Source organism: Chaetodon auriga, chromosome 5 (genome assembly GCF_051107435.1).
Source record: "Chaetodon auriga isolate fChaAug3 chromosome 5, fChaAug3.hap1, whole genome shotgun sequence".
Lineage (NCBI taxonomy): Eukaryota > Metazoa > Chordata > Actinopteri > Chaetodontiformes > Chaetodontidae > Chaetodon > Chaetodon auriga.
In genome coordinates, this window is record NC_135078.1 from 29,874,387 (window position 1) to 29,935,850 (window position 61,464).

General features: G+C 42.5%; 1 protein-coding gene across 1 annotated transcript; it reads left to right on the forward strand.

Moving 5' to 3' along the window:
* Window positions 1-9,352: 9,352 nt before the first annotated feature.
* LOC143320557 (noelin-like) lies at window positions 9,353-29,127 on the forward strand. Its single transcript, XM_076730327.1, has 6 exons — window positions 9,353-9,741; window positions 18,422-18,571; window positions 20,417-20,572; window positions 21,346-21,565; window positions 23,853-23,959; window positions 26,930-29,127. The coding sequence occupies exons 1-6, from the start codon at window positions 9,661-9,663 to the stop codon at window positions 27,590-27,592; spliced, it is 1,377 nt and encodes a 458-aa protein (XP_076586442.1). The 5' UTR covers window positions 9,353-9,660; the 3' UTR covers window positions 27,593-29,127.
* The last annotated feature ends 32,337 nt before the right edge of the window (window positions 29,128-61,464 follow it).

Genomic DNA, 61,464 nt, shown 5'->3' on the forward strand with positions numbered 1-61,464 from the left:
ATTTATTTATCTTAAAGAACAGGAGTGTAGAAAGGAGTCAATAAGGTCACATTATGGATGTTACACTTGATTTCAAATATATTTCTTCAGATGTAACCTGACAGGGACAAACAGCAGGGGACAGAAACTGAAGACGAAAATATGGATCAAACAGATCAAGACAGTTTACTTATGGACCATGATTGTAAAGTCATAGTCCGACACAGAAATAATGATTGAGATGATTTCCAGTTGAAAAGGTCTACAGGTTCAAATTGACTGCAACTTTTGAGACAGCTTTTTCAAACAGTCAACAACAGTCAAAGCAGTGTGGAGAGACCTGCCTGGTTTTTTTCAGGTAAATGTTGTGGCTGTCACCGTCCTGTCTGGTTTTTTCGTTTTCATGGTTTTTGTAGGCTGTTTGCATTGTTTTCCTCCTGTGATCCTCCCCAACCTACTTTTCTCTCCACACCTGCCTTGCATCAACCTCATTAGCTCCACCTTGTTTCCAGTGTTTTCACCAGCCAATCAGCTCCTTCCCTCTTCTTATGTTTCATTCACTGCACCCCCCCCCCCCCCCCCACCTGACCCTCCAGCCATCTCTCCACCTGCACCTCATCCCCCAATTAGTTTGGCTTGTATTTTAATGGAGTTTTCAGCTCAATCATTGTGGAGTCTTCTGCTTTGTTTGGCCGTTATTTTCAGCAAAAAGTTCAGCATTTCATTCTGTCTGCCTGCTGTCACCTGCATTTTCATATGCTTTCAGGGTTTTTTTTTAATATTTATATTGAAACATGTGCAAAGGTAATTTTTAAACCCCTAATAAAACTAATATCTGCCAACAATACATGGTTTTGTGTGCAGTGTGTTTTACAAGTTTGGATCACCTCATATACAGTACAGCATTATAGGGATGTTGTATTTCTTAATTTCAAATTTGTGAGGTATGTGTTTCAGGAGACAACTCATTAGTGAGACTTGCTTTAAATGCAACTTTAATAACATTCTTATAATGATCTTCCTTCGTATTTGCAAAATATGTCAAAGAACAAAAAAGTTCACTAATTATTTCAACTTTGTTTCAATTTCGAATCAGTTCAAATTTAGATGTAGACTGACTTTTAGATGATGGTCAAATCAATATTGTTTCACTGCATTGTTTCAATATATAATCATCACAAATGTAGATGTAGACTGACTTTGTAGATGACGGTTGAGTCAATGTTGATTCAGTGTCAGTTATGACTAGAAATCCAACATTAATTCAACATGAATCATAACCAGAGAAATCATTTCTGGAAAAAACTGGTGTGAATTCTGGATGTTGAAAAACTGATGCTAAACTGCACTGATGGCTGTAAAAGATCAACAATACCAATCATGTGTGACAGATGTGGGATAATTTAAGTTTTGAGTGTTGTCTAATTGGATTAGCATTGTATCTGCAGCCACTTGATACACAGCAGGTCATTATAACCACACCTCAGTCAACAGGAACCTTTATCAATGATTCAGATGATGAACCAGGATCCAGAGCCAGCAGCCAGTAAGCTTAGGAAATGCTAACCTGGCTGTGTGACGACGTGCATGGACTCCATTAACTTCATTTCCTGTTTTATTTTGTAGTAACTCTGCTTTATGCTTCTTCATAGGTTTTACTTCCTGTCATTGTTGAGTTTCCCGCCAGTTTTATCGTCACCTGTCCTTGATTATCCAATCAGACCTCCCAGTACTTTACAGTCCTCGCTGTCTCCACTTGTTTGCCAGGTTGTCCTTGTCCTCCCTGCAGACAAACATTCAGCCTTGTTGTTGTTTAGTTGTGTTTTATCTCTGCTGCTGTGTGAATTCAGATTATTGCCCGCCTGACTTTCTACCCCAACATCAGTAAACTGTTGACATGTTTGGACTTGGATTTTTGTGTGATCTTTGAGTTCTGGTTGTCAAACTCATTGAGAAACACTGGTTTGTGTGGCAAACACAAAGTGAAGGAAGTGGTGGAGTGCTGTAGTGTGGATGAGCTCTTGTAGTGATTCAGATGCTGTCTTTTAATATTAACATGGTGGAGCTAAAGGCAGAGATAACCCAACTAGAAAAAAATTGTTCCTAAGATGTTCTGGGAACATTATTTTTTTGGCTGTGAGAATGATTAGTGAACTACACAACATTCCATAGATATTAAAAAGTTTTTCTTTTGGTGCAAAACCAACGTTATTGTTATGTTCCCTGAATGTTTTTGGAAGATTGGTTGAAGGTTACTTGAATGTTCCCCCTGTGGAAACTTTAGGCTCACCAGACAAACTAGTAAGATGTGGATGTTGATGAGGAGTTGCTGAAATGTAAACTTGTCAATTACTTCTTTAAACTTTGTCACTACTACCAGAAGCTCTGTTTAGAGAAATAAGACACAAGTTGTGGTGGTTTGGAAGAACTCTTGTTATTGTGTACTGTGGAGAGTTGTGGGGCTGTGTTTCCTTTATTGGCAGAGGCTGTGCATGGTTCTCCAGGTGGCAGGGAATGGCCTCTTACTCAGCTGGAACTCATCATATTCAGCAGAGTATAAAGACTGGACTGCTGAAGACTTGTCGCCAGATTGTTTCTGCTACTCAGTGGTATTGTTGGCCAGTTACCAGTGCTACTAGTGTTTGTTACTGTGTGTTAGTTTTTCCACTGTTTCATCCTGAGTTGTTTTTTTCCTTTTGTTTTGGATCATTGAGCTCACCAGTATTAATCTCCAGCCCCAGCGCTTCTACCACTATGCTGCAAGCCTCTTGCCTCCACCTGATTTAAGCCTCCAACCCTCTGCCACCACCACCACCACCTCCATCACCACATGCCTGCCATGCAAGTACTCACTTCACTTGAGTGCTATGTGCTCCGGTGTATCTTGGAACTGCGCACCACCTCACTGCCTCATGCCTCACCTGCTGTTCCCTGGACTTCCTAGCTAGTTACTTCTAGGAAGTTACTTCTTTGCACATTCAATAAATTAATGTTTTCCTTTACTCCCTATCTGTGTGTCTGCTATTGAGTCCAATTCCTTCCTGAAACATAACAATAAATAATTGGAATGGTGCAAAAGGTTTTAGTGATGATGAGATGAAACTTCTTGAAACCCTGAAGCCTTCCAGCCAAATGGTTCACAAAAAGGTTCTTTTCCTTTCTCTGCTGGTCAATGACTATTAAACAGACAGATATAAGTAATTTTATCAATTTGTAATACACTCAAGACTGTCCTGCAACAGTGCAGCCATGACTGCAAAGTAATAGAAATCAATTCATCTTAATAAATGCTGTTCATATATTCATTCATATAAATAAAATGTACATTTTTGCTTAGTGTATTATGGGTATGTAACATGACAATACAATGGAATCTAACATTAGGTGTCAAATGTTTATCAATAAATACAATTACAATTACTCATTTGGCAGACACTTTTATCCAAAGCAAACTGGTCCATATGAATTCAAATAATTTTGTCAACGTTTGAATAACTCATAATGACAGGGGAACAATTGCTTTCAAACTGCAGTGTTTTAACAACGTAAGGGGCAGCGAATGTAATTTCTCCTAAAAGACAAATAAGTAAATCATGTTATTGTGACATGCAGAAATATAAAACAAATAATACATTAACAGAGGTGAAAAGAACATCAGTGAACTAACTTTTGCAGTTGTGCTGCTTCAGAAATGTCCCACCAGTTGTCTTGCCTTGGAACGAATTGAGGACAGGACTGGGGTCAGATCGAGAGCCTTTTTTACATTGAAGTTTAGAATGTGGCCAATGCAGATGGCATGGCGGAGCCACAACGAAAGACGGAAGAGGACCCATATCATCGAGACTCCAACCTCTCCCATATTCCATCCTTTACAGACCCCAATATCCAAATTGACAGTTATTACAGAGCCACTATTCACCGCATCCAGAAATTCTTAAAAAACTCACCCCACAGACACAAACACAACTGGTCATTCTTTCAGTCAGACTGATCAACTGCCTTTCAGAACATCAGCTGACACCTACATACAAACTACTACAACAGTTATGGCGAACCAGCCAAATCACCTTCCCCAACTCCACCATTTGCATCCTGTAATCAACTTTTCTGACAACCTGGAACCCCGGAAGAAAGAACTACTCCCCAAACTTAACCATATACACCATTACACCATTACAGTCAAATATAATTTCTTACCAGAAATCAATATGCTTCTGTTTAAAGCTGACCCCAAGGATCACATCCACTAGATCCCCCAGATGTTGTTCAGATACTGGAGCTAGCAATTAAACTATTAAACAGGGATAAATGTTTACAAACAACTCCCCACCTGTCCAACATCACTAACCTCTGTTCTTCCCTCTCCATCACCCTTACGCCCACACAGCTGGAGATACTGGAAAAAGGACTCTCATTCATTCCCACATTCCCACCCAATCCTCCCACCCACTGGACCTCAGGAGGGACCTCCACACCTTTCACAGGAGGCTAAACTAAGAGATTACTTCTGGGGAGGATGAAGACATCTTTAATTTGTTACAAACAACACAACATGCAGAGTTAGGGGGGAAAACTGCAAACGCCATGCTTATGTGAAATTCTTCCCCGCTTTTGACCCATCCTTGGTCAGTCCTTCCTCTGCGGCAGACCAGGAGCGGTGGGCTGCCAGCCGACCGGTGCCCATTTCGTCACCAGTATCGTCACCGTTGGTCAGGTGGTGATCTTCTTGGTGGGTTTTTTTTAATGGAGGATACCGCAGTTGAACATGGGGAGAACATGCAAATTTTTCCTCGAGATACGGGGCAGCAGGCACTGAAGGCATGGTGAAAGACACGCCCACAGCGCCCACAGCACCCCCAGATGAGAATGGAACCGGGGACCTTCTAGCTGTGAGGCGACAGTGTTGCCACTGTACCACCGTGCCACCTGGGGGGCAGGGGCGAAAGCCTGGGCTCTTCACTGGACCATCACACGGGCAACCACACTTAGACACTATCTCCCCTGAAATAACAACATTAATCAATAACAACAACACATCACTCGCTAAATGGCATCCCTCCCACATACACATCCTAACATAACTCACAAACAGAAAAAAATAATAACATCACTAGGCAACAGACACATAGTAGTTAAACCTAAACCTACCCGGAATGCTTCCTGCTTTCTTCCAGTATGTGGACTGTAACACCAGGGGAAATAGGATTATTGACCTACTGTATGCAAACGTAAAGGACGCATAGAGCACTACCTCACTGCCTGCATTGGGGAAGCAGACCACAACCTGATTCTGCTTCAGCCTCACTATAAACAACAAAGCCCTGGATCATGTGTGACATCAAGGGTCTTCTAAACCAGAGGAAGAGGGCTTTCAAGGACGGTGCTCAGCAGGAGATTAAATGCGTGCAGAGGGAACTCAGAGTCCAGCTCAGGGAGGTGAAGGAGCAGTATGGAGGTTGCAGAATAACAGCATGATGGAGGTGTGGGACGGGATGAAGATCATCACTGGCTGCAGCTCGAAGCGGGGTGCCACCATCGAAGGAGATGTGGGGATGTGGGGAGAGGGAACCAGCTGTGCAACTTCAACAGGTTTGACCACCCCAACTCATTCGCACCTCAGAGTGCTGCACCCCCCTCCCCACCCTCTGCTCTCCCTCTCAACACCAGCACAGGGGAGACCATTCCCCCACCCAAAATCACAGCAGCCCAGGTGTGTGGAGAGCTGAGGAGGCTTCATCCCGGCAAGGCAGCGGGTCCAGATGGAGTATCCCCACGACTGCTGAAGGCCTGCGCATTGGAGCTGGGAGACCCCCTACAGCCCATCTTCAATCTGAGCCTGCACAGGAGCACTGCAGAGGACCGTGCTCTCTCCAGTCCTGTTCACCCTGTACATATTGTATTTCCAATACAACTCAGGGTCCTGCCACGTGCAAATGTTCACAGATGACACTGCCATCGTGGGCTGTATCAGGAGTGGACAGGAAGAGGAGTACAGGACACTGATCCAGGACTTTGCCGCATGGTGTGACTCCAACCACCTGCAACTCAACATCACCAAGACCAGGGAGATGGTGGTGGACCTCAGGAGGCCCAGGCCTCATCCAGAACCTGTGACTATCAAAGGGGACTGTGTGGAGTTTGTACGGACTTACAAATACCTGGGAGTGCAGCTGGATGATAAAATGGACTGGACTGCCAACACAGATGCTCTTTGCAGGAGAGGTCAGAGCCGACTGTACTTCCTCAGAAGGCTGGCGTCCTTCAACATCTGCAAGAAGATGCTGCAGATGTTCTACCAGACTGTGGTGGTAAGTGCCCTCTTCTATGCAGCAGTGTGCTGGGGAGGCAGCATCAAAAAGAGGGACGCTACAGATCTGGACAAACTGGTGAGGAAGGCAGGCTCTGTTGTGAGCACAGACCTGGACAGCCTGACGTCTGTGGCAGAGCGACGGGCGCTGAGCAGGCTCCTGTCAATCATGGACAATCCATAGCATCTGCTGCACAGCGTCATCTCCAGGTAGAGGAGCAGCTTCAGTGACAGGCTGCTGTCACTGTCCTGCTCCACTGACAGACTGAGGAGGTTGTTCCTCCCTCATGCGGGGGTTAAACATTAATGTTAACATTTAACATTTAAACTCTGGACATCTCATTGAAACTTAATTAAACACTGGACATTTAAACTTGCATTCTGTTGCACTGGACATTTGGGCAGTTTTACTTTTAACTTTCAATTCCTTGCTTGCTGTACTTTTGGATTATTTATTGCATGCCTTTTACTTTAAATTTGTGTAATACGCTTTTTTTACGTGTGCCTTTGCCTTAGGAAGCCGGATTACGGCAAAACGTCCCACGTAGGCACCCTCTTTGCTATTAGGGAGTTTTTTGTTTGGTTTTTTGTGATTTCAACTTTCATTGGTTTTGATTTCATTTTGATTTCACTTTGAATAATAAATAATTTAAAAAACAGTTAAGAATTTGAAAATTTAAAAACATTTCATTTCATTGTAATTTTTTTTATATGGGAAAAACACACTTTGACATGAGTGAGTGTATGGAGGTCCGCTATGGGAGGCAGCCGCCCCCCAGACTACATGTACAAACCACGGTCCTGGGGTCAGAGGAGGGTGGGACCCCAGGGGCTGGCCTGTGCCCTTCCAGTCCCCAGTTCTCAACCCCTCTCCTAACCCACTTTTTGGCTCTGGCACTTAGTCAAATTTGCACTCTCCCATTGAGTGTGTGTGTGTGTGGGGGGGGGGGGGGCATAGGTCCCATCTCTCTATCTTGCTTGGTAGAGGATTGAACAAAAGTCCCGATGTCTGATCCTGGTCAACACCCCTATACCTAACCCCATCCTTCATTTCTATATTTATTCAGAGGAATAAAATAGAGATTTTATCCCCTGCAGTCACCATGGCAACAGAAACACAAAGATATGTGTCAGTGGGCATATTTCAGCTTAAACTATGTGAACTGAATGTTGCCTGCTTGTGTTTCAAATGAACTTTAAAGTGAACTCCTGTCAGTTTTCGGCAGCGATGCTGCAAAGTGGGATGTACCGTCATCATGGTTGCATGGCTTGTCTTTGGACAGGAGCAGACTGATGGTTTCCACAGCAACCCAGGACAGCATATTCAACCTCCATTGGTACTGTCACTATGGAAACCAAAGCAAAGCCCATGATGGAAACAAGTAACAAAACAGCTGACTTCCAGCATCACAATCTGAAATCAATATGAAACAATTTTTTTACATTAACAATAAAACATGAATTGATGAATCTGGTTTCATGAAACATTAATATATTTCACATCAACTGACAGATTAAAGTTAAAAAAGTTTATTTTCTTCAGCTGATTAAATCTAAAACCTACCTAAAAAAATTCAGACCTCAGGTACTGACACACAAACAATCGACTGACTTCACTGCCATTCTGGATTTCTATCGATGAAGCTGAAAACATCCACTGTGTTCAGCATAAACACACAAGACAAAAGCTGTCATTTGTCATCATTTAAGCGCTTTGGATAAAATTCACTTAGCAATTTCTTTGTTGGAAAATGTGATTTACAAGCTTTTGTAATTATAAGGTATAATAACTAATAAAACTTTTATTATCATCATCAACCACATACATGTTTAAAAGTCTTATAAATATTTTTTTTTATCAGTGTTTGTGTTTTTATTAATTTCTGCTAAAGTGACAAAATGTTCCTGAATGCCTCGTGTCTTCTTCTTTCACTGAAATGTTGTTTTGAGTCCAACAGACTGTGTGAGTGTCAGATGGTCCACAGCAGGGTTCAGAACACACACACACACACACACACTCTCTCTCTCTCTCTCTTTCTCACACTCACACACACACACACACACACACACACACACACACGTACACATTCTTTGATGTGCCTCCAGATGGAGATGTTGTTTCCATGACAACCAAATGAGGAATATTATTAATTTAGAGACTCCATCTCATCCATCTGTTTCTTCTTCTTCTCTTTGTGTCTCACGCAGACTGAAGAACCTCTCTGACCTCTGATGAGGAAGGTGATTGGTTACCTGTTGGTTTTAACCTGATGAAGGTTTAAAGTATTTCCAGGCAAACCTAAACAAACTAAAACTGTCATCAGTCTGAACATAAAGAAAATAAAAATCATCATTTTCATCATCATCATCATGTTGTCATCCTCATCTTTTTAATAATGCTGTTTACACAGCTATTTAAAAACCAGTGAGAACTATACCAGAACTAAGTGATCTATTGATGACATCAGGAAGGTGTCCCATCACAGTGAACAGATCTTTTAGGATCTGGATCTGGATTTAGGATTTTGCTACTGGTATTACGAAATCTAAGTGGGTCATAGGAAGGTACTATTTATCTCTAGTAAGAGTGTACATAGATCACATGACAACCATCACTATGAACCAACAGGCTACTGGATCAACTGAAAATTTACTTAAAGTGGGTGAAAGTGCAGACTCACAAATCAAAGAGTATTTCCACTGTGAAGAACACATATAAAAAAACTCTTAATCAACAGAACAGTAACTTTTAATGAACACCAACAACACTGTTTGGTATGGGGATATAGCAACAATCTGTTTTTTTTGACAAGATTTATTGGATAGCTATATGCATACACACATTCATACAACTACATACACATATGTACAAACACACACACACACACACACACACACACACACACACACAGAAACACACTGAGCTGAAGGATCTTGTTTCCACTTGGTTGATTTTCAGCATTGCATCAGAGAAGAAGATGGAGAGAGAGGGGGGAGGGAGGAGGACGAGCAGAGTGGAGAGACCAGAGGGAGAGGAGGGAGGAAGGAGGAAGAGCAGAACGGAGAGACCAGAGAGAGAGGAGGGAGGAAGGAGGAAGAGCAGAACGGAGAGACCAGAGAGAGAGGAGGGAGGAAGGAGGAAGAGCAGAACGGAGAGACCAGAGAGAGAGGAGGGAGGAAGGAGGAAGAGCAGAACGGAGAGACCAGAGAGAGAGGAGGGAGGAAAGAGGAAGAGCAGAACGGAGAGACCAGAGGGAGGCAAAGAGACAGATAACAAATAACCAGACAGCTGACGGGTTAATAGAGATAAGCAGGTTATTACTCATAAGCAGGTTAGCAGAGAGATAAATAGAGATTTAAGCAGCAGGAGGTGGATGTGTTTGACACAGATGGAGTCTGAAGATAATCTGCTCAACGTTTTCCTGCTGCTGCTGATTGGATCACACTTGACTGTGGTAAATATGTAATGTTTCTATTTATATTCTGCTGTTCTATTAGAATCTATAATATTCTCATAACCCTTTCCTGTGGTAATATTATACTGTTTGGTTTATATTCTACTGTAATTTCTTTATATTCTACTGTATTCTATTAACACTATGTATTCTAATCACACTTGACCCTGCAAAAACACACCGTTTCCAGTGTATTCAACTGTGTTTCAGTCACAGACGGAGTAAAATCTTGTTCACTGATGTTCTTGTTTAACAAATTTGATTTGACAGAAAATAGTTTCATGTTTGTGAAAATAAACTTCTGACGAGATTTAACCTTTATATCGAAATAATTTTACACCACCAATTTGATTAAAATATGAATTTGTTTTGCAGTTAGGGTTATAATAATTACCTAATTATACATACGTTTTTATATTTGATGAGTAAAGTGTCAGTTTAAACTACACTGCGTCAATATCTCTCCACCACACACTCAGAAACATTTAGATTATTGATCCACCGTATCAGATGTCAGCCTATTGATTGACTAATGAAATCAATCATCAGATGAAACCTTGCTCAGTGACCCAGAGGAGATTGAAACTGTGACTTTATAGACCGTTACAGACCGTAACAGATTGACAGATTAAATGCTCATATTGAGGTTTTCTAATTGGATTTAATGTTTAATCAGACTTCACTCATTAGATGCCAATGAATGTGTTAATACTCTGGATTAACAGACAGATTAAAGATGATTAGAACCCATAAGAGAGAGGGTTGAAAATATTATAACTGCACAGTTACAACAGTTACAGTACACACTCCTACAGCACTACTACTACTACTAATAATAATAATAATAATAATAATAATAGTGTAGAATGAATAGTAAAATCAGTAGGGAGTTTATTTCGCTTGTGTCACTAAACATCCATAAACTGAAACTCTTCAGCACCACTTTACAGTGTTAAACGTCAGGGTATCAGATTTATCCCCCTGTATGTTCCTCTCCTAATACTAATTCTAATGGTGACAGTTTCTTTATTTTGCACAAACATATTCCATTTTAACCCATCAACTTCCTCAGAAAAAAAATTCTGCTCAATTTGTCATATACCTGCTGGCCACTATAGTCCTCAGAATTATTATTATTTAATTATCTTTATAAAACGGAAAGGTGAAATCCGGCAATCTGATTGGCTGTTAACTGTGATATAATGAGCGTATATTACAGCTACTATTCTCAAAAGCCTTATCACAGCATATCACTCCGCTTCAGGGAAGCAACAATGTTTCCATGACAACAACCAACTACTACAGTACGCAGCAAAAAGTAGCCGCTTTTGATGTCTGTTTTTTTAAGGTGTTAACATTGAAACATGTTCACGGTCAGTCAGGATCAGACTGTGACACTCAGGGCTCTATAGGGTGATCTGTCACTGTCTGAACAGCCTCATGGAAATGATATTTTACAATTCTTCACATGATGTACTAACGAAATTCGTTAAGGCAAGTCATTTGGTGCTTTTAAAGTCATGATATTCAGATGCCACTGCTGCGTGTCCAGGTGGCTGCCACGATGTCACATGTAGTCGCTTAATAAAGTCAGTAATCACTCAAAGCTAAAACTATAAAAAAAAAAACCTCTCATTCATTGAGGTTTTGGGTGGATTCTTCTGGACCACTCACTCATAGTTAACTGCGGGGGGGCCTTGCATGTTTACGATACAGGGCTGATTGTCAGAGAAGCAACAATGTACCCATGACAACAAACTGTTACAGTAGGTAGCAAAAAGTTGCTGCAGTGTTTTGACAACGTTAACAAATAGACTAAATTAGTTGAATTCACATGTTTAAGGTTAACTTTCACCTCCAGATAGGGTTAACAATGGTACAGTTGATTGAGCAGTGACCGAAAAAAAAAGGCGAGGAATAGACGACATGCAGAGCTAACGTACGGAGAGGTGGGACTACTTTTTTCACAGCAGGGCTATTTTATTAGATAATATGTATTTCTGTTTAATTAAAGACAACATGAAAATTCTTGTGTATTCCTCTTTCATATTGCCATTATTGTCTCATCTGCTGCCACATTAAAGTAACAACATTTTTGATAAATTCAGTGTGTATTTATAGGTTTTAACAGCTCTGTTGAAGGTTTTAGATGACATCCTGTTCACAGTAGGTGTGGATGACTTGCATGTTTATTCTTACAGACTGTTTGTAGCCCAGTTTTTCATAAACTCAATCCTTCTGATTAATCAGCTTCAGGATGAACATATGTATACAGTATATAAACATACTATGTATATTCAATTGAGTTTAATTTGATTTAATTAGCAGCAAATCACAACAACAATTATCTCACAACACTTTCCATATACAGCAGGTCTACACCATAGTCTTTAATGTATAGAGACCCACCAATATACCATACGATTCTTAGCAGTAGATTTCATAATGGAGTGAAACGGACCAATAAACTGATTAACTGCAGAGGAGAAGTTTTCAGGATCCATTAAAAGAATTTCTGTTGTGAAGTCCTTCGTATGGAGGTGATGAACTTCAAGTTTAGAATTTTTCTATCTATGTTCAGCCTTCCTATATTCTCTTCTTTGTTGTCTGATGCCGTTGTTAATAACTGGGACAGCCCTAGCAGTGTATGGAGCTGAACTGTCAAGTGCTGATGTACACAAATCGCTAAACCAACTAACATGGCCATTAATACAGTATTAGTGAAGTGAGTTGGGTAATTGGCCAAATATGACTGCAGAGAAACAAGAACTGGATTATATGTTCTGGGGTTTTGTAGCAGGTAGTAAAGATGCATCAAAGGTAATACATTTGTCCAGAGTTAAAACTCATTGTCATTGTCCGTGGTTATATGAGAGATGCAGCACAAGGTTAAAAGATTTAGAAATGTTTAAAAAAAAAAATCTGTCACATGAGTTAGAGGGGTTGTCGTTGTGAATGTAAAAGTTACCAACTATAATGGCCCTATGAAATTAAAGCACAAGAGAGGACAGCAGCTCAGAGAATTTATTTCGGAAAACCCATATTTGAGTTAGGGTTCAATAAATCATTACACCACAAATTGGGTTATCACACACAATTTTAAGAATTAAAATATCAAAACTGATAAAAGAACCAACAAAAAAAAGAAAAAGAAAAAAAAAGAACCAAAATTAAGAGGTGAGATGATTCATAAAAACAGCTGTAATACCCCTGGGTGGGCAGAACTCTATTAGAGGGGAGCACATCTCAGTTTTAAGACAGATGTCAGTAAGGAAGAGGAAGTCTATGCTATGCGATGAAATTAGATCACTGAGAATGAAAGATTTATTTGACACAGGCTGAGAGTTTTAATGAGCAAAGACAACTTGAATAGGAGCCTCAGTTGGACTGGAATTACTATAGTAGACTGTAATTAGATTACCTGATCTAGTAGTTTAAAACACAGATTGTACAGGGGAGTGGTTATTTTTATCTAGTCATAACACTAACAAGACTACTGTTTGAGGCCAGAGGGATACAGTCAGCTGGACTCAGTGCAGGAACTGTGTTACATTGTGATGTTGACACCCTGATGCCTAGGAACAATGACAATGGCATGCTGCCTGTTCAGGTTTCTTCCCCTTGCATCTTTTTCTGGCTACATTGAAGCTGAACTTATCAATATACCTACAAGCAGTCAGTATTAAGCATATTGAATGACAAAAAGGATACAGATGTCAGTCCATAATCAATTGGTTCATATTTGTGCTATTTTGAAAAGCAATGCGTTGAACTGGCAAATAAGTGACATCATGTAAGGTTCCTGTGTCTAATGCAGAGAAATGTTTTCACATTTTCTACAGTGTTTTTCTGGGAATGTGCTTATATCTGTGCAGATCTTGGCTAAGATTTTGCTAAATGAGTATCAGGTTTCACTAAATGACTTTTACCTTTTGACAGAATAAAGGAAAAACATTGATTCAAATCCATTTGCTGTTAAAAGCAAATTATCAGGGTGATTTGTCGACACTTGAGAAGATTCTTATTGATTAACCAAATTTACCAGTTTAACTGGGTTTACACCATCAGTATTGCTGCTGGTCTCGCTCAGCTCCTCAGAAATAATCAAGAAGCATAAAGAAATGTCTGAAAAAATATTTGCTAAACAATCACATTAAAAATGTTAGAAACAAAAATTTTCAATATGGCCAACTCAAAACATAGAAGCCAATATGTTTGAAATAATGATTTAATTTAATTTTACTGAATTATGATTCTGAATTATGAACAGAATGACAGAATAAGAACACTGTTGTATTCTATCTGCTGACCTGAACTTTACTGCAGTGAGTAGCTCACAGGCTGCCAGTGTTCCTGGAAGTCAGATTTCTGGGAAGTCAGCATTTTCCAGTTCAACATCTGGTGTCACCTAGTCTGGGCGTCATTTAAGTATATGCTATTGCAAAAACATACCCACTGATATCATGCCATACACGCCACTACACTCAATGCACAGACACTGACCATACATGTATACCCACATTTCAGTACACAAGGATAAAAGCAGCAGAACTTGTCCTAGTCTTGACACATTCTGTGTGAACTCAGTTTATGCTGGTTTATTCCCACGTGAACAGAATGCACAAAGAATCAACTAGCGCCTGAACCAATTTTGACTTGTTCACACCTGTGACTCAAGAATCCTCTTTTCAGTACTTTAACACATACTTAACACATTCTTTGATTTTCACGCGTCTTTAACACATTTGGTCACTTTAACACATTTTTTAACATGCCTGGTTATTTTATCTACCATCCAGACTTCATGCATCCTCTTCCTCTTCTGCTCTTCTTTTTTTTATTACACTTCTAATTTTAGGATTAAAGTATTAAAATCAAAGTGTTAATGTAACTGTTATTAAATAAACTATCCAATTCAATTGAATCCAATTTTATTTGTATAGCACCAAATCACAACAGAAGTTGTCTCAGGACACTTTCCATATAGAACTGGTAAAGGCCGAGCTTTTTTATCTACAGAGAACAAAACAGTTCCCTTGTGAGCAAACACTTGTGGCGACTGTGGTGAGGAAAAACTTCCTTTTAACAGGCAGAAACCTCAGACAGAACCAGGCTCTGGGTGGGCGGCCATCTGCCTCAACTGGTTGGGTGAGAGAGAGACAGAGCAAGAGAGAGAGAGCGGGAGACTGACAGAGAGGGACAGACAGAAATGCAGTCACAGTAACAGTGACAGTGGATGTAATAATAGTAGTAGCAGTTGCAGTGGATGTCAGGCAGGGCCATGGCAGGAGACGTAGCTGTAATCCACAATCCAGATTCAGCCACCATCAATGGGAACCTGCAAGACGACAAAGCACAGAGACTCCAAGGAAGAAGCTAAGTTAGTAACATGCTGTGGTAGGACATAAAAATGTGCAGATGGAGAGTGAGAGAAAAACAGAGGAGCTTGGTGTTTCTTTGGAGGTCCCCGACAGTCTAATCCTATGGCAGCATAACTAGGGGCTGGTCCAGGACAAGCCTGAGCCAGCCCTAACTATAAGCTTTATCAAAACGGAAAGTTTTAAGCCTACTCTCAAATGTAGAGACAATGTCTGCCTCCTGGAGAAAGACTGGAAGATGGTTCCACAGGAGAGGAGCTTGATAGCTGAAGGTTCTGGCTCCTGTTCTGCTTTTGGAGACCTTAGGAACCATAAGTAAGCCTGCATTCTGGGAAGACAGTGCTCTAGTTGGATAATAAGATACTATGAGCTCTTTAAGATAAGATGGTGCCTGACCATTTATGGCTTTGTAAGTAAGGAGGAGGATTTTAGATTCTATTCTAAACTTTACATGGAGCCAGTGCAGAGTCGCTAATATCAGACAAACATGATCTCTCTTCCTCATTTTTGTCAGAACACATGCTGCAGTGTTCTGGAGCAACTGGAGAATATTCAGCAATGAATTTGGGCAGCCTGATAGTAAGGAATTGCAACAATCCAACCTGGAAGTTACGAAAGCATGGACTAATTTTTCTGCATCGTTTTGAGACAGGATGAGTCTGATTTTTGCAATGTTATGTAGGTGAAAAAAGGCAGTCCGTGAAATTTGTTTTACATGGGAGTGAAAGGACATGTCCTGATCAAAGATAACTCCCAGATTCTTTACAGTGGTGCTGGAGGCCAGCACAATGCCATCTATAACTGCTATGTCATCAGAAAGTGAGTCTCTAATGTCGTTTCTAATGTAACCAGCAATAGCTGTGTATTAGCATGAACATAATTGAAAAGAAAGTAATCTTAAAACTAACAGTAAATTTAAATTTCCTAATCTACACTCAAACCAAGAATGGGATGCAGTCTTTGTCAAAGACGCCCAAAGCTCTGGAACAAACTATCTACAGATATCTGGGAAGCAGCTCGCTGAACATTTTTAGCAGAAAGCTGAGAACTGATCTCTGTGCTTTAGCCTTTCGCTATGACTTTCTGATACAGACCTGAAATTTTGTGCGTTGTCACGCACTTATGTACTACTGCACTTTTTTAAATTGTTGTATATTACTTGATTTTATGCATTCTATGTACTCATTTCAATATTTTATTCTGTGGTTTTATGCATTGTCTTTATTTTCATCCTCATTCTATCTTACTTTTACTATTAGAATCAAGTGTTTTTTATTCTCCATGTGATTTTACATTCATTTTTTTTAATCTCTTTTTATGTCCATTCTGTCTTTTCTATGTGAAGCACAAAGTTGCAGCTGAGCTACAAAGTTTATTGTGTGTGTTTTATTTGGTATGTTCTGAAAACAAATTTGTAAAATATTTTCAGGAAAGAAGTATTTCTAAAAACACACTATTTGTTCATACCAAACAAATTAAAACAGTCTGTGGCCCATTTCTTTTACTATCAATGAACGAAGCCACCGACAGTAGCCGGTGATGAAGAGAAAGAATATTACATAATGATATAATATATACTGTATATATATTAAATATGAAATACATACATAAAACTCCTAATAATTCCCTCATTCTCATTACACCAGAAAATGTGTTTATAATTGTAGAAATGTACAAATTAAACCTAAAAAACCTTTAAAAAAAAAAAGTGCTCTAGGCACTTTCATTGAAAACACACAAATAATTCCTCACTATCCACTGAACAAATGACATCATTCTAACTGTAACGCTGAACGAGGTATCCAGACTTGTCATTTCTTTATGAAATCTAAAGTGTATCCAAGCCTTTGCTCTTACCAGTTTGACAAGCACACTAAGTTCTCAGGCACCTCCCTTTTAATTTTGTTTCTTTTTGTAAGATAAATTGACTTTTAATTCACTTCACCTTCCGTTTTTGTCTTTTTTGAAATGTGTCATTCAGGCATTGAATAATAGATGTTTATACACACTGAAGTAACAGCCTCAATATTTGCTTGCAAATACATGCCTGCTGATGACAATATCTGGGCCTTATTAGATGGAAAAAAAACAACAACAACAAGAAGACCACAGCCTGAAGGCTTATCCTACTCCAAGTTCAATACAAATTTATAACAACACCACAGAAAAGAAAAATAAAAGAAAATCATTTTTCAAGTGTGTTTTTCCTAGACTATTTCTAGGCATGAATGTGTGATTTGGGGAAATGATCATTCTGTCTTTGTACCATTGTCAAAGGGGTTTCAAAAAGGTTCAATATTGGGTCTTGTTGACAATTTATGTCCAAAAAAAATTATATTTTCTCTATAGCAAATTGTCACACCCATCTTTATGTGTATGATGTATTTCTGGATGTCTTTGCTAATCCTGCATACTCAGCCACTGAAATACGACAAACTTTTGATAAATTGCAAGATGCACTTCTTAATTTGAAAACCAGACAAAATCTATGCTATTCTCTGGAGCCAGAGATATTGTGGACAATGGTTTCTATAATACCACTCTGAATGGACATAGTATGAAGAGGGTCTCAGAGTATATGTATCTTGAGATCTGGCTGGATCAAAAAGTGATGTCTGAATTTGACATTGGCGCTCTTGTCGGGAAGCTTTGACAAAAATTGGACATTTGCATAGAAACAGAATTAATTTGTCTAAACTCAGTATATTATAATTCAGTGTTCTTGTCTGTTTTGGATTATGTAGAAGTTATTTATAGACACAACTCTGCCTCCACTCTCAAACCCACAGATTCAGTTGTCACTCCACCCTAAGACTGATTACTACTGACAGTTATGCTACTCACCTTGATCTTGTATGAAAAGGTTGGGTGGGTATATCACCATTAAGACTTAACAGGTAAAATAGTGTGATGATACTAGTAATAATAACAATAACAATAATGATAGGTATAAGTACATCTGAATATGATACGGAGTCCAGACTGTAGAGAACAGAAAACGCAAACAACCAAGGGCATAACTAATTCCTTTTGAATTAAATTTTTTGCACAAGAAGGTTAATGTGGGTCTGTCTGCCCATTAGAAGGACTGGAAAGTTAACAGTCTGCAGTCTCTCAGCCTCTCACTCTCTCTGTGATTGATTGGTATGCATTTCATTATACAACCCTGCTTTGTATTGACAATAAAGCGGAACATTGAACCTTGTTTGATATATTTTATGGAATTATTGTAAACACAACTCGACAACTGTAATTGCAGTCAATTTATTTCCATCATTATCCTCTGATTTCCTGTTTACTAGGTGGGTCCTTCTGCCCCTGAGGAGGGCTGGCAGGTGTACAGTTCTGCTCAGGATTCTGAAGGTCGATGTGTTTGTACAGTGGTTGCTCCTCAACAGACGGCCTGCTCCAGAGATGCCCGAACCAAACAGCTGAGACAGCTGCTGGAAAAGGTATGAAATACACGACTATTACTGACTACGATTATTACTACTGATGGCACTGCTGAAAATAATACTGCTGATAAGTAATAATACTGCTAATAATAATAATAATAATAATAATAATAATAATAATAATAATAGGCTTAGGAGGGGGGTGAGAAGAGGATATTAGCCAAGCTGACATCAATCATGGGTTAGGGTAAGCACTGTGTGCGAAGGAACACTACCACAGGTTCTTCATTCCAAAAGCTGTCAGATTATTTAACGCTGGCATCAGTTAATGTAGCACTGTGTTGATGCTGTTTCCCATTACATCACAACTCTACTGGTTTTGCACTACTGTTATTTATGATAATATTTGCTAATATCTATACATCTTGTGCAATATGCCACATTTTTAGTGTTTTCTTTCCAACCATGCAACAGTACAAACACTGTATTTATTAGCCATATTTGACTCCTGTTCAACAGTATTCTTATAATCTTGTACATAATGTACATATACATCTTTTTGTTACTGTCCTTTTAGATCTTTCTATGCCTTTCTTTTTAGACTTTGCTGACTGTAACAATTTAATTTGCCTGGCGTAGGATTAATCTTATCTTAAATGGACTTCATTTATATAATACTTTTCTAGTCTTACCAACCACTCAAAGTGCGTTATACACAAGTGTCCCATTCACACACATTCCTACAAGCACACTTCATTATGTAAACTGGAGAAGCCATTGATTGAACCTCCTAATTAGTGGGTGATTTTTCTACCTCCTCAGCTACAGCCGTGGTGGTGCTAGTAGTACTATCATGGTTTATTATTAAGTATTATAGTGGTACTAGTAGCAGTATTGTGGTATTATGTGGTAAATGTGGGGTGACTGTGGCTCAGGAGGTAAAGCAGTAATCTAATCAGAAGGCTCTGATAAATGTACACTATTTTTCACATGCACACAAAAGGTAATATACAATTGCTGGCTGAGAAATTATTTGTGAACACCATTTCACAAGCTCAGAATGTTAATGACCCTTTTTTGCTTCCATAAAACTCCTCCAGTCTGTGTATGTGTGTGAATGTGCCATGTGTTGTAAAATGCTTTGAGTGTTTGGTAGACTAGAAAAGTGCTTTATGCATTCCATTTACAATTTACATAAATGTATATATCATATCGTTGTGTCGTCCAATATGAGCTGAAACTAAAAGTACCACGTGTTCTGTTGGTTAAGGGGCTAAGCCTGTGAACCTAGGTATAGACAGAGTCAGACAAGAGATCCAAGGCCATTTATTGTAGAGCAAAAGGAATGGAATATGAGCCAGGGCCAAAGCAGAGAGACCAAGAAGTGGGTAGAAGAGTGGAATCCAGGAAGTTGCTGGCCTGAACAGGACTCTGTGGCAAGGGAGCTGGGCAGATGAGATGAAAGTGCAGGGAGACAAGAAATAGGGTTAGTTGCAGCTAACAGGCAATGAGCAAATGTAAACTAGAAATGGGAGCTGGAAACACATTATCCGGCTGAGTGGATGCGTTACAGCAGAGTCTGAGGAGGCTTATTATAGGATGGGAGGTAGCTGGATAGGCTCTGCTCTGGCTTCAGCACACCTTTCTTCACTCAGACAATTTCACACCACACAGACAGAGGAAGAAGGAAAGACAGGCAGGAGCACAAGAGACACAGGGAAGGGGAAATGTAAAGAAACAAAAGGGAATAAACTGAACACAGCAAGATCAGTGACAATGGTATTGTCATGTAACCTAACCATGATGTTTACTATAAAGGTACATTAGCAGTGCACTGGTTGTAGTAGCAGTAGTAGTAATATACTGTGGTTTTTTTTTATGTATTATATGTTTGTCATCCAGGTTCAGAATATGAGTCAGTCCATTGAGGTACTGGATCAGCGGACCCAGAGAGATTTGCAGTTTGTGGAGAAAATGGAAGTTCAGCTAAAAGGTCTAGAAAACAAATTCAAACAAGTGGAAGATGGACATGAGAACAACATCGCCAGACAGTACAAGGTAGTGCCCACATCATGATATCATGCTGTAAACTACCAATCAACAACTCAGCAAAGGTGTCTGCACACTAAGAAGTGTTACATTTCACAGATGAGACAGACAATTGAAAATGTAGCTGAAACACTTCCTGAGCAGACATGCCGTAACTGTGATAACCTATTGCTAAAAAAATGTGTCTGAAACTGCCAGTAAGTTTGACAATGACAGTGTGCCCATGCAGAAAGTATTTGACAGGCTGAACACCAGGCCACATTCCACTCACGCTACATGCATGTAAATGCATATAGCGTGTATGAAAAGTGCACTCCTCTGCTTCAAGTATATTTTTGCTGCTGACCTACAGTCCATGCTGTGCCTGAACCAGGACCCCCTGATTCATTTCAGAAGTGGGTGGTGGAAGCAAATATTATTGTTGTACTGATAAAAAAAAAAAACCCAAACAAACAATAATTGCCCCTTTTCCCATCATCTTGTGAGCAACTGTGATCAGATTTTAGGCTGCACATGGAATGAGTGTGGATAGCAGAGCACAGTGACAGGAGTTTGTTACCTCGCTGTGAAGAGGACTCACTGTGGCTACTCGTTGTTTTTCCATTACTTGCTGCAACATTTTAAAGTGACCTCTGACAAAACATATTTGATCACTGTGTTATTAGTTATTCAAACATTAGTCAATAAACTTTGAAATGTAAAAAATGAAACATATATAGTTAACAAACATCTGGAGACTGTTGAGAGGACATCTGGAAATTTCTGATCTGTCTGTCTGCCAGTCCATCAAAGCAAAGATGGAGGAGTTACGTCCCCTGATCCCAGTCCTGGAGGCCTACAAGGCAGACACTCTGCTGGTCCGACAATTTAAAGAGGAAGCTGCTAATGTTACTGAGCTGCTGGGAACACTGCAGGAACAACTGGGAGGTCTGGACTACCAGGAGCTCCACACCCGAGTTATAAGCTTAGAGGACCGACTGAGGGCCTGCATGCAGAGGCTGGGTGAGTAAATAACAGACACATACACAAGTCAACAGAAATATGAATGGCATTTTTTTTTTCAAGCAAATAAATGGACATACAGGTAGAGATAGTGGGTGAACTTTACATTCCCTAACCCTGTGATCGTGGGGTTGAGGCTATAGATTAGGGGTGGGAACATCCAGCCTCTGTGCTGTACATGGCCCATGAGACCTTCTGATCTAGCCCACAAGGCAATTCATAAATACAAAAAAGCAATTACTTTTTCAGCAGTAAACAAAATAACATATAAAGTAGACTAATGTCCTTCTTAGTGGTCCCTGAATTCAACACAGACACAGCATTGATATGACATCAATTATCAATAAAACATAAGTACAGACGAGAGTGTTGTGCGTTCCAAGAGAAAGGCATAAACCTTTTTTGAATTAAAAGTAAAAGGCAAGCCAGTGTGCTCAAATTAATTTGTGGGGATGCACTTGCAGTGATGACAAAAGCAAATCTCAAGAGTCATTACAGCTTGAAACATATTAAACTGGATGAGCTGTAAAGGTAAATGCATTTGGGTAAAGTTAACTTTGGTGGACTCTGGTGGAGTTAACACTTTGGCAGAGTTTGGATGCTCAACAAGCAGCTTTCACAGACCACATTCTTACAGAGACAGTGTTTTGCAGACAGGTTTGTGCTGCACAAGCTAACAGCTAAGAAACTGAAACCTCCTTCAGAAGGAGAATTTGTGGAGAGCCTTGTTGCTGCTGTGGAGCTGAGAGCACTGGACAAAGTCAAACTGTCCAAAGTGTCAGTTTGTCTGGAATAATTTGGAAAAAGATGAAGGAAAACCTGATGTGCAGCTCAGTGATAGAAAGTGTCTGTGTGATCTGACCTTCATGGTGGACGTTATCGAGAACCTCTCAGAGCTGAACCTCAAGCTCCAGCAGCTGCTCAGCTCTCTGCTGTCAAATGTAAAATCATGTGAAGTGAAATTAAAGCTAAAGAGGAAATACTGAGCATGTTCCTGCTCTGCAGGAACAAAAGCTGCTGTGATATCTGAATATACTGAGTGTGAAAACTCCTTCAGACATTTGGTGAGATGTTTCAGGGCATCAAGAGTTGACAAAAGGAACTCAACATATTTACTGTGTAATGTGGAACCAGCTGATGTTTCTGACAACCTAGAACATGAAATCACTGAACTGTAAAGCTATGAGCTGCTGCTGAGAGCAGCTCTGTTCAAGACTGACTCTTGTAAATACTCTTTTGTTCTGCTGAAGACTGACTGACCCAAACTTGTAAAAACAGCTGCGAGTATCATCATCATCATCATCATCATCATCATCATCATCATAATCATCATCACCAATCACCAGTGACCCCCAACACCCTCCCTCTGCGTGTCACACCTTTGAAAATTTTCTGTGGGTGCCACTGAGCATGGCCTTCAACCTTCAAAAGGTTCTGAATCCCTGCTGCAGATTGATAAGAGTATTGTAGGAAGTGTTAGATCAACAATAGAATTCACCACCAATGTATTTATCATATTGACTTCAGAGATTTTCCTTTGGGCTTCCCACAGCTCTCTGCTGCTTAATGATGTCTTTGCTGGTTTAACGTTAAAGTTTTCCTTCAATTAGCGTTCTGTGTTTTCAACACATATTACTATCTTTCATTGCTTTATCTGGTATGTACTGGTCCTCATTCAGTCATTTAATGTCATTGCTTGTTGCATTTATTCATTCTCTGTATGTTCTGTAGCAACAAGTATTTTTGTCTATAAAGTCAGTGACTTATTTCTATTAGCTGTATCTTGCTCTCAGTCCTTTAGCATATGGTAGTTTCTTTTTATTTATTCTACCTCAATTCAAGTTGAGTTGTCCCCAAAACACAAACAGAGACATTCACAGAAGATCAAACAAGTACCACTGGAGTTGGACTTGGGAGCACCTCTGTGGTAATGGGCAGGTGTAGACACTAAACACAGAATATGACAAAATACAGAAATTAACAGGAAAAGACTCACACTTTCTTACTTTAGAAAGGCTACAGGCCCGGATGGCATTTCAACCTCTTTATGCTAATGTGCTTGCTCTTTGTAATACTTGCAGGCTGTAAGGACTGAATCAATAAAGTCTTATCCAATCTTATCTTAAAGTAGGAATAATTTTCAGAAAATTGTTTCCAGTTGTTTTCTGTGTGTTCCAGGTTAACAGGGACTCTGTTGGAAACAAACTTCATACACCAAATAATCTTTTTGCAGATATTTCTTTTATTTGTCCACCCTTTACCTTCTAATGTGCTCTTTGTGTTTCAGCCTGTGGGAAGCTAACAGGAATATCTGAGCCCATCACCATCAAGACATCTGGATCAAGGTTTGGATCGTGGATGACTGACCCAGTTGCACCACCTGGAGACAATAGAGTGAGTCTCAGCAACAAAATGCAATTACATTACTGTCTTGGCTTGGAGACTGCAGATTTTTAACATGCGTTTTTCAAACCTCAGTAGAGGTGTGGGGTTTGAAAGAACATGGTTGATTAGGCAAGGCAAGGCAAGGCAAATTTATTTGTATAGCACAATTCATACACCAGGCAATTCAAAGTGCTTTACAGAAGCATAAAAATACATTAAAATCATACATTTCAAAGAAAGAAAGAAAGAAAGAAAGAAAGAGATTAGAAGAGAATAGAAAATAAAAATAAAATACAATTAAAGGAAGCCAGTAAAAGACAATAATTTAGTGTTTAAGACAATAATCTAGCATTTAAAATGATTACTTTAAGTAAAAGCTGTAGCGAATAATAATGTTTTCAACTCTGATTTAAATAAGCTGACAGTTGGTGCAGACCTCAGGTGTGCAGGGAGAGTGTTCCACAGGTGAGGAGCATAATAACTGAAAGCTGCTTCACTTTGTTTGGTTCTCATTCTGGGAGCACACAATAGACCTGTCCCTGATGACCTGAGAGGTCTGGATACTTCATATGGAGTTAATAAATCTACAATATATTTCGGTCCTAGACCATTTAATGCTTTGTAGACCAACAGTAAGATTTTGAAGTCTATTCTTTGAGTCACAGGAAGCCAATGTAGTGATCTGAGGACTGGTGTAATATGGTCCATTTTTCTGGTGTTTGTAAGGACTCGTGCAGCAGCATTTTGAATCAGCTGTAGTTGCCTAATTGATTTTTTGTTTAGGCCAGTAAAGACTCCATTGCAATAGTCCAACCTACTGAAAATAAATGCATGAACCAGTTTTTCCATGTCTTCTTTGGACAGACATCCCTTAATTCTGGTTACATTTTTCAGGTGGTAGTAGGCTGATTTGGTAATGAGCTTTAACTGGCTGTTAAAATTCAGGTCAGAATCAATAATTACACCAAGATTTCTGGCTTTATCTGTTGTTGTCAGTGACATGGAATTAAGGTGAGCACTGATCTTTGACCTTTCATTTTTGGGGCCAAATACAATCACTTCTGTCTTATCTGCATTAAGCTGATAAAAATTCTGGCACATCCACTCATTGATTTGATGAATACAGTCACTGAGTGAAAGTAAGGGACTGTAGTCTTGTGATGACACAGAAATATAAAGTTGTGTATCATCTGCATAAGTATGATAAGAAATATTATGTTGCTCCATGATCTGAGCTAGGGGCAACATGTAGATATTGAAAAGAAGTGGTCCGAGAATGGACCCTTGTGGCACCCCACACATCATCTTTTGTCGTTCAGACACATGCTCACCAATTGACACAAAGTAGTAGTAGATTACCAGAAGGGGCACCGAAAAAACTTTTTTTTCCACCCAGGGGCAGTGCCCTACATTCTGGATCACCCAGAGTGTTGTGCGGTGATGTTTCTTGTCAGTTCTTATTGGGTTGCTTTACAAAGGCATCTGAACTTGCTTGTGGTTCTAGAGGGTGCTTCTTCTCTCATCCAAGTATCCTCTCAGTTCTAACAGACTCATGGGGAGTCCCAGGTATTTATACTCTTATATGATCATTAATCCACCCAGCCATCATGTGAGTCTCTTAGGGTCACATGAGTCATGGTGTCATTGGGTGTTAAAGGGTGAGTTATGGAGTGAATGGGTATTAAGCTGCCAGGGGAGGAATCTCAGGATATTGTAAATGGCTGATAAGTGGTGTCGTAGACCAGCTCCTCTGTTCACTGATGGTCATTCCAGTTTCACGTGGATGGCTTCTTTTACTGTTCTTTCAAAGCAGCATTCTTCTATTGCCAAAATGTGTACATTTTTGTCCTCAGTTGAGTATCTCTTGTCCATATGATGTAAGTGGACTGCTGGATCATGACCCGATGTGTTGTGCCATGTGCTTGTGACGTGTTTTTTTTTGTTTCCCCAATGCACAACTCTGTGCATTTGTCGCTGCATTGAACTACACAGACAACATTGCTCTGCTTGTGCCTAGGTCAATGAGAGTCTTTACAAACGTAATCTAAAAAGTTGTTTATTACTGTAATCTTTGTTGTAGCCCTGAGATTAAACCTATATCAGACTTAATTGTAACTTCAAACAGAGATGATCTTTTATTTGTTTGTGATCATCAATTTACAAAATTACAAGGCAGACTAACAGTTTGATATGTACATATGTGTGAGATCACAGCTAAAAATTACAGGAAAATAATAATAGTATATTCTGTATAGATTCACACTTGACATGCAGATAAACAAATAAAAAAATGAAATAAATTGATTTCACATATATAGGGCCCATGTTGTTGACATTCTAATGTCATTGTGACTGGGAAGTGCAAATTGGGTTAGTTAAGTAGTAATCTACATTATTTGTTCAAAAGTATCATAAATAGGACTTTATTTAATATGATGAACTGTCCGTCCTGGAAAAAGTGCATTAGAGCATGACTTTAGACAGCCACAGAACTTGCCTAAGCTGTACTGCCATGTCCTACAAAACCATGCCTATCCAGGTGAAACACTACGTTTTTAGACAGTCCCATTACCAGACAGCTAGACTCTAACAATAGACACTATGTAGGTGCATTTTTTGGAAATGTGGGAAAAGTGTTTTTGGAATAAAAGTCAGGATATCTCCACCTCTGCAGCTCAGATTTTGACTTCTGCTTTTAATCTGTTTGTCACAACTACTGCTGTAAGAGGTACAATATTCTAAATACAAATGACAAATATAACTACAGTAATGCCAGGCTTTATTTCTCTTGAAGTTGCTGAGAACCATTAACTTGACTTATTCTGCACTCTGAGACTTCAGTGCTACAGTGTTTAATATGATTACATAATGATCAAACTGCAATGATAATAATATATAATGTAAAATTATTTGTGTATTTTATGGAATGCAGTAACTATAATTTTAGTTTCACATTATTTTTGGTTTCTTCCTTTATAGGTGTGGTACATGGATGGTTACCATAACAACCGATTTGTTAGGGAGTATCAGTCGATGTTTGACTTCATGACGACAGATAACTTCACCTCTCACCGCCTTCCTCACCCCTGGTCTGGTACTGGTCAGGTGGTGTATAATGGATCCATTTACTTCAACAAGTTTCAGAGTCACACCATCATCAAGTTTGACTTCAGCACATCGCTCATCAGCCGCTCACGACAGCTTGATTTTGCTGGCTACAACAACATGTACCATTACTCCTGGGGCGGGCACTCAGATATCGACCTCATGGTAGATGAGGGGGGGCTCTGGGCTGTCTATGCCACTAATCAGAATGCTGGAAACATCGTCCTCAGCCAGTTAAACCCAAACACTCTACAGATCATCCGCAGCTGGACCACCAACCACCCGAAACGCAGTGCTGGCGAAGCCTTCATGATCTGTGGAACCCTGTACGTTACTAATGGGTACTCTGGAGGAACCAAAGTGTACTACGCCTATTCCACCAACTCCTCCACCTATGAGTACATCGACATTCCCCTGACCAATAAATATAGCCACCTCTCTATGCTTGACTATAACCCTCGAGACAGAGCGCTGTACGCCTGGAACAATGGCCACCAAGTCCTTTATAATGTTACACTCTACCACATTATACAATAAGATTAAAGATACAAGTCCTTCAGGATGTTACACTTGAACACATTATACAGTAACATTATAGGTAGAAGTATTTCAAAATGTTACACTCAACCACATCATACAGAAAGATTAAAGGCACAGGTCCTTCAAGATGTTACATTCAACCACAGTATACAGTAACAGTGCTGAATAAATAGATTAATATTAAAGGACAAATACATGCTTTAGATAAGTCATCATGTTCTCTGGCTTGTACAGAGTCAGATGCAGATGGTCATCAGGTTCCTTTCTGTTCCTCCAGGACAGAGATATAGAGGTATTTTAGCCAAGGATAGTTAAAAGAATACAAGTGCAGAAAATTGCTGTTTTTGCTCCATCAAAAGAAAATCCTGCTCCCAAGTTCAAGTCTGCTGGATTGAAATATGCTGCTAAACAGTCAGCAGTCCATCCTGTAGTCATCTTGTTCATTTAAGAGTAGAGTTGAACATGTTCAAACCAACAAATACGCAAAACCACAGTGGCTCTTTTCTATCTGTCCACTGTACACTTGTTCAGTTGATAACATGTAACATGTAACAAAATAGAAATTAGACAGACTTGGAGTTGTTGGAAGGTGATGGATTAAGCAAGCATTCCCCCCCGCTTCCAATTTTTATATTCAACCAGGCAAAACATGTCCTATATCTCCCTGTACTGGAGCATTTTCCAAAGTGTTGGACTGTTAACTTAAATCTTTGCGTGTTTTCATTAAATCAGTACAAAGTAAAATTTTGACCACCTGTTTTTTTAGGTTAATGACCAAAGTATGAAACACAAATGCACTTGAAATATATAGAACAGACTTACACAATCAACAAGAAATTAAACTTTTCACAGGAAGAGACACTGAAATGTTTTGATTATTTGATGATTTCACACAGAATGCAACACATTTTTATGAAGATTTTTTTTCTGAGTGACCTTTTCTGACTTTATGAAATCAGATGTACTGTTCTTACTCTGAAGTAATAACAATTATATTAAATGTTTTCTTACTATTATATATTATGCAGTGATACAAAACATTTACTACAGTGTGTCTTTTCCAATAATTCACTCAGTATTTTACTCAGTTAGTCAGTGTAAATTTAATCTGAGTGTAAGAATAAGCAAGGACAAGAATCAGTATAGAAATGAAGGAATTTATTGAGGGTATTGTCATTTAACCATTCAATGAAATTTTTAGTTATTTCATTGTGTTTTTGTATTTCAATAGATTCCTATTGTATTTAATGTTAGACTTTTGTGTTTTACAGTGGAGTAATTGAGTGTTATGAAATGATGAAAGCACCAGTAATGACACAAAAATAAAAGAAAAAACAGGAGATGTTTTATTATTCTGCAGATTGCATGTAATGTACAAATGTACATGGATTACTCAGTTTTGGTAACCACTAGCCTTAATAACTGACACGATTTGAATAAACAAACAAAGAAACAAACAAACATAATGCTGAAGGTTTTTTGTTAGTCTGTTTTGTATAAAAGTGAAATAAAGATGCTCCACTGAAACTTTACAGCCAGTTGATTGTGTTTGTGTGTTTTGAGATGAGAGAAATGTAGTGAAGTACACTCAGTGTTACGCCCAGACAAGCCCCCACTTTATGTTACGCCCCAGTCTAGGGGAGCCAAGATACAACATAAAAGAGTGACAAAAAAAACAAACTTTGTCTCCAAATCAACAAATACTCTACGACCAAACCCAGGTACAATGGTAAACAATCAATTTATTGTTATTAACAAAAAGAGACCTGATGTAAAGGTAAAAAAGGGGCCACAGCCAAAACAAAACAAAATAGTGCTAACTATATACAGTGTTACAAACTACAAACCAAAACCTGGAGAAGATCCAAAACCCACCACCAAAAACCACACTACCAAAACTAACTCTACCACAATATACAACGGAGATCTGGGGACAAAGTTCTTGAGTCCAAAAGCCATAAACATACGAGCCACTGCTGTCAAGCCGCGTCCCGCGGTGAATGAGAAATCCCTGGCTTAAGAGATGATGGATGCTGCAGCAGGGACCAATAGGAGAGCGACACCACTTGGCATACGGAGGAGGGCAGGACCAGCACAGCTGCTCAAAAAAAAAGAAGAGCACACACTCACACACAAAAACATGAACCGGACAAAAGGACGCCACAGGACCACACAGGAACAAACACATAGCGCAATACGGCCAGGGCCGTAACACTCAGTAATTCAATTCAATTTCAATTCAATTTGTTTTGGTAATGTAGGCAATATAGGGTAATGTAGGCAACATAGGATTAAGGGTGAAAAGGCTGATTCGGGCAAAAAGGGACAAACTTTTTTTTTGGAGCTAGAAGGTTGAAAGTTTGTCTACCCCCCCTATTTGATGTACCCTGAGTCCAACGGTGGTGGTCCTGAAGCTCTGTGACATTTGGTTGAAGAGTTATGGCCATATTAATATTCCCATGTATGTGTATGGGAATATGGAAAAGTGTGATAATATGACAAAGTGCCATAGCCCAAAAGTGTCCCCCAGAAAGTGTCTAGGAGCACGTTTCAGAGCCCCCTGAGTCGTTTGGACCCCCCTTCCGATGTATGAAAATGGTAAAGCTTGTGGGTAGTAAAGGTAGGCAAAGGTAAGGGTTACGCTTGGGCAAAGGCCAAAAGTGTCCCCCAGAAAGTGTGTAGGAGCACGTTTCATGGTCCCCCGAGTGGTTTGGACCCCCCTTCCGATGTCTGAAAATGGTAACCCTTGTGGGTAGTAACCTTAGGCAAAGGTAAGGGTTACGGTTTGGCAAGTGGGTAGTAAGTGGTTATGGTCAGGGTAGGGTAGGGGGTTAGGAAAGAGATTTTTGGGCCGTGTCACCCCCGGAGGGGGTGGCACGGCCTATGCACACTCCATCCAGCCCCCCACCAAAGGTAAGTCAGTCCCACTCCCCCACACACACACTCACACGTCCCTCAAGTGGCTGACAGCAGGTGGGATGCCCGTCTGGAGAGGGGGATAAGAGAGAGGGGGGAAGGATGTCCCTATTGTTTTATTTTGATCAATTACTAATGTTGTTTTTATTTTGTTGTTTTTTTGTTTTTAGGAGGAGAAGGGAAGGAGTTCTGCTGGAGAACAAAGGTAAGTATTATTTTTTATTTATTTTTTTATGAAAATAAATCATATTAAGGGTTGAATGGGGTTAAATAAAGGCCAGCATAGGGTTAGGGTTAGGGGGTTAGGTTTGGAGAGATCAAATTTGGAGGGTTAGGGGGTTAGGAGAGATCAATATTAGATCGGGTCATCCCCGTAGGGGATGGCCCGATCGATGCACACTCCATCCAGCTCTCCCAGAGATGGGCCAGCCCCATCACCACAGGTAAGTATATTTTTTTATTTTTTTCAATATATATATATATATATTTTTTTACATACACACAAAGAGTCACACATATCTTCAATAATAGCATAATATACATGTTTTTAATTATTTATTTATGTCTTTCTTCCACAGGTAAACAGGTAAGTAAATAAGGTAAGTATGAATTAATTTGTAAATAATTATTTATTTATTTATTAATGAATGAAATTGTATATGATATATATATATATATGTGTGTGTATTTATATATAGGGAAAGGCTGTCCTTCATGCCTCAATCCACTCCGCTGGGGATAATTGGGATATTTTTTTAAAAACAATTATATTAATTAATTAAATTAAAGGGGTGCTAGAGGTTGAGGTTAGGGTCAAATTGAGGGGTTGTGGTTAGGGAAAATATTAGAATAGATTAAGGGTGAAAAGGCTGATGTCAGGGTAGGAAAGACATTTTTAGGCCGTGTCGTCCCCGGAGGGGACGGCACGGCCCATGCACACTCCATCCAGCCCCCCCACCCAAAAAGGTGAGTAGTCCCCACCCCTCACATATTTCCATAATTTTTTAAAAAAAATTAATTTTTAATTTTCTTTCTTTTTTCCTTTTTTACAGGATGCCGTAGGCCATGGATGGGATCCCCGTCCGGAAGAGGAACACGTCGAAGGATGAGGTGAGTAAAAAATATTTATTTCCAATTTAAAATTAATTTTCTTATTTTAATAATTGATTAGGGTTAAATTTGGATAGGGTTAAAAAATGAAAGGGTTAAAGATGGTTGGGGTTAGGGCCTTCTTCCTAGGGGTTAAGGTAAGGGAAAGTGGCAGGGTAGGGGTTAAAATAAGAAATTTACGGTTGGGGTTAGGGCCTTCCTCCTAGGGGTTAAGGTAAGGGTAAGTGGCTGGGTAAGGGTTAAAATAAGGGACTTATGGTTGGGGTTAGGGCCTTCTTCCTAGGGGTTAAGGTAAGGGTAAGTGGCTGGGTGAGGGTTAAAATAAGGGGCTCACGGTTGGGGTTAGGGCCGGATTTAACTAAAAAGAAAGGGAGAATTTGGTTAGGATTAGGCACGAAAATACATTCGCTCATTAAGGCCCCTTGGATAGCTGGTTCCCAATTTATTAATCCAATCCCTTTCTGCTCTCCTCCTTTGTGCTGTGGACCAATGAGGGTTACTTTCCAGAACGAGGGCTGTGACTGCATCCCACCCATGGAGGACAAAGTGCTTTACTACATGCCGGTAAGTATTTTTCTTTCTAATGATATTGTGTTTATGACACGTGAACCGTACATGTAAAGGGAGTTTAGTTTCTCCCACATATTTTAATCCACACAATTTACATGTAATCAAGTACACACAATTCTTGGAATAAACAGTGCCCTGTTTGGCCGTTATGAACACCATCTTGTTATGTACATCATTCACCCATTTTTGTTGTTTAAAATAGGTCCTGTGAGGCCCAGCTGCTCGTTGTGGCCCTGAGCTGACCTTTGACCTTACCAGGTAATCCCTAAGATTTTTATTTCTCCTAAAGGCAGCAATGATCCTAATGTCATCATAATTTGGTACTATATGGGTCTGAAAATTGTTTTTTATTTTCCTAACTAATTTAACTGTAGCCGGTGAATATGTAATTACAAAGGGTACAGCTGTAGAGACCTGAATTGGTTTAGTCTGCAGAAAAGACTTAAAACAAGTCCTTAAGAAGGTCCTAGAGTACCCTCTAGTGGACAAAGCTGCAAACAGCGTTTTGGTAGCCAATTTAAAATCATTAGGTTGTGTACAGATTCTATGAAAGCGCAGCAGTTGTGATTTGATTAGGCCTGCAAAGGTGTGTTTGGGGTGGTGGCTGCTTTTATGCAAAAGGGCATGCGTGTCCGTATCTTTAAAATACACTTTAATATCTAATCGATTATTAGAATTGAATTGTGGCCCTTTGAAAGTAGTTGTATCCAAAAAATCAACTGAATTTGAACTTGTGGTGGATTTTAATTTAATGGAGGGATTATGATTATTTAAAGTCTCTATAAATTTGGTAAACTCCTCCTGTGAATATGTCCATATGCCCCAAATATCGTCCAAATACCGGAAATAATAAAGTGGTTTCCTTTCACATTTCTCTAGGGCAGCCGTCTCCCAAGAGGCCATAAAGATATCGGCATATGCAGGTGCAAATTTCTTCCCCATTGCAGTGCCCTTAATCTGCAGAAAATATTTGCCATCAAATTCAAAATCATTACGAGTAAGATTAATTTCTAACAGTTCCAATAACTCTTTGTCTGGTCTTTTCTTATCGTAATGTTGGTTTAATGTGTTTTTTACAGCAAGGATACCCTCTTGAGTGTCTATATTCGTATATAGACTATCAACATCGATTGTAAAAAGTATGGATTCAAGTGGAATGGCCAGATTTTTAATTTTCTCAATGAAATCATAAGTGTCTTTTATATAACTCTTGTGTTTTTTTGCCAGGGGATTCAAATAGTAATCAATAAATTCAGCGGATCTGTATGTTTCGCTGCTACAGTCCGAGACGATAGGACGTCCCGGAGGGATGAGGAAAGGCTCGCTCCAGCTAGCAGGATCTTTATGGATTTTGGGAAGGAGGTAAAATCGTCTGGCTCTCGGCTCAGAGTCCCCGATCAAATAATTCCGCTGTTTAGATGTAATTAATTTTTTCTCGTGTATTTTGTGGAAGATTCTACTGATTAAGGTAAATGTTTCCATAAAGATAGGTTTATCCAATTTGGAGTAATATCTGTTATCATTGAGTTGTCTGTTTCCTTCCCAGAGGTATTGTTTTAAATCCATGACGACTACCACACTTCCTTTATCTGCTGGCTTGATAACAATGTTTTTATTCTCCATCAGTTCTTTTAGAGCCAGATTCTCTTCCAATGTTAAATTTGGTCTGTTTGGAATGACGGAGAAGGAGCTGTAAAAATAATCCAAATCTAATTTAATTAGATTATTTAAATAGGTGGGTATCCTAGCATCTGGAGGAGTCCAATTGGAATTTGGAGTAAAGGGTTGTTTTTGTAGATTTTCTTCTTCCCCATAATAGGCTAGAAGTTTTAGTCTCCTGTGGTAATGATATAAATCCAATCTAGTTTGTGATTTAATTTGGTGATTGCTGCCCTTAGTAGGTATGAAATTTAGGCCCCTATTCAACAAGGAAAGTTGGGGCTGGGTTAGTTTAGTTTCCTGAGCTAACACCATGACATTCTTGTGCCCCTCCTGAGAAATCAGGCTTCTGGGGACTTCTAGTTTACCTGCTGACCCCAATGTTCGAACATCTTGCAGGCTGTGGAGTGGGTCCAGTGGATCCCATCCGACTCAGTGCTGAAGTCTTTAACAGGTAATTTAGGGATGAAAGTACACGTTTTCATAATAAAATTGTTTAGTACCTGTATGTTCTCTTGTTCTCTGTGCGAGAGGCTGGGAGAACAGTTGATTAGTGGGACCCAGACCGTAGCCTCCGGGAACCTGATGTGAGCCATCTTCACAGCTTTCAGGAGCTGCTTGCAGGTCCCATCCCGAGGCTTCTGCTTCCTGCTGTTCAGTCCAAAGGCGAGTATGACCAGCTCCACTTCGGTGGTGCATACTGCCCTGTGCAGAAGAGCCTCTGCGTGGTGGAAAGAAGCCCCGGGATAACTGTCCACCTGCAAGTCAGAGATCTGGAACGGAGGGAATCTTGCCACATTAGAGTCACCAATGATTAAATATTTTTGTTTCACACACAGTCCCCATTCTGTGAGTTTTTTATTGGTGTTGATGTGTCTGGTGGGTTTGTATGTGGGTGTGTGAGGAGGAGAAGTTTGTGGTGTTAGTTCTTTTGTGGTCTCCACTGGATGTGTGGCAGTGGTGATTCCCTCTGGAGCTGGAGTGTGCTGGTGGATTTCACCTGGAACCAAAGAGGTGAGTGAAGAGGAGGATGACAATGTCTGTGGTCGGGGGGGGCCCATAGGTGTGAGCCTAGGCATCAGGAAATCAGAGCTGGCACCCGGCTTGGGTGTACAGGCTCTGAGTTCCTCCTCCAGCAGCTGCTGGAGTTCCTGGTCCTCCAGGAACTCGGTGGGGTTGGAGGGAGAGGAGGAGGGGGCTGGAGGGGCCGGTTTTGGCTCCCCGGTGTCCTCCTCATCTCTCGTGCTGCTTGTCTTGGGCTGCCGCTGGGGTTTGGGAGGCAGCAGCGCCCCCTGGGAGGATTGCCTCAGTCTGGAAGCTGTGAAAAAGGGATGGATAGGAAGGGGAGGGGGAGGAGAGGGGGTGGGTGAGGAAGGGGGAGGGGGTGAGGGGGTAGGGGTAGGGGGGATGGGGGAGGAGGTATGGGGGGGAGAGGAGAGGGGAAGGGAGGGGGAGGGAGAGAGAAGGGGGGGAGGAGGAGAGGGAGGAAGATGCTCCTCTGCAGCTTCAGGGAGGAAGGGAGACCAGTCTCCTCCCCTCTGGTCCGTCATGGTGGAGGCCGATGTCATTTTGGCCCGAGGAGAAGGAGGAGGAGAAGGCACAGGTGAGTCCGTTGCAGTTGCCATCTCTGCGGTCGCGCGCGTCCCGGTGCTGATGTTGCGCGTAGCCGCTGGTGGAGGGGCGGGGAGGAGGGTCTCCGCTGGGGGGGCTCTGGAACGAGTCTGTGAGCTGGTCTGCGAGGAGGATGTAGACGAGGAGGTCTCCATGGAGAAGTTGGAGGAGAGGAAATTCTCCGCATCCTGCAGTGTCTCCTGTCTGAGTCTGCGGCCGAGATTTCTTCGAGCCCAGACTGTAGCAACTTGGAAAGGACCCCGCCAGTCGGGGTCAGGAAAGTCTGCCAGTTTCTGGATCTCTTTTTCAACAGAATCCTCATAGTGTTGCCGTAATATTAAAATAGCAGAGAATTCCCAGTTTTTTGCATTTCCCTCTAACAGCGTTTGAGTGGTGCTGTTAGGGGATGCAGGTTTAATAAAGTTCGCCAGATTCTGGGTTGTTTTTCGGATTATGGGGGGTGGCTCAGTCCCCGACACATTTCTGTAGTGATGGGCAGATTTAATGATTTTATGCAGGATACGGACCTTGGCTGTGAAGTCCGGGTCCTGTGACTGGACCGTGTTGCGTGGCGGGGCATCACGGCGGCCGCTGGCTCTAAGGGGGGGCTGCTGTGGTCGCTGTGGTCGGTAATTGTTGCCGTTGTAGCCGCGGGTGGCAGGCTGGCGGTGCTGGGCGTAGGGCTGGGTCGGAGCCGGTGCGCGGCGATCTCCGGGTCCGCTGCGGTAAGCGGGGCGAGTCGAGTGGTCAGCCTGTGGCCGGGAATAGCCCCTAGTGACGGAGGCGTATGATGGTCTCACCGGTGGATGCTGTCGTTCATGGCCGGGATAGTACGAAGCGCCTCTCGGTGAACGATTGGAGCTCCGTGGCTGCTCCTCCCGTCTCTGCAGGCGGCCCCTGTGGTAGCTTACCCGGGTCCAGCTGCCGTCATCATACCGGTCATACATCTCGTAGCCGGCGAAGTGTGTGTCACGTTAAAAATGTGTTGAAAAAATCACTGATATGTGATGGAAAAGATAAAATCCACACTCGTGAAGTGACAACAAGACTCACTTTTCTTACGTTGACACTCGAGATTTATTAAATAATTCGTGAAAAAAATCACTAACAAAGCGACGTTTCGGTCCTGTATGGACCTTCTTCAGGCTTACTTTCTTAAAAGGAAAATAACAATAAAGAAAATTTGAGTGTCAGCGCTCTACTTCCTACACTTGCGTCTCCGTTTGTGATCAGCAGTGATTCATTCAAACTGAGCGTTCAAATTTCAAATGTTGCCGCCGAGTTGACGTAACTTGCGTCAAGCGGAAGGAAACGGAAGTTAGAGCGCCAACCTCTGGTGACCTTAAGAATTACAACAATAAGTATTAAATGTCCAAAATGGAGAACAGCGTCGTAACGCGACACACATTTTCGTAAGTATTGAAAAAAACAACCGTTAAAACATCAATTACATAGATCCAGACAGTACAGTATTTAAGGCAGATTCAAGCCAGTGGGGATTTAAATCCAAAATGAGACGATTTAAAGAGGTAAGTATCAGTTCCGTACAATGACATCATCACAAAACAGATACGTAGAACAGAACAATGGAGTAATCCTCCTCAACAACGATGTCCCAGGATTCAATTCAAACAGGTAAGTAAATGTACATTTCCTCACATCATGTCTTTCCATTCAAATGAATAGTATACAATGTTCCTAAATCATCCAGAACGGTAAGTATTGTCCATTATTTCAAGCATATACACATACATCTTTTTTACTCTTAACTTATATACATATATACATATATACATGTGGCAGTATACATTTCTGTGTGTTATACATTGGCAATATAGACCAAAACATATGTATGTTGATACATTTACATATGAGTCTTTGCTCCATACATATATTATGCAAGCTTGTGGATATACTGTAAAATGATTACATTTTCATGCGAGGAGGAAAAGGAGGAGGGGTAGGACAAAACTCGAAGGGGGGCTGGAGGCACCGGCTGGTTAGGAAAGACATTTTTAGGCCGTGTCGTCCCCGGAGGGGACGGCACGGCCCATGCACACTCCATCCAGCCCCCCCACCCAAAAAGGTGAGTAGTCCCCACCCCTCACATATTTCCATAATTTTTTAAAAAAAATTAATTTTTAATTTTCTTTCTTTTTTCCTTTTTTACAGGATGCCGTAGGCCATGGATGGGATCCCCGTCCGGAAGAGGAACACGTCGAAGGATGAGGTGAGTAAAAAATATTTATTTCCAATTTAAAATTAATTTTCTTATTTTAATAATTGATTAGGGTTAAATTTGGATAGGGTTAAAAAATGAAAGGGTTAAAGATGGTTGGGGTTAGGGCCTTCTTCCTAGGGGTTAAGGTAAGGGAAAGTGGCAGGGTAGGGGTTAAAATAAGAAATTTACGGTTGGGGTTAGGGCCTTCCTCCTAGGGGTTAAGGTAAGGGTAAGTGGCTGGGTAAGGGTTAAAATAAGGGACTTATGGTTGGGGTTAGGGCCTTCTTCCTAGGGGTTAAGGTAAGGGTAAGTGGCTGGGTGAGGGTTAAAATAAGGGGCTCACGGTTGGGGTTAGGGCCGGATTTAACTAAAAAGAAAGGGAGAATTTGGTTAGGATTAGGCACGAAAATACATTCGCTCATTAAGGCCCCTTGGATAGCTGGTTCCCAATTTATTAATCCAATCCCTTTCTGCTCTCCTCCTTTGTGCTGTGGACCAATGAGGGTTACTTTCCAGAACGAGGGCTGTGACTGCATCCCACCCATGGAGGACAAAGTGCTTTACTACATGCCGGTAAGTATTTTTCTTTCTAATGATATTGTGTTTATGACACGTGAACCGTACATGTAAAGGGAGTTTAGTTTCTCCCACATATTTTAATCCACACAATTTACATGTAATTAAGTACACACAATTCTTGGAATAAACAGTGCCCTGTTTGGCCGTTATGAACACCATCTTGTTATGTACATCATTCACCCATTTTTGTTGTTTAAAATAGGTCCTGTGAGGCCCAGCTGCTCGTTGTGGCCCTGAGCTGACCTTTGACCTTACCAGGTAATCCCTAAGATTTTTATTTCTCCTAAAGGCAGCAATGATCCTAATGTCATCATAATTTGGTACTATATGGGTCTGAAAATTGTTTTTTATTTTCCTAACTAATTTAACTGTAGCCGGTGAATATGTAATTACAAAGGGTACAGCTGTAGAGACCTGAATTGGTTTAGTCTGCAGAAAAGACTTAAAACAAGTCCTTAAGAAGGTCCTAGAGTACCCTCTAGTGGACAAAGCTGCAAACAGCGTTTTGGTAGCCAATTTAAAATCATTAGGTTGTGTACAGATTCTATGAAAGCGCAGCAGTTGTGATTTGATTAGGCCTGCAAAGGTGTGTTTGGGGTGGTGGCTGCTTTTATGCAAAAGGGCATGCGTGTCCGTATCTTTAAAATACACTTTAATATCTAATCGATTATTAGAATTGAATTGTGGCCCTTTGAAAGTAGTTGTATCCAAAAAATCAACTGAATTTGAACTTGTGGTGGATTTTAATTTAATGGAGGGATTATGATTATTTAAAGTCTCTATAAATTTGGTAAACTCCTCCTGTGAATATGTCCATATGCCCCAAATATCGTCCAAATACCGGAAATAATAAAGTGGTTTCCTTTCACATTTCTCTAGGGCAGCCGTCTCCCAAGAGGCCATAAAGATATCGGCATATGCAGGTGCAAATTTCTTCCCCATTGCAGTGCCCTTAATCTGCAGAAAATATTTGCCATCAAATTCAAAATCATTACGAGTAAGATTAATTTCTAACAGTTCCAATAACTCTTTGTCTGGTCTTTTCTTATCGTAATGTTGGTTTAATGTGTTTTTTACAGCAAGGATACCCTCTTGAGTGTCTATATTCGTATATAGACTATCAACATCGATTGTAAAAAGTATGGATTCAAGTGGAATGGCCAGATTTTTAATTTTCTCAATGAAATCATAAGTGTCTTTTATATAACTCTTGTGTTTTTTTGCCAGGGGATTCAAATAGTAATCAATAAATTCAGCGGATCTGTATGTTTCGCTGCTACAGTCCGAGACGATAGGACGTCCCGGAGGGATGAGGAAAGGCTCGCTCCAGCTAGCAGGATCTTTATGGATTTTGGGAAGGAGGTAAAATCGTCTGGCTCTCGGCTCAGAGTCCCCGATCAAATAATTCCGCTGTTTAGATGTAATTAATTTTTTCTCGTGTATTTTGTGGAAGATTCTACTGATTAAGGTAAATGTTTCCATAAAGATAGGTTTATCCAATTTGGAGTAATATCTGTTATCATTGAGTTGTCTGTTTCCTTCCCAGAGGTATTGTTTTAAATCCATGACGACTACCACACTTCCTTTATCTGCTGGCTTGATAACAATGTTTTTATTCTCCATCAGTTCTTTTAGAGCCAGATTCTCTTCCAATGTTAAATTTGGTCTGTTTGGAATGACGGAGAAGGAGCTGTAAAAATAATCCAAATCTAATTTAATTAGATTATTTAAATAGGTGGGTATCCTAGCATCTGGAGGAGTCCAATTGGAATTTGGAGTAAAGGGTTGTTTTTGTAGATTTTCTTCTTCCCCATAATAGGCTAGAAGTTTTAGTCTCCTGTGGTAATGATATAAATCCAATCTAGTTTGTGATTTAATTTGGTGATTGCTGCCCTTAGTAGGTATGAAATTTAGGCCCCTATTCAACAAGGAAAGTTGGGGCTGGGTTAGTTTAGTTTCCTGAGCTAACACCATGACATTCTTGTGCCCCTCCTGAGAAATCAGGCTTCTGGGGACTTCTAGTTTACCTGCTGACCCCAATGTTCGAACATCTTGCAGGCTGTGGAGTGGGTCCAGTGGATCCCATCCGACTCAGTGCTGAAGTCTTTAACAGGTAATTTAGGGATGAAAGTACACGTTTTCATAATAAAATTGTTTAGTACCTGTATGTTCTCTTGTTCTCTGTGCGAGAGGCTGGGAGAACAGTTGATTAGTGGGACCCAGACCGTAGCCTCCGGGAACCTGATGTGAGCCATCTTCACAGCTTTCAGGAGCTGCTTGCAGGTCCCATCCCGAGGCTTCTGCTTCCTGCTGTTCAGTCCAAAGGCGAGTATGACCAGCTCCACTTCGGTGGTGCATACTGCCCTGTGCAGAAGAGCCTCTGCGTGGTGGAAAGAAGCCCCGGGATAACTGTCCACCTGCAAGTCAGAGATCTGGAACGGAGGGAATCTTGCCACATTAGAGTCACCAATGATTAAATATTTTTGTTTCACACACAGTCCCCATTCTGTGAGTTTTTTATTGGTGTTGATGTGTCTGGTGGGTTTGTATGTGGGTGTGTGAGGAGGAGAAGTTTGTGGTGTTAGTTCTTTTGTGGTCTCCACTGGATGTGTGGCAGTGGTGATTCCCTCTGGAGCTGGAGTGTGCTGGTGGATTTCACCTGGAACCAAAGAGGTGAGTGAAGAGGAGGATGACAATGTCTGTGGTCGGGGGGGGCCCATAGGTGTGAGCCTAGGCATCAGGAAATCAGAGCTGGCACCCGGCTTGGGTGTACAGGCTCTGAGTTCCTCCTCCAGCAGCTGCTGGAGTTCCTGGTCCTCCAGGAACTCGGTGGGGTTGGAGGGAGAGGAGGAGGGGGCTGGAGGGGCCGGTTTTGGCTCCCCGGTGTCCTCCTCATCTCTCGTGCTGCTTGTCTTGGGCTGCCGCTGGGGTTTGGGAGGCAGCAGCGCCCCCTGGGAGGATTGCCTCAGTCTGGAAGCTGTGAAAAAGGGATGGATAGGAAGGGGAGGGGGAGGAGAGGGGGTGGGTGAGGAAGGGGGAGGGGGTGAGGGGGTAGGGGTAGGGGGGATGGGGGAGGAGGTATGGGGGGGAGAGGAGAGGGGAAGGGAGGGGGAGGGAGAGAGAAGGGGGGGAGGAGGAGAGGGAGGAAGATGCTCCTCTGCAGCTTCAGGGAGGAAGGGAGACCAGTCTCCTCCCCTCTGGTCCGTCATGGTGGAGGCCGATGTCATTTTGGCCCGAGGAGAAGGAGGAGGAGAAGGCACAGGTGAGTCCGTTGCAGTTGCCATCTCTGCGGTCGCGCGCGTCCCGGTGCTGATGTTGCGCGTAGCCGCTGGTGGAGGGGCGGGGAGGAGGGTCTCCGCTGGGGGGGCTCTGGAACGAGTCTGTGAGCTGGTCTGCGAGGAGGATGTAGACGAGGAGGTCTCCATGGAGAAGTTGGAGGAGAGGAAATTCTCCGCATCCTGCAGTGTCTCCTGTCTGAGTCTGCGGCCGAGATTTCTTCGAGCCCAGACTGTAGCAACTTGGAAAGGACCCCGCCAGTCGGGGTCAGGAAAGTCTGCCAGTTTCTGGATCTCTTTTTCAACAGAATCCTCATAGTGTTGCCGTAATATTAAAATAGCAGAGAATTCCCAGTTTTTTGCATTTCCCTCTAACAGCGTTTGAGTGGTGCTGTTAGGGGATGCAGGTTTAATAAAGTTCGCCAGATTCTGGGTTGTTTTTCGGATTATGGGGGGTGGCTCAGTCCCCGACACATTTCTGTAGTGATGGGCAGATTTAATGATTTTATGCAGGATACGGACCTTGGCTGTGAAGTCCGGGTCCTGTGACTGGACCGTGTTGCGTGGCGGGGCATCACGGCGGCCGCTGGCTCTAAGGGGGGGCTGCTGTGGTCGCTGTGGTCGGTAATTGTTGCCGTTGTAGCCGCGGGTGGCAGGCTGGCGGTGCTGGGCGTAGGGCTGGGTCGGAGCCGGTGCGCGGCGATCTCCGGGTCCGCTGCGGTAAGCGGGGCGAGTCGAGTGGTCAGCCTGTGGCCGGGAATAGCCCCTAGTGACGGAGGCGTATGATGGTCTCACCGGTGGATGCTGTCGTTCATGGCCGGGATAGTACGAAGCGCCTCTCGGTGAACGATTGGAGCTCCGTGGCTGCTCCTCCCGTCTCTGCAGGCGGCCCCTGTGGTAGCTTACCCGGGTCCAGCTGCCGTCATCATACCGGTCATACATCTCGTAGCCGGCGAAGTGTGTGTCACGTTAAAAATGTGTTGAAAAAATCACTGATATGTGATGGAAAAGATAAAATCCACACTCGTGAAGTGACAACAAGACTCACTTTTCTTACGTTGACACTCGAGATTTATTAAATAATTCGTGAAAAAAATCACTAACAAAGCGACGTTTCGGTCCTGTATGGACCTTCTTCAGGCTTACTTTCTTAAAAGGAAAATAACAATAAAGAAAATTTGAGTGTCAGCGCTCTACTTCCTACACTTGCGTCTCCGTTTGTGATCAGCAGTGATTCATTCAAACTGAGCGTTCAAATTTCAAATGTTGCCGCCGAGTTGACGTAACTTGCGTCAAGCGGAAGGAAACGGAAGTTAGAGCGCCAACCTCTGGTGACCTTAAGAATTACAACAATAAGTATTAAATGTCCAAAATGGAGAACAGCGTCGTAACGCGACACACATTTTCGTAAGTATTGAAAAAAACAACCGTTAAAACATCAATTACATAGATCCAGACAGTACAGTATTTAAGGCAGATTCAAGCCAGTGGGGATTTAAATCCAAAATGAGACGATTTAAAGAGGTAAGTATCAGTTCCGTACAATGACATCATCACAAAACAGATACGTAGAACAGAACAATGGAGTAATCCTCCTCAACAACGATGTCCCAGGATTCAATTCAAACAGGTAAGTAAATGTACATTTCCTCACATCATGTCTTTCCATTCAAATGAATAGTATACAATGTTCCTAAATCATCCAGAACGGTAAGTATTGTCCATTATTTCAAGCATATACACATACATCTTTTTTACTCTTAACTTATATACATATATACATATATACATGTGGCAGTATACATTTCTGTGTGTTATACATTGGCAATATAGACCAAAACATATGTATGTTGATACATTTACATATGAGTCTTTGCTCCATACATATATTATGCAAGCTTGTGGATATACTGTAAAATGATTACATTTTCATGCGAGGAGGAAAAGGAGGAGGGGTAGGACAAAACTCGAAGGGGGGCTGGAGGCACCGGCTGGTTAGGAAAGACATTTTTAGGCCGTGTCGTCCCCGGAGGGGACGGCACGGCCCATGCACACTCCATCCAGCCCCCCCACCCAAAAAGGTGAGTAGTCCCCACCCCTCACATATTTCCATAATTTTTTAAAAAAAATTAATTTTTAATTTTCTTTCTTTTTTCCTTTTTTACAGGATGCCGTAGGCCATGGATGGGATCCCCGTCCGGAAGAGGAACACGTCGAAGGATGAGGTGAGTAAAAAATATTTATTTCCAATTTAAAATTAATTTTCTTATTTTAATAATTGATTAGGGTTAAATTTGGATAGGGTTAAAAAATGAAAGGGTTAAAGATGGTTGGGGTTAGGGCCTTCTTCCTAGGGGTTAAGGTAAGGGAAAGTGGCAGGGTAGGGGTTAAAATAAGAAATTTACGGTTGGGGTTAGGGCCTTCCTCCTAGGGGTTAAGGTAAGGGTAAGTGGCTGGGTAAGGGTTAAAATAAGGGACTTATGGTTGGGGTTAGGGCCTTCTTCCTAGGGGTTAAGGTAAGGGTAAGTGGCTGGGTGAGGGTTAAAATAAGGGGCTCACGGTTGGGGTTAGGGCCGGATTTAACTAAAAAGAAAGGGAGAATTTGGTTAGGATTAGGCACGAAAATACATTCGCTCATTAAGGCCCCTTGGATAGCTGGTTCCCAATTTATTAATCCAATCCCTTTCTGCTCTCCTCCTTTGTGCTGTGGACCAATGAGGGTTACTTTCCAGAACGAGGGCTGTGACTGCATCCCACCCATGGAGGACAAAGTGCTTTACTACATGCCGGTAAGTATTTTTCTTTCTAATGATATTGTGTTTATGACACGTGAACCGTACATGTAAAGGGAGTTTAGTTTCTCCCACATATTTTAATCCACACAATTTACATGTAATCAAGTACACACAATTCTTGGAATAAACAGTGCCCTGTTTGGCCGTTATGAACACCATCTTGTTATGTACATCATTCACCCATTTTTGTTGTTTAAAATAGGTCCTGTGAGGCCCAGCTGCTCGTTGTGGCCCTGAGCTGACCTTTGACCTTACCAGGTAATCCCTAAGATTTTTATTTCTCCTAAAGGCAGCAATGATCCTAATGTCATCATAATTTGGTACTATATGGGTCTGAAAATTGTTTTTTATTTTCCTAACTAATTTAACTGTAGCCGGTGAATATGTAATTACAAAGGGTACAGCTGTAGAGACCTGAATTGGTTTAGTCTGCAGAAAAGACTTAAAACAAGTCCTTAAGAAGGTCCTAGAGTACCCTCTAGTGGACAAAGCTGCAAACAGCGTTTTGGTAGCCAATTTAAAATCATTAGGTTGTGTACAGATTCTATGAAAGCGCAGCAGTTGTGATTTGATTAGGCCTGCAAAGGTGTGTTTGGGGTGGTGGCTGCTTTTATGCAAAAGGGCATGCGTGTCCGTATCTTTAAAATACACTTTAATATCTAATCGATTATTAGAATTGAATTGTGGCCCTTTGAAAGTAGTTGTATCCAAAAAATCAACTGAATTTGAACTTGTGGTGGATTTTAATTTAATGGAGGGATTATGATTATTTAAAGTCTCTATAAATTTGGTAAACTCCTCCTGTGAATATGTCCATATGCCCCAAATATCGTCCAAATACCGGAAATAATAAAGTGGTTTCCTTTCACATTTCTCTAGGGCAGCCGTCTCCCAAGAGGCCATAAAGATATCGGCATATGCAGGTGCAAATTTCTTCCCCATTGCAGTGCCCTTAATCTGCAGAAAATATTTGCCATCAAATTCAAAATCATTACGAGTAAGATTAATTTCTAACAGTTCCAATAACTCTTTGTCTGGTCTTTTCTTATCGTAATGTTGGTTTAATGTGTTTTTTACAGCAAGGATACCCTCTTGAGTGTCTATATTCGTATATAGACTATCAACATCGATTGTAAAAAGTATGGATTCAAGTGGAATGGCCAGATTTTTAATTTTCTCAATGAAATCATAAGTGTCTTTTATATAACTCTTGTGTTTTTTTGCCAGGGGATTCAAATAGTAATCAATAAATTCAGCGGATCTGTATGTTTCGCTGCTACAGTCCGAGACGATAGGACGTCCCGGAGGGATGAGGAAAGGCTCGCTCCAGCTAGCAGGATCTTTATGGATTTTGGGAAGGAGGTAAAATCGTCTGGCTCTCGGCTCAGAGTCCCCGATCAAATAATTCCGCTGTTTAGATGTAATTAATTTTTTCTCGTGTATTTTGTGGAAGATTCTACTGATTAAGGTAAATGTTTCCATAAAGATAGGTTTATCCAATTTGGAGTAATATCTGTTATCATTGAGTTGTCTGTTTCCTTCCCAGAGGTATTGTTTTAAATCCATGACGACTACCACACTTCCTTTATCTGCTGGCTTGATAACAATGTTTTTATTCTCCATCAGTTCTTTTAGAGCCAGATTCTCTTCCAATGTTAAATTTGGTCTGTTTGGAATGACGGAGAAGGAGCTGTAAAAATAATCCAAATCTAATTTAATTAGATTATTTAAATAGGTGGGTATCCTAGCATCTGGAGGAGTCCAATTGGAATTTGGAGTAAAGGGTTGTTTTTGTAGATTTTCTTCTTCCCCATAATAGGCTAGAAGTTTTAGTCTCCTGTGGTAATGATATAAATCCAATCTAGTTTGTGATTTAATTTGGTGATTGCTGCCCTTAGTAGGTATGAAATTTAGGCCCCTATTCAACAAGGAAAGTTGGGGCTGGGTTAGTTTAGTTTCCTGAGCTAACACCATGACATTCTTGTGCCCCTCCTGAGAAATCAGGCTTCTGGGGACTTCTAGTTTACCTGCTGACCCCAATGTTCGAACATCTTGCAGGCTGTGGAGTGGGTCCAGTGGATCCCATCCGACTCAGTGCTGAAGTCTTTAACAGGTAATTTAGGGATGAAAGTACACGTTTTCATAATAAAATTGTTTAGTACCTGTATGTTCTCTTGTTCTCTGTGCGAGAGGCTGGGAGAACAGTTGATTAGTGGGACCCAGACCGTAGCCTCCGGGAACCTGATGTGAGCCATCTTCACAGCTTTCAGGAGCTGCTTGCAGGTCCCATCCCGAGGCTTCTGCTTCCTGCTGTTCAGTCCAAAGGCGAGTATGACCAGCTCCACTTCGGTGGTGCATACTGCCCTGTGCAGAAGAGCCTCTGCGTGGTGGAAAGAAGCCCCGGGATAACTGTCCACCTGCAAGTCAGAGATCTGGAACGGAGGGAATCTTGCCACATTAGAGTCACCAATGATTAAATATTTTTGTTTCACACACAGTCCCCATTCTGTGAGTTTTTTATTGGTGTTGATGTGTCTGGTGGGTTTGTATGTGGGTGTGTGAGGAGGAGAAGTTTGTGGTGTTAGTTCTTTTGTGGTCTCCACTGGATGTGTGGCAGTGGTGATTCCCTCTGGAGCTGGAGTGTGCTGGTGGATTTCACCTGGAACCAAAGAGGTGAGTGAAGAGGAGGATGACAATGTCTGTGGTCGGGGGGGGCCCATAGGTGTGAGCCTAGGCATCAGGAAATCAGAGCTGGCACCCGGCTTGGGTGTACAGGCTCTGAGTTCCTCCTCCAGCAGCTGCTGGAGTTCCTGGTCCTCCAGGAACTCGGTGGGGTTGGAGGGAGAGGAGGAGGGGGCTGGAGGGGCCGGTTTTGGCTCCCCGGTGTCCTCCTCATCTCTCGTGCTGCTTGTCTTGGGCTGCCGCTGGGGTTTGGGAGGCAGCAGCGCCCCCTGGGAGGATTGCCTCAGTCTGGAAGCTGTGAAAAAGGGATGGATAGGAAGGGGAGGGGGAGGAGAGGGGGTGGGTGAGGAAGGGGGAGGGGGTGAGGGGGTAGGGGTAGGGGGGATGGGGGAGGAGGTATGGGGGGGAGAGGAGAGGGGAAGGGAGGGGGAGGGAGAGAGAAGGGGGGGAGGAGGAGAGGGAGGAAGATGCTCCTCTGCAGCTTCAGGGAGGAAGGGAGACCAGTCTCCTCCCCTCTGGTCCGTCATGGTGGAGGCCGATGTCATTTTGGCCCGAGGAGAAGGAGGAGGAGAAGGCACAGGTGAGTCCGTTGCAGTTGCCATCTCTGCGGTCGCGCGCGTCCCGGTGCTGATGTTGCGCGTAGCCGCTGGTGGAGGGGCGGGGAGGAGGGTCTCCGCTGGGGGGGCTCTGGAACGAGTCTGTGAGCTGGTCTGCGAGGAGGATGTAGACGAGGAGGTCTCCATGGAGAAGTTGGAGGAGAGGAAATTCTCCGCATCCTGCAGTGTCTCCTGTCTGAGTCTGCGGCCGAGATTTCTTCGAGCCCAGACTGTAGCAACTTGGAAAGGACCCCGCCAGTCGGGGTCAGGAAAGTCTGCCAGTTTCTGGATCTCTTTTTCAACAGAATCCTCATAGTGTTGCCGTAATATTAAAATAGCAGAGAATTCCCAGTTTTTTGCATTTCCCTCTAACAGCGTTTGAGTGGTGCTGTTAGGGGATGCAGGTTTAATAAAGTTCGCCAGATTCTGGGTTGTTTTTCGGATTATGGGGGGTGGCTCAGTCCCCGACACATTTCTGTAGTGATGGGCAGATTTAATGATTTTATGCAGGATACGGACCTTGGCTGTGAAGTCCGGGTCCTGTGACTGGACCGTGTTGCGTGGCGGGGCATCACGGCGGCCGCTGGCTCTAAGGGGGGGCTGCTGTGGTCGCTGTGGTCGGTAATTGTTGCCGTTGTAGCCGCGGGTGGCAGGCTGGCGGTGCTGGGCGTAGGGCTGGGTCGGAGCCGGTGCGCGGCGATCTCCGGGTCCGCTGCGGTAAGCGGGGCGAGTCGAGTGGTCAGCCTGTGGCCGGGAATAGCCCCTAGTGACGGAGGCGTATGATGGTCTCACCGGTGGATGCTGTCGTTCATGGCCGGGATAGTACGAAGCGCCTCTCGGTGAACGATTGGAGCTCCGTGGCTGCTCCTCCCGTCTCTGCAGGCGGCCCCTGTGGTAGCTTACCCGGGTCCAGCTGCCGTCATCATACCGGTCATACATCTCGTAGCCGGCGAAGTGTGTGTCACGTTAAAAATGTGTTGAAAAAATCACTGATATGTGATGGAAAAGATAAAATCCACACTCGTGAAGTGACAACAAGACTCACTTTTCTTACGTTGACACTCGAGATTTATTAAATAATTCGTGAAAAAAATCACTAACAAAGCGACGTTTCGGTCCTGTATGGACCTTCTTCAGGCTTACTTTCTTAAAAGGAAAATAACAATAAAGAAAATTTGAGTGTCAGCGCTCTACTTCCTACACTTGCGTCTCCGTTTGTGATCAGCAGTGATTCATTCAAACTGAGCGTTCAAATTTCAAATGTTGCCGCCGAGTTGACGTAACTTGCGTCAAGCGGAAGGAAACGGAAGTTAGAGCGCCAACCTCTGGTGACCTTAAGAATTACAACAATAAGTATTAAATGTCCAAAATGGAGAACAGCGTCGTAACGCGACACACATTTTCGTAAGTATTGAAAAAAACAACCGTTAAAACATCAATTACATAGATCCAGACAGTACAGTATTTAAGGCAGATTCAAGCCAGTGGGGATTTAAATCCAAAATGAGACGATTTAAAGAGGTAAGTATCAGTTCCGTACAATGACATCATCACAAAACAGATACGTAGAACAGAACAATGGAGTAATCCTCCTCAACAACGATGTCCCAGGATTCAATTCAAACAGGTAAGTAAATGTACATTTCCTCACATCATGTCTTTCCATTCAAATGAATAGTATACAATGTTCCTAAATCATCCAGAACGGTAAGTATTGTCCATTATTTCAAGCATATACACATACATCTTTTTTACTCTTAACTTATATACATATATACATATATACATGTGGCAGTATACATTTCTGTGTGTTATACATTGGCAATATAGACCAAAACATATGTATGTTGATACATTTACATATGAGTCTTTGCTCCATACATATATTATGCAAGCTTGTGGATATACTGTAAAATGATTACATTTTCATGCGAGGAGGAAAAGGAGGAGGGGTAGGACAAAACTCGAAGGGGGGCTGGAGGCACCGGCTGGTTAGGAAAGACATTTTTAGGCCGTGTCGTCCCCGGAGGGGACGGCACGGCCCATGCACACTCCATCCAGCCCCCCCACCCAAAAAGGTGAGTAGTCCCCACCCCTCACATATTTCCATAATTTTTTAAAAAAAATTAATTTTTAATTTTCTTTCTTTTTTCCTTTTTTACAGGATGCCGTAGGCCATGGATGGGATCCCCGTCCGGAAGAGGAACACGTCGAAGGATGAGGTGAGTAAAAAATATTTATTTCCAATTTAAAATTAATTTTCTTATTTTAATAATTGATTAGGGTTAAATTTGGATAGGGTTAAAAAATGAAAGGGTTAAAGATGGTTGGGGTTAGGGCCTTCTTCCTAGGGGTTAAGGTAAGGGAAAGTGGCAGGGTAGGGGTTAAAATAAGAAATTTACGGTTGGGGTTAGGGCCTTCCTCCTAGGGGTTAAGGTAAGGGTAAGTGGCTGGGTAAGGGTTAAAATAAGGGACTTATGGTTGGGGTTAGGGCCTTCTTCCTAGGGGTTAAGGTAAGGGTAAGTGGCTGGGTGAGGGTTAAAATAAGGGGCTCACGGTTGGGGTTAGGGCCGGATTTAACTAAAAAGAAAGGGAGAATTTGGTTAGGATTAGGCACGAAAATACATTCGCTCATTAAGGCCCCTTGGATAGCTGGTTCCCAATTTATTAATCCAATCCCTTTCTGCTCTCCTCCTTTGTGCTGTGGACCAATGAGGGTTACTTTCCAGAACGAGGGCTGTGACTGCATCCCACCCATGGAGGACAAAGTGCTTTACTACATGCCGGTAAGTATTTTTCTTTCTAATGATATTGTGTTTATGACACGTGAACCGTACATGTAAAGGGAGTTTAGTTTCTCCCACATATTTTAATCCACACAATTTACATGTAATCAAGTACACACAATTCTTGGAATAAACAGTGCCCTGTTTGGCCGTTATGAACACCATCTTGTTATGTACATCATTCACCCATTTTTGTTGTTTAAAATAGGTCCTGTGAGGCCCAGCTGCTCGTTGTGGCCCTGAGCTGACCTTTGACCTTACCAGGTAATCCCTAAGATTTTTATTTCTCCTAAAGGCAGCAATGATCCTAATGTCATCATAATTTGGTACTATATGGGTCTGAAAATTGTTTTTTATTTTCCTAACTAATTTAACTGTAGCCGGTGAATATGTAATTACAAAGGGTACAGCTGTAGAGACCTGAATTGGTTTAGTCTGCAGAAAAGACTTAAAACAAGTCCTTAAGAAGGTCCTAGAGTACCCTCTAGTGGACAAAGCTGCAAACAGCGTTTTGGTAGCCAATTTAAAATCATTAGGTTGTGTACAGATTCTATGAAAGCGCAGCAGTTGTGATTTGATTAGGCCTGCAAAGGTGTGTTTGGGGTGGTGGCTGCTTTTATGCAAAAGGGCATGCGTGTCCGTATCTTTAAAATACACTTTAATATCTAATCGATTATTAGAATTGAATTGTGGCCCTTTGAAAGTAGTTGTATCCAAAAAATCAACTGAATTTGAACTTGTGGTGGATTTTAATTTAATGGAGGGATTATGATTATTTAAAGTCTCTATAAATTTGGTAAACTCCTCCTGTGAATATGTCCATATGCCCCAAATATCGTCCAAATACCGGAAATAATAAAGTGGTTTCCTTTCACATTTCTCTAGGGCAGCCGTCTCCCAAGAGGCCATAAAGATATCGGCATATGCAGGTGCAAATTTCTTCCCCATTGCAGTGCCCTTAATCTGCAGAAAATATTTGCCATCAAATTCAAAATCATTACGAGTAAGATTAATTTCTAACAGTTCCAATAACTCTTTGTCTGGTCTTTTCTTATCGTAATGTTGGTTTAATGTGTTTTTTACAGCAAGGATACCCTCTTGAGTGTCTATATTCGTATATAGACTATCAACATCGATTGTAAAAAGTATGGATTCAAGTGGAATGGCCAGATTTTTAATTTTCTCAATGAAATCATAAGTGTCTTTTATATAACTCTTGTGTTTTTTTGCCAGGGGATTCAAATAGTAATCAATAAATTCAGCGGATCTGTATGTTTCGCTGCTACAGTCCGAGACGATAGGACGTCCCGGAGGGATGAGGAAAGGCTCGCTCCAGCTAGCAGGATCTTTATGGATTTTGGGAAGGAGGTAAAATCGTCTGGCTCTCGGCTCAGAGTCCCCGATCAAATAATTCCGCTGTTTAGATGTAATTAATTTTTTCTCGTGTATTTTGTGGAAGATTCTACTGATTAAGGTAAATGTTTCCATAAAGATAGGTTTATCCAATTTGGAGTAATATCTGTTATCATTGAGTTGTCTGTTTCCTTCCCAGAGGTATTGTTTTAAATCCATGACGACTACCACACTTCCTTTATCTGCTGGCTTGATAACAATGTTTTTATTCTCCATCAGTTCTTTTAGAGCCAGATTCTCTTCCAATGTTAAATTTGGTCTGTTTGGAATGACGGAGAAGGAGCTGTAAAAATAATCCAAATCTAATTTAATTAGATTATTTAAATAGGTGGGTATCCTAGCATCTGGAGGAGTCCAATTGGAATTTGGAGTAAAGGGTTGTTTTTGTAGATTTTCTTCTTCCCCATAATAGGCTAGAAGTTTTAGTCTCCTGTGGTAATGATATAAATCCAATCTAGTTTGTGATTTAATTTGGTGATTGCTGCCCTTAGTAGGTATGAAATTTAGGCCCCTATTCAACAAGGAAAGTTGGGGCTGGGTTAGTTTAGTTTCCTGAGCTAACACCATGACATTCTTGTGCCCCTCCTGAGAAATCAGGCTTCTGGGGACTTCTAGTTTACCTGCTGACCCCAATGTTCGAACATCTTGCAGGCTGTGGAGTGGGTCCAGTGGATCCCATCCGACTCAGTGCTGAAGTCTTTAACAGGTAATTTAGGGATGAAAGTACACGTTTTCATAATAAAATTGTTTAGTACCTGTATGTTCTCTTGTTCTCTGTGCGAGAGGCTGGGAGAACAGTTGATTAGTGGGACCCAGACCGTAGCCTCCGGGAACCTGATGTGAGCCATCTTCACAGCTTTCAGGAGCTGCTTGCAGGTCCCATCCCGAGGCTTCTGCTTCCTGCTGTTCAGTCCAAAGGCGAGTATGACCAGCTCCACTTCGGTGGTGCATACTGCCCTGTGCAGAAGAGCCTCTGCGTGGTGGAAAGAAGCCCCGGGATAACTGTCCACCTGCAAGTCAGAGATCTGGAACGGAGGGAATCTTGCCACATTAGAGTCACCAATGATTAAATATTTTTGTTTCACACACAGTCCCCATTCTGTGAGTTTTTTATTGGTGTTGATGTGTCTGGTGGGTTTGTATGTGGGTGTGTGAGGAGGAGAAGTTTGTGGTGTTAGTTCTTTTGTGGTCTCCACTGGATGTGTGGCAGTGGTGATTCCCTCTGGAGCTGGAGTGTGCTGGTGGATTTCACCTGGAACCAAAGAGGTGAGTGAAGAGGAGGATGACAATGTCTGTGGTCGGGGGGGGCCCATAGGTGTGAGCCTAGGCATCAGGAAATCAGAGCTGGCACCCGGCTTGGGTGTACAGGCTCTGAGTTCCTCCTCCAGCAGCTGCTGGAGTTCCTGGTCCTCCAGGAACTCGGTGGGGTTGGAGGGAGAGGAGGAGGGGGCTGGAGGGGCCGGTTTTGGCTCCCCGGTGTCCTCCTCATCTCTCGTGCTGCTTGTCTTGGGCTGCCGCTGGGGTTTGGGAGGCAGCAGCGCCCCCTGGGAGGATTGCCTCAGTCTGGAAGCTGTGAAAAAGGGATGGATAGGAAGGGGAGGGGGAGGAGAGGGGGTGGGTGAGGAAGGGGGAGGGGGTGAGGGGGTAGGGGTAGGGGGGATGGGGGAGGAGGTATGGGGGGGAGAGGAGAGGGGAAGGGAGGGGGAGGGAGAGAGAAGGGGGGGAGGAGGAGAGGGAGGAAGATGCTCCTCTGCAGCTTCAGGGAGGAAGGGAGACCAGTCTCCTCCCCTCTGGTCCGTCATGGTGGAGGCCGATGTCATTTTGGCCCGAGGAGAAGGAGGAGGAGAAGGCACAGGTGAGTCCGTTGCAGTTGCCATCTCTGCGGTCGCGCGCGTCCCGGTGCTGATGTTGCGCGTAGCCGCTGGTGGAGGGGCGGGGAGGAGGGTCTCCGCTGGGGGGGCTCTGGAACGAGTCTGTGAGCTGGTCTGCGAGGAGGATGTAGACGAGGAGGTCTCCATGGAGAAGTTGGAGGAGAGGAAATTCTCCGCATCCTGCAGTGTCTCCTGTCTGAGTCTGCGGCCGAGATTTCTTCGAGCCCAGACTGTAGCAACTTGGAAAGGACCCCGCCAGTCGGGGTCAGGAAAGTCTGCCAGTTTCTGGATCTCTTTTTCAACAGAATCCTCATAGTGTTGCCGTAATATTAAAATAGCAGAGAATTCCCAGTTTTTTGCATTTCCCTCTAACAGCGTTTGAGTGGTGCTGTTAGGGGATGCAGGTTTAATAAAGTTCGCCAGATTCTGGGTTGTTTTTCGGATTATGGGGGGTGGCTCAGTCCCCGACACATTTCTGTAGTGATGGGCAGATTTAATGATTTTATGCAGGATACGGACCTTGGCTGTGAAGTCCGGGTCCTGTGACTGGACCGTGTTGCGTGGCGGGGCATCACGGCGGCCGCTGGCTCTAAGGGGGGGCTGCTGTGGTCGCTGTGGTCGGTAATTGTTGCCGTTGTAGCCGCGGGTGGCAGGCTGGCGGTGCTGGGCGTAGGGCTGGGTCGGAGCCGGTGCGCGGCGATCTCCGGGTCCGCTGCGGTAAGCGGGGCGAGTCGAGTGGTCAGCCTGTGGCCGGGAATAGCCCCTAGTGACGGAGGCGTATGATGGTCTCACCGGTGGATGCTGTCGTTCATGGCCGGGATAGTACGAAGCGCCTCTCGGTGAACGATTGGAGCTCCGTGGCTGCTCCTCCCGTCTCTGCAGGCGGCCCCTGTGGTAGCTTACCCGGGTCCAGCTGCCGTCATCATACCGGTCATACATCTCGTAGCCGGCGAAGTGTGTGTCACGTTAAAAATGTGTTGAAAAAATCACTGATATGTGATGGAAAAGATAAAATCCACACTCGTGAAGTGACAACAAGACTCACTTTTCTTACGTTGACACTCGAGATTTATTAAATAATTCGTGAAAAAAATCACTAACAAAGCGACGTTTCGGTCCTGTATGGACCTTCTTCAGGCTTACTTTCTTAAAAGGAAAATAACAATAAAGAAAATTTGAGTGTCAGCGCTCTACTTCCTACACTTGCGTCTCCGTTTGTGATCAGCAGTGATTCATTCAAACTGAGCGTTCAAATTTCAAATGTTGCCGCCGAGTTGACGTAACTTGCGTCAAGCGGAAGGAAACGGAAGTTAGAGCGCCAACCTCTGGTGACCTTAAGAATTACAACAATAAGTATTAAATGTCCAAAATGGAGAACAGCGTCGTAACGCGACACACATTTTCGTAAGTATTGAAAAAAACAACCGTTAAAACATCAATTACATAGATCCAGACAGTACAGTATTTAAGGCAGATTCAAGCCAGTGGGGATTTAAATCCAAAATGAGACGATTTAAAGAGGTAAGTATCAGTTCCGTACAATGACATCATCACAAAACAGATACGTAGAACAGAACAATGGAGTAATCCTCCTCAACAACGATGTCCCAGGATTCAATTCAAACAGGTAAGTAAATGTACATTTCCTCACATCATGTCTTTCCATTCAAATGAATAGTATACAATGTTCCTAAATCATCCAGAACGGTAAGTATTGTCCATTATTTCAAGCATATACACATACATCTTTTTTACTCTTAACTTATATACATATATACATATATACATGTGGCAGTATACATTTCTGTGTGTTATACATTGGCAATATAGACCAAAACATATGTATGTTGATACATTTACATATGAGTCTTTGCTCCATACATATATTATGCAAGCTTGTGGATATACTGTAAAATGATTACATTTTCATGCGAGGAGGAAAAGGAGGAGGGGTAGGACAAAACTCGAAGGGGGGCTGGAGGCACCGGCTGGTTAGGAAAGACATTTTTAGGCCGTGTCGTCCCCGGAGGGGACGGCACGGCCCATGCACACTCCATCCAGCCCCCCCACCCAAAAAGGTGAGTAGTCCCCACCCCTCACATATTTCCATAATTTTTTAAAAAAAATTAATTTTTAATTTTCTTTCTTTTTTCCTTTTTTACAGGATGCCGTAGGCCATGGATGGGATCCCCGTCCGGAAGAGGAACACGTCGAAGGATGAGGTGAGTAAAAAATATTTATTTCCAATTTAAAATTAATTTTCTTATTTTAATAATTGATTAGGGTTAAATTTGGATAGGGTTAAAAAATGAAAGGGTTAAAGATGGTTGGGGTTAGGGCCTTCTTCCTAGGGGTTAAGGTAAGGGAAAGTGGCAGGGTAGGGGTTAAAATAAGAAATTTACGGTTGGGGTTAGGGCCTTCCTCCTAGGGGTTAAGGTAAGGGTAAGTGGCTGGGTAAGGGTTAAAATAAGGGACTTATGGTTGGGGTTAGGGCCTTCTTCCTAGGGGTTAAGGTAAGGGTAAGTGGCTGGGTGAGGGTTAAAATAAGGGGCTCACGGTTGGGGTTAGGGCCGGATTTAACTAAAAAGAAAGGGAGAATTTGGTTAGGATTAGGCACGAAAATACATTCGCTCATTAAGGCCCCTTGGATAGCTGGTTCCCAATTTATTAATCCAATCCCTTTCTGCTCTCCTCCTTTGTGCTGTGGACCAATGAGGGTTACTTTCCAGAACGAGGGCTGTGACTGCATCCCACCCATGGAGGACAAAGTGCTTTACTACATGCCGGTAAGTATTTTTCTTTCTAATGATATTGTGTTTATGACACGTGAACCGTACATGTAAAGGGAGTTTAGTTTCTCCCACATATTTTAATCCACACAATTTACATGTAATCAAGTACACACAATTCTTGGAATAAACAGTGCCCTGTTTGGCCGTTATGAACACCATCTTGTTATGTACATCATTCACCCATTTTTGTTGTTTAAAATAGGTCCTGTGAGGCCCAGCTGCTCGTTGTGGCCCTGAGCTGACCTTTGACCTTACCAGGTAATCCCTAAGATTTTTATTTCTCCTAAAGGCAGCAATGATCCTAATGTCATCATAATTTGGTACTATATGGGTCTGAAAATTGTTTTTTATTTTCCTAACTAATTTAACTGTAGCCGGTGAATATGTAATTACAAAGGGTACAGCTGTAGAGACCTGAATTGGTTTAGTCTGCAGAAAAGACTTAAAACAAGTCCTTAAGAAGGTCCTAGAGTACCCTCTAGTGGACAAAGCTGCAAACAGCGTTTTGGTAGCCAATTTAAAATCATTAGGTTGTGTACAGATTCTATGAAAGCGCAGCAGTTGTGATTTGATTAGGCCTGCAAAGGTGTGTTTGGGGTGGTGGCTGCTTTTATGCAAAAGGGCATGCGTGTCCGTATCTTTAAAATACACTTTAATATCTAATCGATTATTAGAATTGAATTGTGGCCCTTTGAAAGTAGTTGTATCCAAAAAATCAACTGAATTTGAACTTGTGGTGGATTTTAATTTAATGGAGGGATTATGATTATTTAAAGTCTCTATAAATTTGGTAAACTCCTCCTGTGAATATGTCCATATGCCCCAAATATCGTCCAAATACCGGAAATAATAAAGTGGTTTCCTTTCACATTTCTCTAGGGCAGCCGTCTCCCAAGAGGCCATAAAGATATCGGCATATGCAGGTGCAAATTTCTTCCCCATTGCAGTGCCCTTAATCTGCAGAAAATATTTGCCATCAAATTCAAAATCATTACGAGTAAGATTAATTTCTAACAGTTCCAATAACTCTTTGTCTGGTCTTTTCTTATCGTAATGTTGGTTTAATGTGTTTTTTACAGCAAGGATACCCTCTTGAGTGTCTATATTCGTATATAGACTATCAACATCGATTGTAAAAAGTATGGATTCAAGTGGAATGGCCAGATTTTTAATTTTCTCAATGAAATCATAAGTGTCTTTTATATAACTCTTGTGTTTTTTTGCCAGGGGATTCAAATAGTAATCAATAAATTCAGCGGATCTGTATGTTTCGCTGCTACAGTCCGAGACGATAGGACGTCCCGGAGGGATGAGGAAAGGCTCGCTCCAGCTAGCAGGATCTTTATGGATTTTGGGAAGGAGGTAAAATCGTCTGGCTCTCGGCTCAGAGTCCCCGATCAAATAATTCCGCTGTTTAGATGTAATTAATTTTTTCTCGTGTATTTTGTGGAAGATTCTACTGATTAAGGTAAATGTTTCCATAAAGATAGGTTTATCCAATTTGGAGTAATATCTGTTATCATTGAGTTGTCTGTTTCCTTCCCAGAGGTATTGTTTTAAATCCATGACGACTACCACACTTCCTTTATCTGCTGGCTTGATAACAATGTTTTTATTCTCCATCAGTTCTTTTAGAGCCAGATTCTCTTCCAATGTTAAATTTGGTCTGTTTGGAATGACGGAGAAGGAGCTGTAAAAATAATCCAAATCTAATTTAATTAGATTATTTAAATAGGTGGGTATCCTAGCATCTGGAGGAGTCCAATTGGAATTTGGAGTAAAGGGTTGTTTTTGTAGATTTTCTTCTTCCCCATAATAGGCTAGAAGTTTTAGTCTCCTGTGGTAATGATATAAATCCAATCTAGTTTGTGATTTAATTTGGTGATTGCTGCCCTTAGTAGGTATGAAATTTAGGCCCCTATTCAACAAGGAAAGTTGGGGCTGGGTTAGTTTAGTTTCCTGAGCTAACACCATGACATTCTTGTGCCCCTCCTGAGAAATCAGGCTTCTGGGGACTTCTAGTTTACCTGCTGACCCCAATGTTCGAACATCTTGCAGGCTGTGGAGTGGGTCCAGTGGATCCCATCCGACTCAGTGCTGAAGTCTTTAACAGGTAATTTAGGGATGAAAGTACACGTTTTCATAATAAAATTGTTTAGTACCTGTATGTTCTCTTGTTCTCTGTGCGAGAGGCTGGGAGAACAGTTGATTAGTGGGACCCAGACCGTAGCCTCCGGGAACCTGATGTGAGCCATCTTCACAGCTTTCAGGAGCTGCTTGCAGGTCCCATCCCGAGGCTTCTGCTTCCTGCTGTTCAGTCCAAAGGCGAGTATGACCAGCTCCACTTCGGTGGTGCATACTGCCCTGTGCAGAAGAGCCTCTGCGTGGTGGAAAGAAGCCCCGGGATAACTGTCCACCTGCAAGTCAGAGATCTGGAACGGAGGGAATCTTGCCACATTAGAGTCACCAATGATTAAATATTTTTGTTTCACACACAGTCCCCATTCTGTGAGTTTTTTATTGGTGTTGATGTGTCTGGTGGGTTTGTATGTGGGTGTGTGAGGAGGAGAAGTTTGTGGTGTTAGTTCTTTTGTGGTCTCCACTGGATGTGTGGCAGTGGTGATTCCCTCTGGAGCTGGAGTGTGCTGGTGGATTTCACCTGGAACCAAAGAGGTGAGTGAAGAGGAGGATGACAATGTCTGTGGTCGGGGGGGGCCCATAGGTGTGAGCCTAGGCATCAGGAAATCAGAGCTGGCACCCGGCTTGGGTGTACAGGCTCTGAGTTCCTCCTCCAGCAGCTGCTGGAGTTCCTGGTCCTCCAGGAACTCGGTGGGGTTGGAGGGAGAGGAGGAGGGGGCTGGAGGGGCCGGTTTTGGCTCCCCGGTGTCCTCCTCATCTCTCGTGCTGCTTGTCTTGGGCTGCCGCTGGGGTTTGGGAGGCAGCAGCGCCCCCTGGGAGGATTGCCTCAGTCTGGAAGCTGTGAAAAAGGGATGGATAGGAAGGGGAGGGGGAGGAGAGGGGGTGGGTGAGGAAGGGGGAGGGGGTGAGGGGGTAGGGGTAGGGGGGATGGGGGAGGAGGTATGGGGGGGAGAGGAGAGGGGAAGGGAGGGGGAGGGAGAGAGAAGGGGGGGAGGAGGAGAGGGAGGAAGATGCTCCTCTGCAGCTTCAGGGAGGAAGGGAGACCAGTCTCCTCCCCTCTGGTCCGTCATGGTGGAGGCCGATGTCATTTTGGCCCGAGGAGAAGGAGGAGGAGAAGGCACAGGTGAGTCCGTTGCAGTTGCCATCTCTGCGGTCGCGCGCGTCCCGGTGCTGATGTTGCGCGTAGCCGCTGGTGGAGGGGCGGGGAGGAGGGTCTCCGCTGGGGGGGCTCTGGAACGAGTCTGTGAGCTGGTCTGCGAGGAGGATGTAGACGAGGAGGTCTCCATGGAGAAGTTGGAGGAGAGGAAATTCTCCGCATCCTGCAGTGTCTCCTGTCTGAGTCTGCGGCCGAGATTTCTTCGAGCCCAGACTGTAGCAACTTGGAAAGGACCCCGCCAGTCGGGGTCAGGAAAGTCTGCCAGTTTCTGGATCTCTTTTTCAACAGAATCCTCATAGTGTTGCCGTAATATTAAAATAGCAGAGAATTCCCAGTTTTTTGCATTTCCCTCTAACAGCGTTTGAGTGGTGCTGTTAGGGGATGCAGGTTTAATAAAGTTCGCCAGATTCTGGGTTGTTTTTCGGATTATGGGGGGTGGCTCAGTCCCCGACACATTTCTGTAGTGATGGGCAGATTTAATGATTTTATGCAGGATACGGACCTTGGCTGTGAAGTCCGGGTCCTGTGACTGGACCGTGTTGCGTGGCGGGGCATCACGGCGGCCGCTGGCTCTAAGGGGGGGCTGCTGTGGTCGCTGTGGTCGGTAATTGTTGCCGTTGTAGCCGCGGGTGGCAGGCTGGCGGTGCTGGGCGTAGGGCTGGGTCGGAGCCGGTGCGCGGCGATCTCCGGGTCCGCTGCGGTAAGCGGGGCGAGTCGAGTGGTCAGCCTGTGGCCGGGAATAGCCCCTAGTGACGGAGGCGTATGATGGTCTCACCGGTGGATGCTGTCGTTCATGGCCGGGATAGTACGAAGCGCCTCTCGGTGAACGATTGGAGCTCCGTGGCTGCTCCTCCCGTCTCTGCAGGCGGCCCCTGTGGTAGCTTACCCGGGTCCAGCTGCCGTCATCATACCGGTCATACATCTCGTAGCCGGCGAAGTGTGTGTCACGTTAAAAATGTGTTGAAAAAATCACTGATATGTGATGGAAAAGATAAAATCCACACTCGTGAAGTGACAACAAGACTCACTTTTCTTACGTTGACACTCGAGATTTATTAAATAATTCGTGAAAAAAATCACTAACAAAGCGACGTTTCGGTCCTGTATGGACCTTCTTCAGGCTTACTTTCTTAAAAGGAAAATAACAATAAAGAAAATTTGAGTGTCAGCGCTCTACTTCCTACACTTGCGTCTCCGTTTGTGATCAGCAGTGATTCATTCAAACTGAGCGTTCAAATTTCAAATGTTGCCGCCGAGTTGACGTAACTTGCGTCAAGCGGAAGGAAACGGAAGTTAGAGCGCCAACCTCTGGTGACCTTAAGAATTACAACAATAAGTATTAAATGTCCAAAATGGAGAACAGCGTCGTAACGCGACACACATTTTCGTAAGTATTGAAAAAAACAACCGTTAAAACATCAATTACATAGATCCAGACAGTACAGTATTTAAGGCAGATTCAAGCCAGTGGGGATTTAAATCCAAAATGAGACGATTTAAAGAGGTAAGTATCAGTTCCGTACAATGACATCATCACAAAACAGATACGTAGAACAGAACAATGGAGTAATCCTCCTCAACAACGATGTCCCAGGATTCAATTCAAACAGGTAAGTAAATGTACATTTCCTCACATCATGTCTTTCCATTCAAATGAATAGTATACAATGTTCCTAAATCATCCAGAACGGTAAGTAT

Coding starts and splice junctions, on each gene's coding strand:
- LOC143320557 (XM_076730327.1), top strand. CDS start 9,661: ATGTGTTTGACACAGATGGAGTCTGAAGATAATCTGCTCAACGTTTTC. Junction 9,742..18,421: donor TTGGATCACACTTGACTGTG/GTAAATATGTAA, acceptor CCTGTTTACTAG/GTGGGTCCTTCTGCCCCTGA. Junction 18,572..20,416: donor TGAGACAGCTGCTGGAAAAG/GTATGAAATACA, acceptor TTTGTCATCCAG/GTTCAGAATATGAGTCAGTC.